The sequence below is a fragment of the Nomascus leucogenys genome, chromosome 22a, assembly GCF_006542625.1.
Source record: "Nomascus leucogenys isolate Asia chromosome 22a, Asia_NLE_v1, whole genome shotgun sequence".
Classification (NCBI taxonomy): domain Eukaryota; kingdom Metazoa; phylum Chordata; class Mammalia; order Primates; family Hylobatidae; genus Nomascus; species Nomascus leucogenys.
The window spans coordinates 123,316,890-123,388,978 of NC_044402.1; the positions used below are offsets into that span (position 1 = coordinate 123,316,890).

Below are 72,089 nucleotides of genomic sequence, written 5' to 3' on the forward strand. Positions count from 1 at the left end.
GTGTGATTCCTCAAACTAACCCCCAATCACAGAGGGTTGGAAGGAAGGGGTGGGATGCTGAAGGCAAGCGCTGGGTGATCGATCAGCTGAACAATGGTCAGATCCTGGTGGAGATCCCAGGTCCTCAGCCAGGCGGCAAGAGCCCGCGCTGCCCGGCTCGGGCTGGCTGCCAGCTGACCCCTCTCCCCGTCCCTCGTGTCCCACGCGGCGCGCTCTCGCCAGCGCCCGGGCGCGCCACCCAATGCGCCCGGGCCGCTGCAGCTGCTCCGGGGCCAGAGCGCTGGGCCAGCTCTGGCGCCCGGCGCGTGTGATTGGCTGCCCCCAGCCTCAGCCCAGCGCGCCCTCCCACCCAGGGCGCAGTTGGGTCCCCGCCCGCTGCCTAGCCTCTGCCTCCTCCTCTCTGCCCAGCCAGTGCCCAGCCCGGGGCCCGGATCCCGCCGGGCACTTCCCACAGGCGCCGCAGAGTAGCGTGGGTGCAGGCTGCAGTGGCTGGCGCCGTCCTCGCCCCGCCGCGCCATGAAGGTAGAGTTTGCACGGCTCAACATCCCGCTGGCGCGGCGGCTGCAGACGGTGGCCGTGCTGCAGTGGGTCCTGAAATACCTGCTGCTCTGAAAGGACCCCGCCCAGCGGGCCGCGGCGCGTGGGCTCCGTGTCCTCCCTCGGGACGGTCCGGATTCCAGGACCTGCATAGAACCTTCCAACCCTCATTCCCCTGTCGGCCAGAGCAGGCAGGTCAAAGAGGGCGTTTGGAGCTAACGTGGACTCTGGTTTCCTCATCGCTAACGACTGTTTTATTTTCTCCTGAGTCATTTTTTTAAATTGAGGTGCACCTTGCCTACAATAAAAGGCGCAGTTAGACGGATACAGCTTGATGACTTTTGGCGACTGTATCTACCAAAATGTAACCATGACCCCATCGAACGCTTGAGCACTTTAACCCCTCAAAAGTTGGCAAACTCGCTCCTCGAACTGTTGATTCATAGATGGCAAAGTAATGCCTCAGTAGTTAAAACCTGATTCCTTCGTCTCCCCACCCTCCTGACAAAGAGCAGTGTTCCCTTTCCCGTTTTGGAGATTTCCTGGATGCATAGCAGTACCTTTCTGTAAAGAAGGCTGTACCATTCATTGCATTTGGTTGAGCGGTTTCTCTCTGGAAATAATTTGACTCAGGAGCGTGTGTGTTCCAGTTAGTTCCCAAGTTGAGCCCATGAAACATACACGAGCCGAATCATTAGATGGGGCAAAAACTTGGGTGGTTTTTGTTTTTGTTTTTTGTTTTTTTCCTTCATATTTGTTCTGCTCTTGAAGTAAATAGGGGTGATGTGGGAGGAGAGAGGAATTTGGGAAAGACCCTTCTATTGAAACATAAACTCTTCTGAAGACTAAGATCATGGGTATGCTGTAAGATCATGGATTGTACAGCATTGGGGTGGTAATAATAGTAATAAACCCGTTGCACTGGAGAGTTTTACACTTTTAAAACTGCTTTTACATTTCGAAAGGCTGAATCAGTGGTTCTCAACTCTGGCTCTAGATGACAATCACTGGAGAAGCTTCTAAAAAATACAGATGCCCAGGCTCCATCCTGGAATTTGTTTTTTATTATTATAATTATTATTATTATTGAGACGGAGTTTCACTCTCGTTGCCCAGGCTGGAGTGCAGTGGCGCGATCTCGGCTCACCGCAACCTCCGCCGCCCGGGTTCAAGTGATTCTTCTGCCTCAGCCTGCCGAGTAGCTGAGGTTACAGGCATGTGCCATCACACCTGGCTAATTTTGTCATTTTAGTAGAGACAGGGTTTCTCCATGTTGGTCAGGGTGGTCTCGAACTCCCAATCTCGGGTGATCCGCCCGTCTCGGCCTCCCAAAGTGCTGGGATTACAGGCCTGAGCCACCGCACCCGGCTCATCCCTGGAATTTCTAAGTCATTTGTTTCAGAATGCAGTCTATACACCTTTTTTTTTTCCTTTTTCCTCTTTTAAGAACTCTCCAAGTGACTCTCCTGTGCTGCTAGGTAGAATTTACCCAACCCCCCCCAAAAAAAAGTAATTCAAAATGTTAACTCATTAAGTCCTCACAGGCCACACCGTGAGGCAGAGTTGCTCTGGATCAAAGCACCACGGAGACAACAACACACAACCTTATCCAGTGCTTGGTATGTGCCAGGTGCTGTTCTAAGCAACATCCACGATTAACTAGCAATCTTCACAACACCCCTGTGAGGTAAGGACTATTCCTGCACTCATGGTACAGACGAGGGAACTAAGAGGTGAAGTAAATTGCTCAAGGTGATGCAGCTAGCAGGACGTAGTAGAGTTGGTTTCAAACCCAAGTATTCTGCCCAAAGTCTCTGCTTTAACCACTAAACTGCTCTCTTAAATGGCCTGAACTTGGAGTCCGACCTCCTAACTGATCATTCAACACATCTCTGATGGCCACTGTTCTTTTCTTTCATGGCACTTATCATTGCTTGCATCTGTGTATGGCTGTGGTGACTTGAGAAAGTTCTCTATGGCTGTCTTAGTCTACAAGCTTAGTGAGGAAACACGCAGTATATGTCTGGCCCATGGAAGATATACACAAATACTTGAGATATACACAAATACTTGTTGAATGGCTGTTTCTGGTCTATCACCCAGAACAGGAACTATGCACCCACCAGATCCCTAGAGTATTAACTCATGTAATCCTCACAGCAACCCAGTGAGGGAGTGACTACCCCTTACCCTCATTTTACCAGTGAAGGACCTAGGAGATAAAGTGAATTACTCAAGATCACATGGCCCAGTAGTGGAAAGTTGAGACACGTGTGACTGCATGTGAGTGCATTAGTGACGAGGACATGGCAGGTGCTCAATGACCTGTGTCTAATTTGAATCAAACTACAGTGGTCCTAGATCCAATTCACCTCAATGTTTTTGTTTCACACATTTGACATTTGTGTTAGCAGGAGCATATTTTGTATTATATATCTTGGAAATTATATTGTGGGAAATTTCAAACATACAGAAACTAGAGAGAAGACTATGAATTCCCATATACCCATGACCTAGGTTTATACTTATTTAATAAGTTGCCATATATGTTTTGTTTTATCCATTATTTTGCGAAAATATTTTAAAACAAATCACTTTTTTTGTATAATTTTTTTTAACTTTTAGGTTCAGGAGTACATGTTCAGGTTTGTTATATAGGTAAATTGAGCATCATAGGGATTGTACAGATTATTTCATCACCCAAATAATCAGCATAGTACCCAGTAGGTAGCTTTTCCTCCTCATCCTCCACCCTCCACCCTCATGTAGGCCGCAGTGTCTGTTGTTTCCTTCGTGTCTAGTGAATTCACACATTAAGATATTTTAATACTAAATGCTTTAGTTTGCATATTTTAAAAATAAGTATTTTGTGTGTAACCACAGTACTCTTGTCATACCTAGCATAGTTAACAAAAATTACCTAAAATCATGTAAACCAAGTTCAGATATCCTAAATTGTACCAAAACTACACTTTTTTTCTTGTTCTTTTTTCTTTTTGGTAGAAACGGGTCCTCCTTATGTTGCCCTGGCTGGTCTCAAACTCCCAGGCTCAAGTGATCCTCCTGCCTCAGCCTCCCAAAGTAATGGGAGCACTAGGCACTGCGCCCAGACAAAATACACTTTTACTGGCAATTTCTTTGAACCTAAATCCAAATAAGATCCGTGTGTTATATTTGGTTTTTATGTCTTTCATGTAGAACAGTGTCTCCCCTTTGTTTTCTTGTCAATGAAGCCTTGAAGAAACCATTTGACATGGGTCCTGCAGGACGTCTCACTTTGTGAGTTTGTCTGCTTCTTTGTAGGGTTAACTGTTCCTCTATCCCTTGTATTTCTTTTAAAAGATGGAAGTTAGAGCTAAATGCTTGATTAGATTTAGATGAAACCTTTTGGGCAAGACTTCTTCCCAGGTGTTGCTGTGCACTTCATTGGTCAGTGGGTCTAGGAAGGAAGTAATCCGAGGTGATGACTGGCATGCTGCAACTTTCATCTAGTGATTTAAGTCATGATCCTTGCCCGAATTACCTGTTTTATTTGAAACTGCAAAATGGTAATTTTCTTTTTTTTTGAGACGGAGTCTCGCTGTGTCACCCAGGCTGGAGTGCAGTGGTGCGATCTCGGCTCACTGCAAGCTCCGCCTCCTGGGTTGATGCCATTCTCATGCCTCAGCCTCCTGAGTAGCTGGGACTACAGGCGCCCGCCACCAAGCCTGGCTAATTTTTTGTATTTTTAGTAGAGACTGGGTTTCACGGTGTTAGCCAGGATGGTCTCGATCTCCCGACCTTGTGATCTGCCTGCCTCGGCCTCCCAAAGGGTAATTTTCTTATTCTATCATTTATTCTTCGTTTATTAGCCAGAATTTCTGCAGTTAAAAATTTGGTCTCATCATGTAGCACCATTTGACTACCCTACAATTCAATTCTTACAGGAAAGAAAGGATAATGCTCTCTTCTTTCCATTTAATTATCAAGTTTCACGTAAGGAGTTGATATAATAGTTACTTCCAGTGGTGACAAGAGATGTTTTATTAATGGTGTTTTAAGATCTCTAAATCAAAATCCCAGAATACATTTTTCTTGCCATCACCAGGAAAGTGAGTTTAAGCTATTAGTACTTGGAATATATTTTAAAGTCGCAAAATGTTTCATTTAGTAATAAAATCAAATAGTAAGCCCTCCTTCTCTGCTCCCCCACCCCCCTTCCCAAGCAACCACTGATCTCCTTTTTTTTTTTTTTTTTTTAAATACAGATGGGGTCTCTCTATGTTGTCTAGGCTGGTCTTGAACCCCTTGGCTCAAGGGATCCTCCCACCTTGACCTCTCAAAGTGCTGGGATTACAGGTGTGAGCCACACTGTGCCTGAGCTGATCTGTCACCACAGATTAGTTTGCATTTTCTAGAGTTTTGTATAAGTGGAATCACATCATATATACTCTCTTTTTGTCTGGCTTCTTTCACTCAGCATAATTATTTTGAGACTGTTTCTCATATATATCAATAGTTCATTGCTTTTTGTTTCTAAGCAGCATTCTCTTGCATGGATATATTGCAATTTCTCCAGCCATCTATTGATGAATATTTGGCTCATAGCTATTATGAATAATACTACCATGAACTTTCACCTACAGATCTTTGTATGAACATATACTTTCTTTATTCATAGGTAAACCAAGAATGTAATGCCTTGATTATATGATAGTTGCAGGTTTAACTTTTCCAGAAACCACCAAAGTTTCTTCCAAAGTATTATATCATTTTACATTCTCACTGGCAGGGCATAAGAGCTCTAATCACTCCATGTCCTTACCATCATTCGATGTAGTCTTTTGAATTTTTGCAATTTTTTTCTTGTGATACTGATCAATTTTAATTCTAGCACCTGAAGCTGTATAAGGGTATGCTCTATAAACTTCATGGGATTTTTGTACACGTTCAATAAAATGACAACTTTGTACTTTAGTATCTAAAAATCAGGAACATGCTTTTGAATTGTTTAAACACAATCCACAGAATTAAAAAACAAAATCAGAAGCCATCCACAATTATACTAATTGTCAACCAAAGTTTTACACTTCATACTTGAGATATAACAGTCAATATCTAGTAGGGGATGCTGAAAATGATTTCAGAGTCTCATCCTGTTGTACTCTATTGGGAAGGTTTCTTGAGTAGATATGTGACTGGCCAAAGGTGGGTACCAGCAAAACCAGACCAGCAAGTAAAAGTTCTACCACAGCTTCTGTAGTTTCCACTTTTTATGTTTTGTCAGTTAAAAGTGAACAATGAGAATTAAATACTTATCTTTACATATTTACAAGGTATGTTGTGAAGTATATTTGCTTATAAACATATAAAAATATTTATTGGCCAGGCACAATGGCTCACACCTGTAATCCCAGCACTTTGGGAGGCCGAGGCAGGTGGATCACGAAGTCAGGAGATCGAGACCATCCTGGCTAACACGGTGAAACCCTGTCTCTACTAAAAAGCTACCACGCCTGGCATACATATTTTAATGAAATCAGAAATTTTGAAGCAGCCTTGGCTTTTCCTTTACATTTGTCTGGAAATGACCATTGTATTAGCTTCATGGAAAGGACTCACCAGCTTCTTGGTCTAAGGCTAACGTGGTGATCATTTGTGTAAGGCTAGAAAGGTACTAATGAGATGTAAACTATAAGGAGAGAAAAAGAAGATGAGGGCTTTTCCTGGATGCTGATAGCTAAAACTCAAAGGATTCTAGAAAATGACACAGTAGCAGCCTTTCTTGTCTTTTTCTTTCCGTGTCGGTTCTGGTGAAGAAGGAAATTACTGCTCTTGAAATTTCCTTGTAACTTGGACAAGTTAATGGAAAGCTTAATCTACATTCATTCTAATCTTTGCTAATACCTTCTGGGTATGCTGCCTTAAGTTGCCGTACTAACTGTGTCCTTCCTGTGTTACTTGTCTTTAATGATCCAGATCTGCTTTATTGCCAAATAAAATCATTGGAAATTCATCATAATCCTTTACTCTGAGAATCTGTCTTTGAAATATATAGATTTTTTCCAAAACTGCCTTGACCTGTGACTCAAAAGACCAACAGGAAGCCCTCACCAGTCCTGATATTCTGTTGTCTCATGGCTCCAACCAAACTCTTCTTGTTCTGCTTTATATAAAATATCTAGCCAGCCTGCTGTGTTATCTATCACACACTGCTTTGCATAGGAATCTTAAGCGATTGGGTCATAACCCATTAGAAAATAGGACTGGATTAACTGGATGGTGAGTGCCGACTTGCCCACACACTTCCGCCACTGACCACCAGGAGCCAAGAGAATGTTGCTGAGCCCCAACTTTTGCAATTTTAATAAGTGTGTAGTGGTGTCTCATTGTGGCTTTAATTTGCATTTCCTCAATGACTAATGACCGTGAGCGTCTTTTCATGTGCTTAGTTGCCATCTCTACTCCTTGTTGAACTATCTATTTAAATCTTTTGCCTGGGTTTTATTGGATTGCTTGTTTTCCTATTGCTGAGTTTTGAGAGTTCTTGTGTATTCTAGATATAAAGTCATTTATCAGCGATGAGCTTTGTATAGATTTTTCTTTCAGTCTATGGATTACCCTTTCAATCTCTTAACAGTGTCTTTTGAAGAGCAGAAGTTTTAATTTTGATGAAGTCAAGTGTATCCATTTTTTTAATGGATTGTGTTGGGTGTCATATCTTTAAAATCTTTGCTTAATCTGGCTGGGCATGCTGGCTCATGCCTGTAATCCCAGCACTTTGAGATGCCGAGGCAGGTGAATCACCTGAGGTCAGGAGTTCAACACCAGCCTGGCCAATGTGAAGACACCCTGCCTCTACTAAAAATATAAAAATTAGCTGGGCATGGTGGCGGGTGCCTGTAGTCTCAGCTACTTGGGAGGCTGAGGCAAGAGAATTGCTCGAACCCAGGAGGTGGAAGTTGCAGTGAGCTGAGATCGCCCCGTTGCACTCCAGCCTGGGTGACAAGAGCAAAAAACTCTGTCTCAAAAAAAAAAAAAAAATTCTTTGCTAATCCAAGGTCACAAAAATTTTCTTCTGTATTTTCTCCTACCAGTGTTAATAATTTTAGATTTTCCTTATAGATCTATGATCTATTTAGGCTTAATTTTTGTGTATGGTACAGTGTCTAAATCCATTTTTTTTGCATATGTATAATCCAATGGTTCCAGCTCTTTTTTGAAAGATCACTATCTGCTCTCTACTGCATTGCCCTTGTGCTTTTATCAAATATCAATTGTCCATATATGCATGGGTTTATTTCTAGACTCTCTATTCTGTGCCATTGATCTGTTTATCTATCTTGATGCCAGTACCCTGTTGTTTTGATTATCGTAGCTTTATAATAATTCTTGGAATCAGATACTGTGAGTCTTCAAACTTGGTTGGTGTTGTTGTTTTTCACAGGTGTTTTGATTATTCCAAGTCCTTATCATTTCCATATGCATTTTAGGATCAGGTTAACAATTTCCACACCAAAAAAAGCCTCCTGGGATTTTGATTGGGATTGCTGTTTGATGGGAATTAGCTTATAGTTTAATTTGTAGAAAACTAACTGAATTGATTACAGTACATATGTCCTAAAACCAAGAACATTTCTCTTCCATAGCCACAGTGACCCAAATCAGAAAAATAACAATACAATACTATGACCTATAGCATTATTCATATTTCAGAAGTTCCCTTACTAATGTCCTGTAGAGCAAAGGAATCCACATGTTGTATTTAGTTGTGTTAAACAGAAATTATGGGCAGTCATTGTTTTGGACTGAGCTCCTGCACTAGGCTCCAGCAGATCTGAGCAAACCAAAGTGGAGTCATTCATCCTATGTGCCACATGATCAAACTTGAAACTTCAAGGAAGCAGGTAGATCTCCAAACAGACCAGTTTTCCTGAAAACAGGAGATCCAGTCTGCCTCAGTCAGTGTAATAAGGAAGTCTGCTTTGCTTTAACCTTTATAAAAAAGAAACCTGAAGTGGCATGACAATAGCCAATCCACTTTTTCTTCCCTCTTGTTCTGTTTTCCTTGTTTCTACCTTACCCACTGTTCCACCATTTCTCAGTAAAAGCTCTCCTCCTATTTTGCAGAATGGAGGCTGCCCTGATTGATGAATAGTGAATTAAAGTCAATTAGCTCCATAACTAAATTTGCTGTAATTTTGTCTTTTCACATTATTTTGTCTTTGTAGTTCCTTTAATCTGGAAAATTTGGAGAAAGTACATTTTAACATTATGCGAGGGATCCTTGGGCTTTCGTAAACACTAGTGTGTCTCTTTTATTATGGATTATCTCCATGGATTTCAGTTTGAACTGTACAAAGTATTTGTGTTTATAGAAACCTTCCTGAAATATTCAGAAAGTGGGGCTGGTTTCAGCCAGATCTTTGTTGTTATTTATTTGCCTTCATCAGGCAAGGAAGTAGGTTCAATATTGACTGTGCTATAAAACAAGAAAAATGTATTTCCCTGTATGTAACACTTTTTAAAAGCAGTGTAGAATAAACCCACATATGAAGAAAACTAGGCTGCAAAATTCTGCAAAGGGGTCTGATGAGATTTGTCTTTTAGCACAATCCTTAAAAACTCTGGGAGGCAAGTTCTCTTAAAATAGAAATTTTTAAAATCAGAAGAATTTACACTTACATTCTTATATTCTACAGATGGCACAGATAGGTATTTAAAAAATATAGTGTCTCCAGGAGTAAGAAGGAAAAGGTGCTAATGGATTTTTGCTTGCCTCTGAATTTTACTTACTTTCTCCATACTACATTAAATGGTTAAAATAAGTATGGAAACAGTTTTCATGCAGAAAAAAAAATGAAAATTTTTTGGATGAGAATAGGAAGAAAGAATACATATACAAGTTAAAGTCTTAAATTATTTCTTAATTATGGTGATTATTTAATGCAAGTAAATAAACATTCAATGGTTTTCACAATGTTTTGGCTGATGCAGATTGCCCATGGAGATTTTATAGAACAATTTCACTTATTGTGAATAGCTAGGTGAATGGAATGGAGTCAGAAAGGGTAGAGACAACAGAGGGAAAATCATTAATGTATGGGAATTGTCTGTGTAAGCACTTAAGCGCTTTCCAGAAGCCACAGACCGGGCCATCACTCCTTGCCGAAAGTCTTCAATTCATGGAAACTGAAAATTTATGTCCCTGATTTTGCTGGACGAACCCTTCTCCAACTCTCCAGACACCAATTAGGTATTCTATGGTTCAGTTCTGATGCTGTCTACCTGGAGCTAGGTCTCACAGGTGAAGAGTTCCGTCTACAAGACTGCCCCAACTTTAAATGCCAACCACAAGTCCAGGTTGGCACTTGTGCTTCTTTCTGACTGGCTACAAATTGAGGATTCAACCGACCTCCTCCTTGGACTCTGTCATTTGCTATGATGGCTCATAGCACCCACGAAAACACTTATGTTTGGCAGTTTATTATAATGGATATGATAAAGGATATAGATGATGAGGTACCTAGGTAGAGGTCTGGAGGGTTCCAAAGCACAGGAGCTTCTGTCCTCATGGCATTGGGGTACACCAATCTCTCAGCTTGTGATTGTGTTCACCAACCCAGAAGCTGTCTGAACTCTGGACTTTATGGAGCCTTCGTCATTTAGGCATGATCAGTTACTCACATGATCAGTCACTAACTCCATTTCCAGCCCTTCTCCTCTCCCTGACGATGGGGGTGGGGCTGCAGGTTCCAAGCATCTAGTGACTGCTTAGTCTTTCAGTGACCAGCCACCATCCTGGAGCCCACCAAGAGTTGCCTCATTAGAAGAAAAGACATTGCTGTCACTCAGGAAGTTCCAAGGGATTGGGAGCTCAGAGTCAGGACTGGGGTCCAAATATTAGAACAAAAGATGAAAAGATGTACCTAGCACCCCTGTTGATCAGGAAATTACGACCATTTTAGGAGCCCTAGGCCAGGAACTGGGGGCAGAGATCAAATATTATTATGTCACAGACATGGTACTTACAACTAACAATACTGCGTTATATACTTTTGTACACAAATGTTTGTTACGAGGGTAATTGCATGTTAACTGCTCTTACCATAATAAAATAAAAATTTTTGAAAACATATTCTTTTTTATCTAGATTTAGCAACTTTTTAGCATTCTGCCACATTTGCTTTCTCTCCCTCTCACCACACACACACACACACACACACACACGTGCACACACACACTTTGTTGTTGCTGCTGAACAATTTAGAAGAAACTAAGTTGTAAACATCAAAACATTTCATCTCTAAATACTGTAGCATGTATCGCCTGAAAACAAGAATTTTCTGTATAATCAAAATCCTACTATCATACCCAAGAAATTTATCAGGGATACAATAATCTTATTTAATATATGGTTATATTCAAATTTCCCTCATTGTCTTCAACTTTTCCTTTGTAAGTAGACCAGTTCCTATACCTTTAATTTGTTTTTAAAGCTTGTATAAGGTTGATTATTTTTAAACAGCCCAAGCCAGTTATCTTGTAGAGTGCCCCCCAACCTGGACTTGACTAAGGTGATGGAATGTATTTCCCATTAGATCCTGTGAGGAGGCATCATGTCATTTTGTCCCTTTATTGGTGGTACTAAATTCGATGATCACACATACACTTTGCTGGAGCCTTACTTGTTTCAAACATTTAGTAAGGTTCCAGTGATAGGGGCATTGTGGCACTCTTCACAGTAGCCAAAGGTGGGAGCAACCCAAATGTCCATCAACAGATGCATGAATAAGCAGATTACAGTGTATAGGTACATGGGAATATTGTTCAGCTATAAAAAGGAATGAAGTACTGATGCATGCTACAACATGGATGAACCTCAAAACCTTGATGTTAAACAAAGGTCTACAAAAAACTTGATGTTAAACAAAAGTCTACAAAAGGTCACGTATTATACCATTCCATTCATATGAATATCAAAAGTGGGTAAATCCACAGAAACAGACTACAGCCAGGTACAGTGGCTCACACCTGTCATCCCAGCACTTTGGAAGGCCGAGGCAGGTGGATTGGTTGAGCTCAGGAGTTCGAGATTAGCCTGGGCAACATGGCAAGATCCTATCTTTTTTTTTTTTTTTTTTTTTTGAGACGGAGTCTCGCTCTGTCGCCCAGGCTGGAGTGCCGTGGCGCAATCTCGGCTCACTGCAAGCTCCGCCTCCCGGGGTTCACGCCATTCTCCTGCCTCAGCCTCTCCGAGTAGCTGGGACTACAGGCGCCCGCCACCACACCCGGCTAATTTTTTTTTGTATTTTTAGTAGAGACGGGGTTTCACCGTGGTCTCGATCTCCTGACCTCATGATCCGCCCGCCTCGGCCTCCCAAAGTGCTGGGATTACAAGCGTGAGCCACCGCGCCCGGCGGCAAGATCCTATCTTTACAAAAACTACAAAAATTAGCCAGGTATCATGGTGCGCACCTCTAGTCCCAGCTACTTGGGAGGCTAAGGTGGTAGGATCACCTGAGCCCGAGAGGTCGAGGCTGCAGTGAGCCACGTTCGTGCCACAGCACTCTAGCCTGAGTGACAAAGTGAGACCCTGTCTCAAAAAAAAAAAAAAAAAAAAAAAAAAAGAAGAAAAAAAAAAGAAACAGACCTCAGATTGGTAATTGCCAGCGGTGGAGGGGAGGGAGGAATGGGTAGTAACTGCTTAATGGGTAAAGGGTTTTACTTCGAAATAAGGGGGATGTTTGGGAACTAGATGGTGGTAGTAGTTGTACAACATTGTGAATTAAATGCCACCAGAGTGTTCTCTTTAAAATCACTAGTTTTTTATGTTATGTGAATTTCACTTAAATTAAAAAAAAAAAAAAGGACCGGGTGCAGTGGCTCACGCTTGTAATCCCAGCACTTTGTAGGGCTGAGGTGGGTGGATCACCTGAGGTCAGGAGTTCTAGACCAGCCTGGCAAACATGGCGAAACCCCACCTCTACTAAAAATACAAAAACTTGCCAGGCATAGTGGCGCGTGCCTGTAATCCCAGCTACTTGGGAGGCTGAGGCAGGAGAATCACTTGAATCCAGGAGGTGGAGGTTCAGTGAGCCGAGATCACACCACTGCACTCCAGCCTGGGCAACAGAGTGAGACTCCATTTCAAAAAAAACAGTGAGTGAGGGACAGCTTCCTCAACAATCTGGAGAAAGTAGAATCTATGTGAGCTAAGTGAAAATAGAGCATCATTGATAGGAAGCTGAGTTGTGGTTTTTAATCCAGAATAGAGATAAATCAACCCAGCTAAAATTCAGGCCTTCAACTCAACTTGGTTTGTGAATCTAGACAACCTTTAAAGTTATCAACATGAGTTTCGAGAGCTGCACAATGTAATGGCATAGACCTTTGTATCTTCCTCTTCTCTTTGAACTCCAATTTAGAAGAATCAAGTTACCTTGAATTGCTTAATGAGATAAAAATAGAAAATAGAGGTTATCTAGTCACCTCGTTTTTATAGTGTTTTCTTCTTTCAATACCATTTAGAATCAAAGGATTACAGGGCCAGGTACAGTGGCTCACGCCTGTAATCCCAACACTTTGAGAGGCCTAGGTGGGTGGATCACCTGAGGTCAGGAGTTCAAGACCAACCTGGCCATCATGGTGAAATCCCGTCTCTACTAAAACTACAAAAATTAGCCGAGCGTGGTAGCACATGCCTGTAATCCCAGCCATTCAGGAGACGGAGGCAGGAGAATCCCTTGAACCCAAGAGGCAGAGGTTGCAGTGAGCTGAGATCATGTCATTGCACTCCAGCCTGGGCAATGGGGTGAGATTCTGTCTCAAAAAAAAAAAAAAAAAAAGAAAGAAGAAAGGATTACAAAACTATCGTGATGCTCTTTATGATTTGAAGCAGAAAATGTATGCAATGTCTAGAGTGGGAATTTAAATTAGAACAACTTCTTTGGATAGCAAAATATCAAAGTGTATCAGGTGACAAAGATGTTTCTGCTTAGCCATCCAGTATTTAACTTCTTTTTTTTGTTTTTTGAGACAGAGTCTTGCCCTGTCACCCAGGCTGGAGTGCAGTGGTGCAATCTCGGCTCACGGCAACCTCCACCTCCCAGGTTCAAACAATTCTCCTGCCTCAGCCTCCCAAGTTGTTGGGATTACAGGTGCCTGCCACCACGCCCAGCTAATTTTTGTATTTTTAGTTGAGACAGGGTTTCGCCATGTTGGCCAGGCTGGTCTCAAAAGCCTGACCTCATGATCCACCTGCCTCAGCCTCCCAAAGTACTGGGATTGCAAGCGTGAGCCACCGTGCCCGGCTGTGTTTTACTTCTTATTATCTTATGGAAGTAAATCAAAATGTGGGGGAACTTTATGCAAGATTACATTTACAGAGAAAAATTGTTAGAATCACAGATGTTTAAAATGAAGAGAATGGTTGAATTAGCACTGGTAATCAATGGAATGTTGATCAGTCGTTAAAAATAACATTGTAATACCAAACAGCTAATGTGAAATAATTGTAAGTGATAAAATACAGAATATTTAAAAATGTGTGGTCAGCCATATTAAAGAAACATAACCTGTTCATAGGGGAAAAAAGGCCAAAAGGAAAATTTTAAGAGTAATTTTTGTTGAGTGACAGGAAATTGCCTGATGTCCCATCTGCAGCTACATTTTGCATTCTCCAAATGTGTAATAGTAAAGAAAGTTATTATAACAGTGGCTCACATTTGATGAATACTAGTTCTGTGCCAGGAACTGTACACCCTCATGTTATTTATTCCCTTTGTGGTGTTTGGAAACAGGAGCTGTCATAAGCCCATTTTACTGGCAATGGAATTGAGGATCAAGAGCTCATAGAATTTGTCCCGGGTCAGGAAGCTAGTCAGTGGCAAATTCCAATTAGCAGTTCAATTCCAGACCTACATCTTAATTATTATACATGGAAAACATGTAATGAGCATTAAAGAGATATGCAGCATGTATTCAGGTAGCCGGGGTTCGGTTCGTGGAATATTGAATTCGCAGCTTGGGAACATTATTTTTGGATCTGTTCCTGGCTCACTCTATGATTAAAATGAGGTCAGTTTGCTTTTGGTGTCAGTTTTTCCATCTTTGTAGAAAGGAAAACAGAACCTCCCACTTGCCTGCTTCTTTATGCTTATGAACCTGCTTATGCACCTGTAATAAGTTAGTCTACAGTGTTATTACCATTAGCTGGAGGATAGTGTGGCTTTTTGAAAAAGTGCATGGGTTTAAGGATTAGGCAGATCCAGCTGCAAATCCTTTGGACGCTCAAATCCCCTGTGCCTCAGTTTCTACAACTGTAAAATGGGGCAGTAACGTGTACCTTGGGGGTTGCAAGGAGGAATAAATGAGATGCCCTATATACAGTGAAGGAGAATGGTTCTCCACTCAATAACTGTTCTTTCCCTGCCCTATTTCACTGTAGCTTATCTGATCAAACATTGAGTACAAAAGAATGAGGCCCACGTGTTTCCTGTCATTTTTTTGCACTTCTTACCAAAATAAACAGAAAACTAACCAATAGTAGCAAATCATCAGTACTCAGATCTGGATAGAAGGAAGCAGAGGAAGCAAAATTGAATGATCCTGGTAGGAATGAGGGCAGAGGGCACTCTTTACAGCGTGCTTTGGACTCATGGAAGCTTTTCTGGTGGGTCCAGAAGGTAACAGGACACCCCACAGAGGTGTGGAGGACACATGCTGCCTTAATCTTTCATCCAGTCTTTTAACCTTTAACCAACTCTGGAGAGAGCAGCAAGTCAGTTTCCTGACTGGGTTCAATGATGTATCTGAGAAATTTATTGATTTATATGTATCAAGAAATATAAATAGTCCAGGTGCGGTGGCTCACGCCTGTAATCCCAACATTTTGGGGGGCTGAAGCGGGTGGATCACTTGAGGTCAGGAGTTTGAGACCAGCCTGGCCAACATGGCAAAACCCTGCCTCTATTAAAAAATACAAAAATTAGCTGGGCGTGGTGGTGCGCGCCTGTAATCCTCGCTACCTGGAAGGCTGAGGCAGGAGAATCGCTTGAACCCAGGAGGCAGAGGCTGCAGTGAGCCAAGATTGCACCCATGCACTCTAGTGTGGGCAACAGAGCGAGACTCCGTCTCAAAAAAAAAAAAAAAAGAAAGAAAAAATATAAATAAATGTTCTGTTTTTGGTAAAACATATATGTCAGTATATATGTATATATTTCAATAATAGATTAAACACTGTTTCTCAGATACTTTGGTGGATCATTTGGGGACAGGGTTGTCTTTAACAAAGTTGACTGGCAGTAGATAAGAGTTTGGGGGTAGAAATGAGCCCTAGATTGGAGACTGCAGTGTGTTATAGAAGAGAAAGCAGCAACAGCATTCCTTAAAGTCATAGTAGCTGACATTTAGTGAAGATTTACTATGTGCCAGGCTTTATGTCTTCATGTACAATCTCTTCCTCTTGTTAGCATGTTTCTCTTTTCATAATTCTTTAATTGTAGTATATAACATAGACATTTAAAAAATGTATAGCTGAGCTTCATGTGTTACTTGAAGGTAACCATTCTTGTCACTACCACCCAAGTCAAGTTTTGACAGTTTTTGCCCCATGTATTTTGAAGCTATGTTATTAGGTGCATAAACAATTAGGATTGCTCTCTCATTATCAAATGTTGCAAGAAGTGATGCATGCTAAGATCTGAAGAGTCCCACCTTTGCTATTTCTGTCTCTGACAGTAGAGTTCCTGAAAATGAAGTTTGTTGCTAGAATGTGCCCTCTTTGTGGGCACATGAATAATGGCTGCTCGGTCAAGGTAGGAAGATAGAATTTCCTGTGGTAGGAAATTCTCTACATCCCTCCTGTCGGTGATGATTCCTCCATATGTTCACATAGGGGAGGCAATGTAAAGCTATGACTAAGTAGTTAGACCTTAAAATCAGACAGATCAACCACTTATATTCTGTGTGGCTTGGGCAACTCACTTAACCCCTCTAGAAGCTTCCATTTTCTCTTTTAAAAAGAACATTATGGCTCAGTGTTTCCTCTACCCATTCCTTCCACCTCCCCCTTCAAAAATAAAGAGTATTGTGGCTACTTTATTGGTATGTGGCTGTATGAGGATTAAACAAAAATACCTTGGCAGGGTCCATAACACAATGCTCGGCATATAGTAAACATCCAATAAATGTTAAATAATACTGTGTCATCACTGCCTTGTTCTATTACCTTACCTGAACTGAGGCTCAGTTTAACATATCTTGTATGTATTAATCCCCCTGCCATGGGCCACTACAGTGAGCAGATACTAACAGACTCTGATTCCATGAGACTTTTTCTTTTCTTACAGGGCCAAATTCCATTGAAATCACTGTGATGCTGATCATACACAACTATTGGTTCCTTTACATCCCTTATTTGACGTGGCTTTACTTTGACTGGCATACCCCAGAGTGAGGAGGCAGGAGATCCAGCTGGATCAAAAATTGGACTCTTTGGAAACACTTTAAGGACTATTTTCCAATTCATGTGAGTATAGTTGTTTTATAAAGTATTATTTTGAGTTAGGAGAAGAGAGGAAATTTGTTTTCATCACATGTATCTCAAGCTTCTTTTTCAGAGGGGATGTCTTAGTCTGTTTTGTGCTGCTGTAACAGAATACCAAAGACTAGGTAATTTATAAAGAAAACAAATTTTTTTCTCACAGTTGTGGAGGCTGGGAAGGCCAGTACCAAAGATGCTGGCATCTGGCAAGAGCCTTCCTGCTGCATCAGCCCATAGCGCAAGGTGGAAGGGCAGGAGAGGGCAAGAAAGAGCAAGAGGGGGTTGAATTCATTCTTTTATAAGGAACTCACTCCCAAGATAACAAACCCACTTCTGTGATAATGGCATTAATCCATTCACTCTGCTTTCATTCCTAATTACCCCTCATTAGGCCCCACCTCCCAACACTGTTGCGTTGGGGATTAAGTTTTTAAACACTTACTTTTGAGGGACACATTCAAACCATAGCAGGGAGAAAGGCTGCAATTTGGTTCCAATTACTAAATGAACTGTAAGCTGACTTGACAAAATCTAGAAGGCTATATATAAAGGGATCTGGGCTCAGAAGATAGTTTCGAAATTTGGAAACAGCTCCAACCCAGGGAACAAAAATGAGTCATGTTCTCCATTTTCTCTTGACATAAAAACTAGTCCTTTTGTTTCTCATTGGAAAATAATAAGGGAACTTTCTTTTCTTTTTAAATCTCAATATGAATGTGCTGTAGCTCATCAAAACTCAAGATTTGGATCCAAGTCACAACTATATATTTGGGTTTCACCCCCATGGAATAATGGCAGTTGGAGCCTTTGGGAATTTTTCTATAAATTATTCCGACTTCGAGGACCTGTTTCCTGGCTTTAGTTCATATCTTCACGTGCTGCCACTTTGGTTCTGGTGTCCTGTCTTCCGAGAATATGTGATGAGTGCTAGTAAGTGATGGCAGATCACTGTTTCCACAGTGCTTTGGGGTAGCGGGAGCACACAGAACATTCCCTCCCAGGCCCATGTGTGTTTATGGTCTCTTAGAGTAAAACCTGTTTTATCCTCATCTGGCACTTCCTATGGTGTCTGGGTGTTTCCTGCCCTCCCCCACTGGACTGTAAGTGTCAGAAACACAAACTATGTCTTCTTTTCTGTTCCATCCCAAGTATCCAGCATGGTGCCTGGAACATAGGAATGTTCAATGAATATTAACACAATGATCAAATAAAGTAATGAACACAGTTTGTGTATTCAGATGTAGAAAAAGAAATCATGGATCAAGTAAGTGACAACTCACACCCTTGGAGAGGCACCATGCATGCTGTTACGAATACTAGAAATGGAAAATGTCTTTCATTGTGTCTTGAAGTAACAGCAGTGATAAAACTAAACATATTCACCTTGCTGTCTTCCTAGATTAAAAATAACTTGGCTCAGAAATAAGAGTCCAGGCCGGGCTTGGTGGCTCACGCCTGTAATCCCAGCACTTTCGGAGACTGAGGTGGGCAGATCTCTTGAGCCCAGGAGGTTGAGACCAGCCTGGGCCACATAGCAAAACCCTGTCTCTACAAAAAATGCAAAAATTAGCTGGGCATGGTGGCACACATCTGTAGTACCAACTATTCAGGAGGCTGAGGTGGAAGGATCACCTGAGCTTGGGAGGTCAAGGCTGCAGTGACTGGAGATGGTGCCCCTGCACTCCAGCCTGGGTGACAGAGCGAGACCCAATCACAATTAAAAAAATAAATAAAAAGAGATGAGAGCAGTGGCTCACACCTGTTATCCCTGCACTTTGGGAGGCCGACGTGGGCTGGATCACTTGAGGTCAGGAGTTCGAGACCAGCCTTGCCAACATAGTGAAACCCCGTCTCTACTAAAAATACAAAAATTAGGGCATGGTAGTGGGCACCTGTAATCCCAGCTACTCAGGAGGCTGAGGTCAGGGAACTGCTTGAACCCAGGAGGTGGAGGTTGCAGTGAGCCAACATTTTGCCACTGCACTCCAGCCTGGGAGACAGAGTGAGACTCCGTCTCAAAAAAGAAAGAAAAAAAAGAATCGTTCATGGTCTTCTAGATTTTCATTACGTCCTATTAATTTCTCAAGTCACTATTGTCATTATATACCTAGTAGGATATCACTAAGCACCCAAGGACCAGAATTCACGGCTGAGTTTTCAGGTTCTGTTTCTGTTTTCAGAGTCCAGCCTGGTCCAGAGGGCACACTAGAGGGCGCACTAAACCCTCCAAGCTACCGGAAGATCCGGCATCTGGTCTGCAGAGGGTGCACTATGCCCCTCTTAACCACCAAAGGTGGGGTGGGGGGGAATTACTTCTCTTCCTTGTTTTTTATACCTTGTGTTAGAGTTTTATAAAAGTAAGACAATTACAGAGAAAAATGTTTAAATTTCACAAAAGCACAGAAACCTATTTAAAGTGTACTGTTTGCTTATTCAAAGCATTGCCACAGGTGAGTTTGAGTCGTATAGTTAAGAGCAGGTTTGGCAAATTCATGGCACAAGAGATGTAGGTGCCCCCTTCTCCATAGCCTTATCAGACACAGATACTCCATTAGAGTCTTTCTCCGTATAGTGCCCCTACAGCCACTGCAGCTTACTAGAGTTGGCTTTGGAGAGGAAACCTGTTTGCAACCCTGGTTTCTTTTTCTTTCTTTTTTTTTTTTTTTTTGAGACAGAGTTTCGCTCTCGTTGCCCAGGCTGGAGTGCAATGGCGTGATCTTGGCTCATTGCAACCTCTGCCTCCCTGGTTCAAGTGATTCTCCTGCCTCAGCCTCCCGAGCAGCTGGGATTACAGGCGTGCACCACCACGCCCAGCTAATTTTTTGTATTTTTAGTAGAAACGGGGTTTCACCATGTTAGCCAGGCTGGTCAAGAACTCCTGACCTCAGGTGATCCGCCCACCTCGGCCTCCCAAAGTGCTGGGATTACAGGCATGAGCCACTGCGCCCAGCAATCACTGGTTTCTGACATCATGAATTCTTTTCTGTGGTACAACCTTCAGTTCCTTAAAAGGTAAATAGAAATATTCAAACTTTCAGCCAGTGGAGGTTTGGACTATCCTTGTCTCTAAGTCTAAAGAATTATCTATACTTCCCAGAACCAGCTTCCTGGGACAGCCCTTGGTCCAAGGCTGCCCCTCTCCACTGTGCCTGCCCAAGTGGCTGCCTCTCTGGGTGTGAAAGACTGACAGACATAGGCACCAGACCTCACATAGTAAGGAACCATAGGGCTTCAGAGGGCCTTTGCTGACAGCAATCTGTTTTGCTCTTACCCAATAGGATTCTGCATCTGTAAGTCCTTTTAAATCCCACCTCCAACCCATTCCTCTTGTCCCATTTTGGGTGTATCTATACCTGTCAGGTGTCAGCCAGAGCCAACTGTGTTTCAGGTTCATGCTTCTTTCTGTTTACCTCTTAAGGCTGGACAGGTAGCAGAATCAGATCACAACAGCCTTATATACCTTACAGAGAACTTTAGATTTTATCTTGTAGATAAGCCATGGGGAACTTGGAGGGATTTTGAGCAAAGGAGGGATCTGATGGATTTGGTGTGATAGAAAGATAATTCAGGCAGCAGCTTGGAACGTGGTTACAGGCAGGTAGGCCTGGAGACTGATGATGGAAGGGGCCTGTTGAGTGATGAAGGGAGAGGTGATAAGGGCTAAGCTAACAGTGGCAATAGCACTGGAGATACAGAAGAGGAGATTAATATCAAAAATAGCTGATACAGTCTCTAAGACTTAGTGATAGATTCATCCTCATGAAGGCAGTAACTGTATTTTGTCATTATTATCAATATCTAGCCCAGTACCTGGCCAGTAGCAGGTGCTCAATAAATGCTTTTAAATGAATGAATGATCAATGTGGTGGCTAAGAAAGGAGAAGATGGCTACATATGGAAGAAGTTGTGTTTTGACCAGAGAGATGATGGTCCCATTCACCTTGATAAATAATGTTGGAAGAGGGGGATAACTTTGAGGGAGAATTTAATGCATTTGGTTTGGAGACGTGTAGTTTGAGGTGTCTTAGAGCTGTCGATGTAGAGATGTCAATTGGGCATTTGGAGATATGGGCCTGGAACCTCAGGAGGAAGATCTCCTGACAGATGGATTTGGGAGAACTCAGCACACATAAATGGTAGTTGAATCCATGGGTGTAGATGAGGTTAGAGGACAAGAGAGACAAGGAAAGACCCCTAAGAAATAGCAGCATTGAAGGATGGCCTGAAGACAAGGAACCTGAGGGAAAACTGAGAAGTGGCCAGAGGCAAGCTAGGAGAGCCAGGGGTATGGAAACCCAAGAGGCCTTCTTCCTGGTGGAAGAGATGCACCCAACTCTCACTCAGGTTCACACAGAGCAGAATGGCATGCCTTGACCTCAGTGAAGGTTCAAACCCATCTAGGCAGGCTCAGGCTCTCTACCTCTAACCCAGCATCCTCTGCCTCTTAAGAGGGCAGTTGGTCATTTAGAATCTTGTCATAATTCCTCCCATAATAGAAACCCAGAGTAAAATTAGCATACCATTTTCTTCAAGAGATGAGATATGCTATGTCTTTATAAAGCCTGTCTAACACATTCTGTTATGACTAAATAAAAATGGATAAAACCAGAATGGAAAGAAACATAAGACATTAAAAAGTGATTATTTCTGAAATGTAGTTCAAGATTGGTTTGTATTTTTGTCTTTATTCTTTCCTACATTTTCCTCCAAGAGTATGTAGAACATGTGAAATCTGAAAAGGAATCTTTTAAGTTATTTTTACATGGGAAAGCCTGAAATAGAGACCGAACAATTATCTAACTGCTTTAAATGAACAATTGACCAAAGTCAGACTATACATATTGGACACATGTAGAAATCTGGCAAGTGATCTAGGTTGTCAAATGTCTTGATTTTTTTTTTTTTTTAACCATTTTGTATTAGTTCATTTTCACACTGCTGATAAAGACATATCTGAGACTGGGAAGAAAAAGAGGTTTGAAAGACTTACAGTTCTACATGGCTAGGAAGGCCTCATAATCATGGTGGAAGGCAAGGAGGAGCAAGTCATGTCTTACATGGATGGTGGCAGGCAAAAAGAGAGCTTGTGCAGGGAAACTCCTTTTTATAAACAATCAGATCTCGTGGGACTGTTCACAAGAACAGCATGAGAAAGACCTGCCCCCACGAGTCAGTTACCTCCAACTTGGTCCCTTCCACGACATGAAGGAATTGTGGGAGTTACAATTCAAGATGAGATTTAGGCAGGGACACAGCCAAATGATATCACATTTATATTATAAATCCAGGTTTGGAAAATAATGATCTATATAGAATATCTGAAAACGGGCCATTGTATATTCAGAAAATCCACTGCAGCCTCTTGGAGAATATACTTTTTGGTTCTGTGTAAAAATTTGCCAGGATAAATATCAAGGCCACCACATACAGCTGTGCAGGTTGTGCACTGAACAACTCTAGGGGCAGGGGATCCTTTTACTTAGAATGCAATATAAATGGTGTCCTCTAGAGTTCAGCAGTGCACAACCTACCTAAACAAACAAGTGGTAGACCTAGTAATGACTGAATGACATTCTAAAGACCTAGCCCATTACCTGCCAAAACGTTAACTTATTAATAGAATACATTACTAAAGATTTGGCTATGAAAAATTACAAACTTACAAAGTGCTCCAAAGGTAAGCAGTGTAGGAAATTTTGTTAAATGTTTCCTATTGTCAAGGAATATTATGATAAAACATTGTAATTTTTTTAAAAAGGATAACTAGTTACACTTTTTGTTTTATTCACTAAGGGCTAGTTTCGGTTTCCAAGAAAAGTATGTCCTACGTGGTAAGCAAGGAGGGAGGTGGAAACATCTCTGTCATTGTCCTTGGGGGTGCAAAAGAATCACTGGATGCCCATCCTGGAAAGTTCACTCTGTTCATCTGCCAGCGGAAAGGATTTGTTAAAATTGCTTTGACCCATGGATAAGTGGCTTTTTGGATAAAGTAGGGGGTCAGAAAAGTTAAGACTTTTTTAAGCAAACCAAAAAGAAGTAGGGTGATTTTCTAGCCCTTAAAGACCTCCTCCAAATCGATCTGACAGTAAAAGCAGGTGTGGATGTTCTTGGGGAATGGAATATGACCTTTTTACTACAGTAGCTCAATGCCATGACATTCAGCAATTAAACTTAACTCTAAAAGCAAAACAACAAGAACAACAACAAACACCAACATTCTATACATAGTATAATTTTCTAGCCAAATCAACAGTGGCCAAAGCTATAGATAAAAGAGAAGTTTCCTGGAACCCTGATTTTCTATAGAACAAAATCCCGTCAATGGCTAGCCTGCTGAAATTCCTCCCTAAAGAAAATCAAGTTTAAGACAGTTTCAATGAACGTGAAGTTAGCAATATAGGAAGGCTTGGGCACATTTAAAAATTTTTTCAGAATTCTTTGCAAGAGTCAGCTAAACAGAATAAATTATTTGAATCCTTTTCATTGAAAATTCTCACCCGTCCCCTTTGTTATTGCAGTGCCTCTCTGGTCCCAGTGTTTTCTTTTGGTGAAAATGAACTGTTTAAACAAATTGACAACCCTGAAGGGTCATGGATTAGAACTGTTCAAAATAAACTACAGAAGATCATGGGGTTTGCTTTGCCCCTGTTTCATGCCAGGGGAGTTTTTCAGTACAATTTTGGCCTAATGCCGTATAGGAAAGCCATCCACACTGTTGGTATGTACATAAAATGACTACAACTATTAGCTTACTTTAAGCAATGTTTCTTGTTATTGTATTGATTGAGGTGCTAATGCAAGGGAAGTGGCTTTGAGTAAGAACTTCCTGAAATAATAATCCTGTAGATGTTATTTGAGTTTTGTTTCTGGTATTCCTTTTATTTATGAAATGCCTACATTTTCCACTAGAATAGGAATTGATTACTTTTGAGAATACTGCTATTGCACTACAAGTAAAATCCAACTTTCAAAATAAAGTTTCTAATACTCTATAATGAATCTATTTCTCTGTGCCAGCCGATTATAGCATAGCAATTCTTTAACGACAAGTTATATCAGGGTTTATAGATAGATGAACATTTCTGTGTGATGTGTCCTCATTATGTTCAGTTCACATAGGCATCAGTTTCTATAGCAAAAGCTTTTTTTTTCGCAGCTAGCTATTTTATATATATTCTGCTATTCTGCTATAGACTTATTTTATTTTTTTTTATTTCAATAGCTTTTTGGGGAACAGGTGGTGTTTGGTTACATGAATAAATTCTTTAGTGGTGATTTCTGAGATTTTGGTGCACCCATCACTGGAGCAGTGTATACTCTACCCAATATGTAGTCTTTTATCCCTCACCCCTCTTCCACTCTTTCCCCCGAGTCCCAAAGTCCATTGCATCATTCTTAATGCCTTTGTGTCCTCATAGCTTAGCTCCCACTTATGAGTGAGAACATACGATGTTTGGTTCTCCATTCCTGAGTTACTTCACTTAGAATAATGGTTTCCAATTCCATCCAGGTTGCTGAAAATGCCATTATTTCATTACTTCTTATGGCTAAGTAGTAGTCCATGATGTGTGTGTGTGTATATATATATATATATATATATATATATATATATCACAATTTCCTTATCCACTCAATGATTGATGGGCATTTGGGCTGGTTCCATATTTCTGCAATTGCAAATTGTGCTGCTATAAACATGTGTGTGCAAGTATATTTTTTGTATGATGACTTCTTTTCCTCTGGGTAGATACCCAGTAGTGGGATTGCTAGATCAAATGGTAGTTCTACTTTTAGTTCTTTAAGGAATGTCTACAGTTTTCCCTAGTGGTTGTACTAGTTCACATTCCTACCAGCAGTGTGAAAGTGTTCCCTTTTCACTGCATCCACACCAACATCTATTATTTTTTGAATTTTTGATTATGGCCATTCTTGCAGGAGTAAGGTGGTAGCACATTATGATTTTGATTTAAATTTCCCTGATCATTAGTGATGTTGAGCATTTTTTCATATGTTTGTTGACCATTTGTATATCTTCTTTTCAGAATTATCTATTCATGTCCTTAGCCCACTTTTTGATGGGATTGTTTGTTTTGTTCTTGCTGATTTATTTGCATTCCTTGTCGATTCTGACTGTTAGTTAGACTCATTTTATTTTAAAAAGCTGCATGTTTGGGAAAATCCAGTTGAGGGAGGAGGGTGAAGACCATGTTGATAAAAATACTGAGGAGCTGGCCAAGTGTCGTGGCACACACCTGTATTCCTAGCACTTTGGGAGGCTGAGACAGGAGGAATGCCTGAGCCCAGGAGTTCAAGACCAGGCTGGCAACAAAGCTGGACCTCATCTCTACTAAAAATTTTAAAAATTAGTGGGGCACCATGGCATGTGCTTGTAATCCCAGTGCTTTGGGAGGCTGTGGAAGGAGGAGCACTTGAGCCCAGGAGTTGGAGGTTGGAGTGAGCTATGATTGTGCCATGACACTATAGCCTGGGTGACAGAGCAAGACCCTAGCTCAGAAAATCAAAAACAAAAACAAAAAACCCAGGAGCAAAGTATTTAGCTCCTCAGATTGGAAGAGGATTGGAGAGCTAAAATGAGAATGTGCTGAGCCAGGCACTAATAGCAGAATTACTAAAACTATAAACTTATTATGAAGCTGGAAGTAATATGTTCACCATGGATAGCCCATTAAGTAAAATTCAAATATACTCAAATATTGTTTTAGGTCTGTTTCGCTAGGCTAGGATTTTACTACCATCAGTTTATAAGTGCTTTCCATTTAATGTGCAATCACATGACTTTTTTTCACAGTATTTACGTTTATTATTATTAAATCTTGAGTATCTGAAAGGTATAAATGTGGGTCAAATGGAAGAAAATAGGAACTGAAATCAAACTATTACAGATGCGCATGAAGAGTGACTTTTTTTCTGGTTTTCAATCTCTCTGAAGGGAATAGTGAAGAGAGTAATTCTGATATGGAACTGACTTGGGGATATTTCTTTCCTGGGAGAAATTCCTGTGGAAGGGAGACAATTATCAGAATCTTTTTTTTTTTTTTTTTTGAGATGGAATTTCACTCTTGTTGCCCAGGCTGGAGTGTAATGGCATGATCTGCAACCTCCGCCTCCCAGGTTCAAGCGATTCTCCTGCCTCAGCCTCCCAAGTAGCTGGGATTACAGGCATGCACCACCACACTCAGCTAATTTTTTGTATTTTTAGTAGAGACAGAGTTTCACTATGTTGGCCAGGCTGGTCTCGAACTCCCGACCTCAGGTGATCCACCCGCCTCAGCCTCCCAAAGTGCTGGGATTACAGGTGTGAGCCACAGCCTGTACAGAATCTTTTTTTTTTCCTTCAGGTCAGATGGGTAATGTGCCGATGTTGTGACAAGGTTCAGAGTGTGGCACATCTCACACGTGCCCGTGAGCACGCAATCATCATGCTCATGAACTATAGAAGGGCCGAATTATCAGACTCTTAATGGACACAGGAACATATGTTTATAAGACATTGAGATTCTTATGACAAGAGACATCCCTGTAGGGAAGCAGGCCATAGACATAGCAAATGGGGTTTTTAGTGAGAGATTGGAAAGTGAATAGCATGAACTGAAACAAAATAAGGATTCCTTGTGCATAAGGTGGTACAATCTGGGGAGTGATTGCTAACTTCTCATGGACTGGTTGACCGTCAGGACAAAAGATGTTACTTCCATGTATTTCCTCTACGTCAAAAAGTTTCTCAATCCCCCAAGTGTAAGGGTGACATGGAAACAGGGAGGTGACATTAGATGTTGAGAAGAAAGCAAGCTAAATGTTATCTCTAAACCAAGAAGGTAGATAACATTATGGATTTCTGAGACTGGTTGGTGGCATATAAATAGGACTTCTTGTGACTGGTAAATATGTGTATGGACCCTATCTCGGAAATGCTGGTGATCCTGAACAGGAAACATGAGATCCTATCTTGTACTAGTCAGAGAGATAGTCTTTCCTGCTCCTGTTCTACTTCCCAGCGTCTCAAGTAGCCCTTGCATTGGCCTCACTTTCCTACTCTGTTGTGGGTAGTTGCAGCTGGAGAGTCAATCACCTTCACCTAATGGTTCAGGGAGGCTAATGGAGGGTCTCTGGCTTCACCATTGCCACCCTCCTCTCACACACATACCACCTCAACTCTCAGCAGTTCTTGGAGAAAGGCTTTCCATTGACGATGGTCACACAGCCTCTGCTTCTTAGAGTAGTGCCATCTATTACAATATCAAAGAGTTCAGAAGAGTAAGGAGTTCCATCCTTCCACAGCCAGGCCTTGCCATTGCCCAGGTGGAAGAGCCCTGTCCGATAAGAGTAGAAAAACTCAGAGTAGCTTTGAGACACAGCAAACTCCAGCATTTCCTGTGTTTATCTTTGGATGGTAGAGTTCTTAGCAATGCAGATATATTTACATTTTTGCCAACTTTTGCTTTTTTTTTTTTTTTTTGAGACAGAGTCTCACTCTGTCGCCAGGCTGGAGTGCAGTGGCACGATCTCTGCTCACTGCAACCTCTGCCTCCCAGGTTCAAGCAATTCTCCTGCCTCAGGTTCCCAAGTAGCTGGGACTACAGGCATGCGCCACCACGCCCAGCTACTTTTTGTATTTTTAGTACAGACGGGGTTTCACCATGTTGGCCAGAATGGTCTTGATCTCTTGACCTTGTGATCTGCCTGCCTCAGCCTCCCAAAGTACTGGGATTACAGGCGTGAGCCACCACTCCCGGCCAATTTTTGCTATCTTTATAGAACTGGTAGCATTTGTCCCCATACACCTTCTATTTTTCTGGACATGGGTTGCACCTGTGTACTCCAGCTTTGTTGCAGAGCTCATGACAGAGTTTTTCAGCCATATGCTTCAGACTTTCTGCAAGCTTCACGTTCTGGACTTGAGGAGATTTTACCTGTTGGGAGATATTTCTTCTTTTTTTTTTTTTTTTTTTTTTTGAGATGGAGTCTCCCTATGTCACTCAGGCTGGGGTGCAGTGGCGCAATCTCTGCTCACTGCAAGCTCCACCTCCTGGGTTCAGGTTATTCTCTTGCCTCAGCCTCTTGAGTAGCTGGGACTACAGGCACCCACCACCACGCCAGGCTACTTTTTTTTGTATTTTTTGTAGAGACAGGGTTTCACTGTGTTAGCCAGGATGGTTTCGATCTCCTGACCTTGTGATCCGCCCATCTCAGCCTCCTAAATGTGCTGGATTACAGGCGTGAGCCACCGTGCCGGGCTTCTGTTGGGAGATATTTCTTAATTATTTCTTCCTTTTATGAGATGGTGTCTTGCTGAGTATTTGAGAGCTGGTGTTAACTGAAAAACTGGAGCAGAAATGGATTTCACATGACATTATTCTTAAATGCCGTATTTAATACAATGGAATGTTAACAGACTTGATCAGTTAGGGTAATGGGAATATTGAGATAGATTTAAGTTTGCAATGGTATTGTTCAAGATAAGCTGGTTACTTTTTTGGCATAATATTCACTAACCATTTTTGATCTTTTACGTGCAAAGTACTATTGTTAGCTTTGGGGATGATATAAAGGAAATTGTAAGGCATGATATTAGGAACTAAAAGTTTAATGAAATGTAACCATATGCTCACATGAAATAAGCTGTTGATGCTGAAAGCAAGTGTAGTCTGTTGACTTAAATGATTGCACTTGTCACCTAGTTAAGCTTTTTTATTTTTTAAATGGTTTGCCATTTGATATCGCCCAGTTATACCTCTACTGACAAATAATCATCAGTCAAGGGTCGAATGGAATTACTGAATCTGAATTAGTGGTCAAGACTGGAAAACTGCAACTGTATTAACTTGTTTTCACTCATACTTGTCCAATGTGCTTCTCTTAAACATTCAGAAAGGGGGAAATTGCTTCAGTCCCTCCCTCTACTTACCCTGCAAACAGTTACAATGATTAGTAGTCTGTATCATCCTCAATACCCCGTTGTTGTTTCAAACATTTAAAAACTCAAGCTAAGAATATGTTTTGTATATGTTTCATAAAGACTCAGCTGCTATGATCTTAAGGTATAAGAATGGGAGTCAGTAATGTAGAGCATCTCGATTTGTGTGAACCAGACCCTCAAGCCTGTATTTAAAGACTTTCATTTCCTTGAAAAAACACAAGTGGAGGATAGAACATTTACAATTCCATAAAAAGTAAAGCCATGTGTCAATCAAATGCCACAGAGAATAAAACACAATATAAGGCTGAAACAGTGATGTAAATGACTGTGTTCCTTTCTATTTTAAATCACGCACTTGAAATGCAGTGTGGCTTCATTGCTGACTCCCTGACGTGAGTTCTCCCTGTCCTATCCCAGGAAGGATTCAGGCAACATCTCAGAGCGGCAAGTTATTTTGTGGTCCCTCTGCTCTCTCTCCTACTTTATTAACTTAAGTAAGCGCTACCTTACATCATAAGATAAACATCAACTCACTCAGTATTAGTTGGATTCATCCTAAATCAATGCCTTAGCTAAATCCTCTCACAGGTGTCCAGAGAAGCCTGGATTCTTCATCCTTTAATAGTTTCCCACGGCTGGCCGCGGTGGCTCACACCTGTAATCCCAGCACTTTGAGAGGCCGAGGCAGGCGGATCACGAGGTCAGGAGATCGAGACCATCCTGGCTAACACGGTGAAACCCCGTCTCTACCAAAAAATACAAAAAATTAGCTGGGTGTGGTGGCGGGCGCCTGTAGTCCCAGCTACTCGGGAGGCTGAGGCAGGAGAATGGCGGGAACCCGCGAGGCGGAGCTTGCAGTGAGCCGAGATTGCGCCACTGCACTCCAGCCTGGGCAACGGAGCGAGACTCTGTCTCAAAAAAAATAGTTTCCCACACACTTTTTACACCACTATCCTCAGTGACCACAACCAGAGTGTTTGTTCATTTCAGCTTTAGAGATTCTCACTAACACCATGATTGTTTTGTCTGTTAATGTCCTAGTCATTAAATCCTCTGAAAAATATGTTCTTACTAAGTGCAAAGTGACATATTCAGGTCACGGTTACCCTCTCTACATATTTTCTTAAGCCATATCTTGCTAAACCATTAGGTTTCTATGCATCCTTCATCAAAATCCTCTCTTCCCTGCTAATGAACATTCTCAGTGGGCATAATTTGTAAAGAAGTTCCTACTGTATATATTTTCCTTACACACTTTAGAAATAGTATGCAATTTATGTGTTTTCTGAATGCTATTATCACTTTATCATACTATAATAAAATGGTCACTGATACTGTATTCATTATATAATAATTGAGAAAAACTGGTTTAAATGTCACATCCATCATGATTACCAGGAAAGACAACTGAAATAAATTTAGACTTTCAGAAAAATATGTAAAGCATTGCAGTTCCTCAGAGGAACATTGCATTTTCTGTTTCCGTATCACAGAGCCCCACAAGGACAGGGATTTCGGCTTGTTTGTTCTCTGTATATTCCTAGTACCCACAGAGTAGGAGCTCAAGAAACACTTGTGCATAAACAGATTAGGATTTCATTAGACCTGTTTCATTGTAATTCTTTTTTTTTTTTTTTTTTTTTTTTTAGACAGGAGTTTCGCTGTGTCACCTAGGCTGGAATGCAGTGACGCAATCTTGAATCACTGCAACCTCTGCCTCCTGGGTTCAAGCGATTCTCCTGCCTCAGCCTCCCAAGTAGCTGGGACTACAGGCACCCACCACCACACCCAGCTAATTTTTGTATTTTTAGTAGAGACAGGGTTTCGCCATGTTGGCTAGGCTAGTCTCAAACTCCTGACCTCAGGTGATCTGCCCGTCTCGGCCTCCCGAAGTGCTGACATTACAGGCATGAGCCACCCAGCTCGGGCCCATTTTCTCTTCATTATTAACAAATAACCTGGGAGTAGTGGTACTTAGAGAAGTGTAAAATTATCCCGTCTCTCATCACATTTTACTTGATGGCTTTAATACCCATTGATAACCTGTGCCTAAATCAGTGCTTGCGGTCATGGTTGCAAACTGGCAAATTTCTAATTCCAGCATTCCTTCTATATTTATTAGTTGACATTTTGCCATAAAGAAGGGCTTTCCCTCCTCCCGATGTTAGATTCATCAAATTATACAAACGCAGACAGGCTCATCAACTATGTTTGCCTGTGGCACAGAAAGGGCCCCCATCCCATCTCTTCCAGCCTCAAGGCTCTCACTGAGTTTTTGTTAACTCCTGAGCCCATCTTCTAACTATGGGTGTGATATTTCATTTTTATTCTTATGACAGCATTGGAAAAATACAAAAATACGAGTAAGAAGTGGGTTCCTTTGCCTCCATAAGTGTCATAAAATTTTAAAAAGAAAGAAGGAGGCCAGGCACAGTGGCTCACACCTGTAATCCCAGCACTTTGGGAGGCTGAGGTGGGCAGATCACCTGAGGTTAGGAGTTCAAGACCAGCCTGGACAACATGGTGAAACCCCATCTCTACTAAAAATACAAAAATTATCAGGGTGCGGTGGTGGGTGCCTGTAATCCCAGCTAGTTGGGAAGAAGAGGCATGAGAATCACTTGAACCTGGGAGGTGGAGGTTGAAGTGAGCAGAGATCATGCCACTGCATTCCAGCCTGGGTGACAGAGTGAGACTGTCTCGAAAGAAAGAGAGAAAAAGAGAGAGAGAGGGAGGAGGAGGAGGAGAGAGAAAGAAGGAATTAAAGAGGGAAGGAAAGGAAAGGAAAAGAGGAAGGAAGGAACGAAAGAGACAGAAAGAAAGAAAGAAAAAGAGAGAAAGAAATAAAGAAAGAAAGGAAGGAAGGAAAAAGAGAAAGAAAGAAAGGAAGAGGTGGGGGAGAGAGGGAAGGAAGGAAGGGAAAAGAAAGAAAGAGAGAGAGAGGAAAGAAAGAAAGAAAGAAAGAAAAGAAAGAAAAAAGAAAGGAGAAAGAAAAAAGGAAGGAGGGAGGGAAGGAAGAAAGGAAGGAAGGAAGGAAAGAGAAAGAAGAAAGAGAGAGACAAAGAGAGAAAAGGGGTGGGCATGGGAGGGGAGGAGAAAGGAGGGGGTTCTTTCCATCCATAGGCCTGCCCTGATGGCTTGTGGCTGATGCTCCAGTGCTGGCCGCATAGAGATTGATCTTGGCATTAAGAAGCATTTATTATGCAGCAGCTGGATGTACAGAAGGAAGTGGTGTGGGTTTGAGGTCTGACTCTGAGCGACTTTGAATGTTTCATTTATCTTCTCTGAACCTCAGACTTTACAACTATGAAAGAAGAGACCGTTATAATTATTCTGTCTTCTCACAGGGATATTATGGGGATTAAATGTCATGATACATGGGAAGGCAGTCTAGACTCCAGGTGCTAGGCAAATGCAGGTTGGTAAATGGAGTAAAGACCTCCTGCCCAGCTTGTTGAGAGCTTTCAAATGTGTTTCTAGTTCCGTGTAAGTAACTTGCCAAAATGTTAATCTGAGTCAGATCATGAGGAAATAATCAGACGAATCCAGATTGTGGGACATTGTACAGAACAACTGGCCCGGACTCTTTAAAAATACCAGTGTCATAAGAGACCAGAGGGAGGAGGTCCTCAGAGACATACAACACAACAGCTGTTGTAGATTGACGGGAAAACAACTGTGAACGATATTGAGGTGATTGATAAAGTTTGAATTTGGATTAAGTACAAAATAATATTGTGAAGAGGTTACATTTCTTGAGTATAATAATGATGTTGTTATATAGGACATTGTTCTTGTTTTTAAGTAATACTGCAGAAATATTTAGGGATGATTCACATGATTGAAATATTGATGTCCACAACTTACTTTCAAATGGCCCCACAAAAATAGAAATAATAATGCACATGTATATACACACATATGTGTGCACATGTGCACAAAATGCTAGAAATTGCTGCGTCTAGATGGGGGTAGGCAAGTGCTTATTGTATTCCTTCTGAAGGTTTGACTTTTTTTTCAATAAAAAAGATAGGTAAGGGAATGCTTTTTATTTAAATAAAACTAGTTTGAAACCACATGAGGACAAAAGTAATCCATTGTGTTTCAAGTCACTTTTATATTCTGATGGGAAAAAAGCAGACTGAATCTGGGAGGTGGAGGTTGCAGTCACTTCAGCCACTGTACTCCAGTCTGGGCAACAGAGCAAGACTTTGTCTCAAAAAAAAAAAAAAAGCAACAAAACAAAACAAAAAACTGACTAAGTAAGGGATTTCGTAAAATATTTAAAAAAATAAAGAAAGGGAAACTTAATTTTTCATTGTAAAATTAAAGAGATTAAAAGAAATAATGTTAGGAGCACAAACATGGTGTTGTAGGGGAGGCAAAACTTTACCTCTAGCCTCTTAGGGCCACTGGCTGGGCCTGAGAATGAAGTTGACATGAACCAACAGGAGAAAAGCATGCAGATTTTTGCAAGTATGTGGGAACTCCCATAAGAAAATGAAGACCCAGAGAAGTGGCAAGGGCTGAGTTTATATACGAGGTTGAACAAAGAAAGGCAATTGTGGAAAAATAGCTAAAGTAAATGCGGAGACTAAAGGAAGATAAGAGTTACTTTAGTAAGGTCTGAACAGATTTCTCTTGGCCTGTCTCCACATCTCTGGTGATAATGTTCCTTCCTTCCTACTACACCGGAGGGCATCTTTTACAGAGGAATTTTGTTTCCTGCTTTCAGGAAGAAAGAGGAGGTTAGAGGGCCCTTCTTGTACCTGAGGGTTCTTTTTGTTTGTTTGTTTTGTTTTTTGTTTGTTTGTTTTTAGTGCCTTTAGCTCAAAATAATCTCTGTGCCAAAGTGGCATATTTTAGGGTGGCATATTCTTCCACCTTTCAGTACCCAGGACAACATATCAAGTGCTCAATGAACGTTCATGAGTGAGTGTGTCTGTGTGTGGACCTATATACACATACTCACATGTACACATGCTGACATTGGGCATCTTTTGAGCCTCCACCATAAGCCACGGGTGAGCCCTGATTTGTGTTCTGGCTTCATCTAACACCCAGGTTCCTGCTCCTTTTAACCCTTGTCGGCCACACAGCCCCTGCCTGTTTTTTCTCTAATATACAGCTATGTAGCATCTTGGAGAGCAATTCCTGCATGAGACTATTAGAATAATCAACTCTACAGAATCTTTACAATTACTGAATAATAAAACAAAGATTTTTTTTTTTTTTTGCTATGAAAAATCTACTGGTTGCCTCTATGAGAAAAAAATAATGCCCACTTCTAAATGCCTTTCCAGCTGTGTATACCACAAGCCCACAAAGCTCCCTCATCTTAGGTACAGCAGAGCACCGTAGAAACGGGAGCAAGATAGCTGTGTAAGGCAATACATGCATAACTAATCTTGAATTGTTGGATGGAATTGGAAAATGGAGCAGTTGAGCATACCAGCTATAAAAAGCAGTGAAACATAAACAAAAGCTATGATTCCTGACTCTGTCACAAGTAGGCGTTGGCAGCTTTTTTTCCAGGGCAAGGAATTCTATTTCTAAGAGCAGCCTGATACAGCTGAGTTTTTTCCCCCTTTGTTTTGTAAAAAGGGAGTTTTGCAGAAGTTTCAACTAACTTAGTCTTATGTTGAAAATGTTTTTTCTTCTCCTTAGTACTAAAAAGATCTTTCTGTGGAGAGAGAAAATTCTGGTCTTCTAGGGCTCCAGGGACCCTTTTAAGAGTATCCCAATTTGCAATAACTCAGTATGGAACAATTCCAAGTAGATCTTTTTATTTGACCCTCACAACACTGGAGTTGGGTATGGCAGGGATGTTTTTTATACTGGTCTCACAGATGAGGACCTTGAGCTCTCATGATAAGTAAGAGTAAAATGTGATGAAAGCTTGTAATTCATCAGGTCTTTGATGCAGGCTGAGACCCCGAGTAATTGAGTGTTGGGCCTAAGGGATTAGGGGTAGGTTATGATAGTGTTACAGGAGAGGGGTCCGGATTCATACCCCAAGAGAAGGCTCTTGGATCTCATGCAAGAAAGAATTCAGGGCAAGCCCATAAAGTGAAAGCAAGTTTATTAGGAAAGTAAGGGAATAAAAGAATGGCCACTCCGTAGACAGAGCATGGTTTTTTGTTTTTTTTTTTTGGTTATTTCTTGATTATATGCAAAACAAAGGGTGGATTCCTTATGCTTCCCCTTTTTAGACCATAGAGGGTAACTTCCTGATGTTGCCATGGCATTTGTAAACTGTCATGGCACTAATGGGAGTGTAGCAGTGAGGATGACCAGAGGTCACACGTTGCCATCTTGGTTTTGGTGGGTTGTGGCTGACTTCTTTACTGCAAACTGTTTTATCAGCAAGGTCTTTGTGACCTGTATCTTGTGCCAACCTCATATCTCATCCTATGACTTAGGATGCCTTAACCATCCGGGAATGCAGCCCAGTAGGTCTCAGCCTTATTTTACCCAGCCCCTATTCAAGATGGAGTTGCACTGGTTCCAGTGCCTCTGGCAATAGGGCTAGGATTTGAAGAAGCTAGGGGCCCTCAGAGCCAAGGCCCTAATCAGCTATTCTCTCCATCTGTCCTCCCTTTTGCAGAAGGTGAAGTGACCGTCTTAGAGCCAAGAGGGTGCATGGATACCTCAATGTCCTCATCTCTCTGTCTTTTGGCTGGAGCCCATCCCCTGAAGTTTTATATTTCTGACACCATCATTTGGGTTTGTGGTGTTTTTCCATGGGCTGGCTAATTAATTAGCCTTCTTGTGCCCATTGTTCTCATTTGTAAAACAGGGACAATAATGGGTGTCTTGCTAGGTTTTTCCAGGGATTTGACTTAATAACACTTAGTAGACCCTCGATAAATAATAGCTTTATTTCCAATATAGTCACAAGTTAGCTTCAGGGCAGCTATATTGGAACTGAACTCATAATAGCAGGTTATTTTCCACTGCTAATAGGCTGGTAGCTTTCAACCTCATTTCCCCGAGATGGGCTTTTTTGAATCATTTAGTAAAGGTATGATTATGATCTGTGTTCTGTTACTTCTGGCTTCATCCCTAAAATGCAATTGAGAAAGATTTCTTACTCTCTAATCCGGTTTGGGGTTAGTTTAAGAAGCAGGGGCAGGAATGTGGGTTTAAGTCGTATTAATTTCCTGGGCTTTTTTGAGTGTAGTTTAGGAACTTTCAGCTCCTCACTTTTCCTACAACTAAATAAGGCAAAGACAAGAAGATTATATCTATCTCACAGTTTAAAGGGATAAGTCTTATAATTATAAATTCACTCTAGGCCGGGCGTGGTGGCTCACGCCTATAATCCCAGCACTTCGGGAGGCCGAGGCAGGTGGATAACCCAAGGTCAGGAGTTTGAGACCAGCCTGACCAACATGGCGAAACCCTGTCTCTACTAAAAACACAAAAATTAGCGTGGCATGGTGGTGCGTGCCTGTAATTCCAACTACTTGGGAGGCTGAGGCAGGAGAATCACTTGAACCTCGGGGGCGGAGGTTGCAGTGAGCTGAGATCGTGCCACTTCACTCCAGTCTGGGAGAAAGAGCAAAACTCTGTCTAGAAAAAAAAAAAAAAAAGAATTCATTCCATATGAGCATGTTGAGCTCTCTGAAAGAACCATCTGAAATGTAGTAAAACAATTAATGAGAAAAGAACAGGATTGAAATTAGCTGTAGGATAGCTCAGAGGAAAGAAGACTCACTAATTCAGAATGTACGAGTACTAGCTGAAGTAGAGAAGAACACACTTCATCTTCTTAGACCACTGAGTCTTTTTATTGGTCCCTTACCCCCACCCTGAATAGTTACATTGACCTCTCTCACTGGAATAATTTCACTAAGAAAACAGAACCTATTTTTAAAAAGCCACAAATTTGCTAGTAGATTTACATGTAGATTTCTCAATATCTTCCTCAAACAACAGTAAAGCTCAGTGCTGGAAGAAAGCTTCAAGATCTTGGAATTCTACTCTTTTATCCTATGCATGTGAAAATTAAGGCCAGAGAGGCTGGCTGTGGTGGCTCATGCTGACCTAGCACTTTGAGAGGCTGAGGCTGGTAGATCACTTGAAGCCAGAAATTTGAAGCCAACAAAGCCAACATAGTGAACCCTGTCTCTACTAAAAATACAAAAAAATTGGCTGGGCATGGTGGTGCATGCGTGTAATCTCAGCTACTTGGGAGGCTGAGGCATGAAAATTGCTTGAATCCAGGAGGCGGAGGCTGCAGTGAGCCAAGATCGCACCATTACAGTCTAGCATGGTTGACAGAGCGAGACTCCATTTCAGAAAGAAAGAAAGACAGAAAGAAAGACAAGGAAGGAAGGAAGGGAGGGAGGGAGGGAGGGGAAAGAAAGAGAAAGAGAGAGAGAGAAAGAAACAGAAGGAAGGAAGAAGAAAGAAAGAAAGAAAGAAAGAAAAAGAGAGAAAGAAAGAAAGAGAGAGAAAGAGAAAGAAAGAAAGAAAGAAAGAAAGAAAGAAAGAAAGAAAAGGAAAGGAAAAGAAAAAGGAAAGGAAAAAGAAAGAGAAAGAGGGAGGGAAGGGAGGGAAGGAAGGGAAGGAAGCGAAGGAAGGGAAGGGGAAAGGGAAAGGGAAAGGAAATTAAGGCCGGAGAGAAAGTCACCTGCTCGGGGCACTTACTTGTGAGCCGAGACTAGACCCAGCCCAGCCTTGTGCTTTTTGTGCAACTCCCGCTCCCAGTTCCACCTCATCACTACATTAGCCTCTGCTAGTCCATTTTTCCAACCACAATTGACAGTGAGATGGTTGTTTCCAGTTCTTTGTGTTGGGTTAAACAGGACTTATGTTTACTATGTATAAATGTGACATCCAAGCTATCAAAGAAAACCACATGAGCTTTTCAAGGCTATATCTGGTTAAATTCTTAGCAATTTGAGAATATTAAGGTTGCAGTAAGGATGTATGTATGTGTGTGTGTCCTTCTCTGTGCCCCTTCAGCTCCCATACTGATGTCATTTATCACTTTCTTCCTTCTCTGTGACTTAACATTTGTTCATATTTTGCTTAGCTAACCACCTACTCTTACTGACATGAATCAGAACCTCGTATGTGACATGGGGTGACTCAGGATAGGACAAAGGTCGCTCTACTGTGGGTCCTGTTCATTACCTAGAGCCCACCTGACCTTATGCCCAAGCTAATGAGGTCAGAGGCAGCAGTTTGCTGCCTCATTGTAAGTTCCTGTACATTTTCTTTATGTTGTTGTTGTTGTTGTTGCTTGCTTGTTTGTTTGTTTTGAGATGGAGTCTTGCTCTGTCCCCCAGGCTGAAGTGCAATGGCACAATCCGGTCTTACTGCAACCTCTGCCTCCTGGGTTCTAGAGGTTCTCCTGCCTCAGCCTCCCGGGTAGCTGGGATTACAGGTGCCCGCCACCACGTCCGGCTAATTTTTGTATTTTTAGTAGAGAAGGGGTTTTGTCATGTTGGTAAGGCTAGTGTCGAACTTCTGACCTCAGGTGATCCACCCGCCTCAGCCTCCCAAAGTGTTGGGATTACAAGCGTGAGACACTGCTCCCGGCCATCCTGTACATTTTCAACACTTGGCATCAGTAGCAGCATCCGACCAGCAGGTGGCGCAGTGAGTGCAAGAGCCAAAGCCATGGGAATTTTTGTATTTTCTAAAAATCAGAGACAAGTGAGATGTTATATAAACACCTTTTAAAATATGTATAGAGGTTGCCAGATTTGTTTTTAATTAGTGTATTTGGAAAAACACAAATGCATTCTCATTTATAGAAAATTTATATAATACAGTTAGAGTGAAATTTCCCCATCCCTACTTCCTTACCAAAAAGGAACTTTTATGTTTCTTTCTCTTTCCGGACTTTTTTCCATGCACTAAAAACGTATAATACTTCTAGGAATATAAACTTTTTTTCAAAAATGGATCATACTGTATTATTTTACAAATTATTTTTCCACTTAATACATTTTAGACATCTGTATTTGTGTATGTGTACACATATTTATATTATTTCATTGTTTAAAAATTTCTGCCTAGGATTCTATTGAATGACTATTACATGGTTTATTTAACAGTTTTTCTATTGAGATGTTAGTTGTTTTTCAGTTACCTACTATTACAAACAATAGAATCCACGTCATTTATGTGTATTTCTCTAATAAAGATACTTAGCTGTGAAGATATGTATTTTTTAATTGTTTAGAAAGACACTCAAAAGAGGCAGACTGGGCCTGGCCAGTGGCTCACGCTTGTAATTCCAGCTTGAGGTCAGGAGTTCAAGACCAGCCTGGCCAACATGGCAAAACCTCATCTCTACTGAAAATACAAAAAAAAAAATTAGCCGGGCATGGCGGTGGGAGCCTGTAATCCCAGCTACTCAGTGGGAGGTTAAGGCAAGAGAATCGCTTGAACTCCGGAGGCGGAGTTTGCAGTGAGCCGAGACTGTGCCACTGGACTCCAGCCTGGGTGACAGAGTAAGATTCTGTCTCAAAAAAAAAAAAAGAGTCAGACTAGAGGACTGCCACGTGACGTGAGGATTCACAGTCAGTAATAATCAGGGCACTGTGGTCTGGCTGTCAACTGTTCCAGAGGGAGGAAGCTGGTGACGTGGACACACAGCTATGTCCACTCACCTCCCAGCTGCAGTCAGCACAGTAGCTCATTTGACTCAAAGTCAAAACCACCAGGGTCCCGACAATCCAGTGTCTGCTGAGGAGGAAAGTTCTTTATTTGTTATCAGATGGAGTGGTGTGACCACTGCAGGCAGCCAGTGAAATGAAACAAGGATTGGAGTGAGCTGGCTGGAGGGATTCTGATTGGCAGTTGTGTTCACAGCTGTGCATTAGGGGCGGCGGTCTGTGGTGGAGTGGTTTTAGTTCCTCACGTATGATGTAGTCCCTGTTTTTGCAGTTGGCCGCCCGATCCCTGTTCATCAGACTCTGCACCCGACGCAGGAGCAAATTGAGGAGTTACATCAGACCTATACGGAGGAACTTAGGAAATTATTTGAGGAACACAAAGGAGTATGGCATTCCAGAGCACGAGACTCTTGTTTTAAAATGACTTGACTGTTAAAAAATAAATAAAAAAATAAAAATAAATGACTTGACTGTAATAAGGCATAAAGAAGGACAAGAGACCATCCTATTGTGAGAATAAATATTTTAAAGACTTTTTTTTTCTTTTGCCTGTGGCATCAAATTTGCAACAGAAAAGTATTATTTATGGTGATGAATGTTGGTGTATCTGTGGTAAATAAAAACACAGTAGATGACTGTAGGATAAGGCTGGAGATGACTATAAGACATCTAACAATTTTCCTTGCCTATGAAGGCAAAATCATCTTACAGGTTATGAACAGGTTTAGAATTATTCATGTGCTCTGAAAAACAAAAGAAAGCTTCAAAAAATAATTACACCCGGCCGGGCACAGTGCTCACGCCTGTAATCCCAGCGTTTTGGGAGGCTGTGGCAGGTAGATCACTTGAGGTCAGGAGTTTGAGACCAGCCTGGCCAACATGGTGAAACCCCAACTCTACTAAAAATACAAAAATTAGCTGGGCGTTGTGGTGGGCACCTGTAATCCCAGCTACTAGGGAGGCTGAGGAAGGAGAATCGCTTGAACCTGGGAGGTGGAGGTTGCAGTGAGCCGAGATCGTGCCATTGCACTCCAGCCTGGGAGACAGAGTGAGACTCTGTCTCAAAAAAAAAATATTAATAATTAGACCCTCTTACTAAACATCACAATAACTTCAGGTGGTGTTTTCACAAAATGTGACAACTGTTGTTCGGCACAGCCAGCCCATTTGGAAGGCACTGTGTAAAATAGTGCGCCATAGACAGCTTGAGGAAATATTTTTTTCTGCTTGAACAGAACATTTGTTAGTGAATAAAGATACTTTTAATACTTAGATAGTTTGAGCCTTTGGTCATATCAACAACAAATTTTTAAACAATAGTGCAGGATTTTTTGCCATTTTCAAAATGGGATGAATCTGTCATACGAAAACTCATGTGGACAGGAGAATGGCTCCTCATTTCTCTTCATGCTTAGAATCATGCTCCTTTGCTGTAGAGAAGGAAATCTATTTGGAAGATATGTTTTTGCACATCATTCAGGACTAGAAATACTTGAAATTCCGTATCAGGAAATTCCAAAAAGTTTTCATGCTAAGAGAAATGGTTTTAATTTGCTTCCTGAATGGCCTTTTCATTATAAAATAATCTCTAAAAAAAGTGCCAGCTAGGCGTGGTGGCTCACGCCTGTAATCCCAGCACTTTGGGAGGATGAGGCCAGTGGATCACCTGAGGTCAGGAGTTCGAGACCAGCCTGACCAACATGGTGAAACCCCGTCTCTACTAAAAATACAAAAATTAGCTGGGTGTGGTGGCAGGCGCCTGTAGTCCCAGCTACTCAGGAGGCCGAGACCGGAGAATTGCTTAAACCTGGGAGGCGGAGGTTGCGGTGAGCGGAGATTGCACCACTGCACTCCAGCCTGGGCGACAGGGTGAGAATCCGTCTCAAAAAAAGAAAACAGAAAGAAAAAGAAAGTGTCCTCCCTGGTGAGATACGTCCAGTTCACAGTTCGCCGGGCTTAGGACTCTTCTCTGACCCAGCATGAGCAGGGACCTTGTCCTTCCTGTTTACTGACATCCGCTCAGTGCCCAGGTCAGCTTATGGCGCTTAGTAGGCACAAAATAAGTACTTGTTTGATGAATGCATTTATAGCTGAACATGCAAACAAACTTTTCCATTAAGCAGAGAATTTTTAAAGCTGTACCATAGGATGAGACCTGTTTTAAGATAAGACCCACTTGCAGAAGGAGAATACTTGCTGTGTCTGATTGCTCTGAACCAGTAATCAATAATACCATAAGCCAATTCATAGGGAGCAAGTCAGAAAGAGTTTCTGATAATTAGTCACTAAGTGTTAAGTAACTAGTCATTTGACAAGAAGAATGTCTTGTTTCCAACCCATGTCCACTGCTAGATGTTTGCTTTTGTGCTTCCTCTTCTCTAGGTGTTCGTAGGCAACTTCAGGGAGCTGCCTCCCAATTTATTGGTAATATGTCTTCAGGCTTCCAATTTTTAAATATTCAGCTCTGGGCTAGAGGCTGGATTGGGGTTTAGTCACAGCAAAATACAGTCATGCTGGGTAATGCTTTAAGAAGGAGAGCATGTCACCTACAAAAAGCCTGAAACTTCTCAATTGTTCTACATGAAGTTTTTCGGGCCAGAATCCCTTTGACTTCACCCTAGTTGAGCAACCCAGGGGTCCACTGACCTGTGGGCTTGAAACTAGTTCAATTTTGGTCAAAGCAGGACCTTTAACTTATTTTTTAAAACCCATGAGTTGTATCCCCTTGGAGAAGTTTATGAAAAGCCCATGCCACGTCATCTTTTGCAATTTCCCAGAGGTATGCGTTTTAATCTCACACCTAGTAGTGAGGAGGCCAAGCTGACCACCCAACATCCGCTGGGTTATCTAGCAGGCAGTTAAAGCCCATGCTTGTAAATCAGAGGCATTAAAAAGTGAAAAAAGTTTGCTCGCATGAAATTATCTAGAATTTTGCCATTAAAAAGTCTAGACATAACCAACTTTAATTTTGGCATACATAAAATGTTATTTTTCAGTACACATGGCAGAGGGTATGTAGGATGGGTTATCTCTTCACATATTACAATCTCTAGAGGTCTTAATTTGGCCATGCCAGAAGTCTTTTTATGTATTCAAAGTATACCTGTAAGTTTCATGTAGTCCTGTAGATCGCTAATGAATTTTTTCATATGAATTTTTGCTACCAGACAAATGTTGGCCATATTCACTAGTATGGCTTGATGGAGATATCTTCCACTGTAAAGGTTCCCATCAACTAGGTAATTGCACATAAATTTTAAACAGCAGCCGGGTGCGGTGGCTTATGCCTACAATCCTGGCACTTTGGGAGGCCAAGGTGGGCGGATCACCTGAGGTCAGGAGTTCGAGACCAGCCTGGTGGGTTTCAACATGGTGAAACCCCATCTCTACCGAAAATACAAAAATTAGCCGGGCATGGTGGTGCATGCCTGTAATCCCAGCTACTCAGGAGGCTGAGGCAGGAAAATCGCTTGAACCCAGGAGGCAGAGGTTGCAGTGAGGCAAGATTGCACCACTACACTCCAGCCTGGGTGAAAAGAGTGAAACTCCATCTCGAAAAAAAAAAAAAAAAAATTTTTTTTTTTTTTGAACAGCAAAGCAAAACAATGATAACAGAAATAACCCTAGAACACTGTAAGAGAAACATTTCCTTGGGAAAATGCGCATGTATGCTGTTTGATTTGGACATTTTTCCCTGTGTTTCCATTGCACACTGGGTGCAGCCTGAGTCATTGCTTTTGTCTTGCAGCTAGAAGCGTATGAAATTGTTGATGACCAGCTAAGTCATTATGCTCACGATGAAGGTTGCAGCTTCAGTGCTTATGAAGGCCAGCCCAGTTTGATCTTTTCAAAGGGGAACAGTAAGTGATGCTAGATGTTTTGCTGCAAATCCCTTGCAACTACTATGAAAACATCAAAATGTGTATATGTTAGGGATGATGGGTAAACCTTTATTGTATGCATAGGATTAAAAGTGACATCCCTGCTTTCAGTAGAATGTACGTTTCTATCATGGGAAACATGGAGGTGGAATCTGGTTATCATGTCCACACATCTATAACTTTACATCTCTTTCAAACTACCTCACTGATGCAGGCTACTAAAGTTTGTGGTAAATATGAAAACAGTTTTGGGGTACATTAGCTCATATTCTTTTCCTCTGACAAGAGACACCATTGGCAAGATTTGTTGATTGGTTGCTTTGTCAATAGCCCAAGACGGCTAGTTCTCATATTTGTGTTTTTTAACCTAAGTAGCCAAATGTCTATTTGTAGGGCTGGAGGAGTTACTTCAGGTAGAATTTGTATATCTTTGTAAGGGAGAAAAACAGGGCGACTTCTAAAATAACCACCCAGTTGTTCTGTTTCTCTAGGACAGCAAACACAGAAGCAGTTATTTTTATTTAAAACAAAGAGATTTCTCTAGTACCTTATATTTTTATTATTATAGTCAATCCTTCCCAAACACCTCCAGCTTAGGGCCTTACTACCTTATATCAAAAGGAGAAAGTTGATCTCAATCCACGTTAACCCATAGGATGATGAGTTCTTCAGTAGCAGAATCTGTGTCTTGTTTGCATTTCAATCCTGACCCCGACAGAGGAGGTCTCTAGTAGTCTCTTGGGGAATGTTTGTAGCACTAACCTGGAAATCTGGTGGATTGTGTCAAAGAAGCCAAGTTTTAGCACTAGAAGGGACTTCATCATCTGTCTAATTATTCCTTCTGCCGATGAAGCAGTTGAACCCCAGTGAAGTTTCATGCAGATTAAAAGTGACTCCATGTTCCTATTTCTCTTCCCTAGATTGAGCAGGAGGTACTCCTAGTCCATGATTGCTGATTAATAAACCTAAAAATCCTCCTATAAAACAGAAGTGTCAAAAAAAAGTAGAGTGTAATTAAAACTCCACTTGAAGCAAGGGATTAACCAGGGCAGAATCAAGCTGTCTTATTGGCACTGAGAACATTTTTCTTTTTGGGGTCCGGTATACCACATTGTTGATTTTTCCCTTTTGTAAGAGCTATTTTGGTGCTGTGTCTTGGGAAAAGTCCAAGTTTTCAACAACAAGTTTAGCCTCTAGAGCCTTATGTATTGGAGCAGTGAATAAGGCAAGGTGTCATATGCCCATGACAACTGACGGACCCAGAAACAAATCTTCCCCATCAGTCGTGTTGTGATCATTAGTGCGGACCAGAGCAATCCTATTACTCAGACACAGGTGGACGCCGAGCTTCTGTCACCTCATTGATGGTACTAAGCCCAGGCTCAATTCTGGCTCCAGCCTCATTCAGCTGAGTTATCACAGCTGCTTCTTTTTATTTATTTATTTATTTATTTATTTATTTATTTATTTATTTATTTTATTTTTATAGCTCTTAGATTCTGGTTAAGAATCATCTTAGGCTCTCTTGAGAACCGACATGAACCTGATGTTACTGGCGTTCCCCAAGGCTGCTTAATTCTCTCCTACTCCATTTCCAGACCAACTTGGAGCCTTAGATCTTTCTGGTTGGATTCCAGACCCTGCAATGTGGGTTTGCAGTGATGTGGGGACAATCAGAGAATGAGAACCTGGTTGCCACACTCTTTTCTACTCTTCAGCCTTCTGTTTTAGATAGTCCTTCAGCCTCTGATCTTCTAGTAACTGGCTAGGTCACCTGGACTCTGTTCTTTCCTAGGTAAACAGAGTTAGGAGTGAATGATCCTCCAGGTCATTTCTGCCTGTATCTTATGGTCTCTGCCTGGCCTTTTATCTGTCAAGACAATAACATGTAATTGGAGGTGTAGGTTTATCCGATAACTCTGCCTTTTCCTCCGCCTTTCTCACTTATTTCTGTTCCTCCAAGAAATGCAGTGAACTGAAATGATTATCTCACTTTCTTGGTGTATGTATGTGTGTATATGTGCATATACACACACACGCACACACATGCACACGTTTTATATATATATAAAACACAAATTATATAAATATATATACATATGAAACAAATTGCTACTGGGATTTCTCCAGGATCACAATAATATTTAGTCATGTGTTTCTGAGAAATAATTTAATTCCCTAAATAAAACTAGGTGGAATTTATTTCAGAAGCTTCCTCCTTTCTATCATTCAAAACTATGGAATAGCACTGTTTATTATTTGTTAAAATCTTTATAGGAGAATGTGAAATTTGTATATTTTCTATATGGGATTTGTTGTGGTATGTTTTTTAAAAGCTTTCCATTTGTAAAAGTTTTGACCAATAAATGTGTTTTTATGCCTGAGTGATGATGTATGAGTGTGGCTTTCAACCTGGATAGAATGTTTTTCATCTCCCACACTTTGGCGAGGCTGAATTAATTTAGACTTAAGGATGAATATCGGCAAGGAAACTGGTGTGAAATTGTGAGCATTGCAAATTGTCAGAGTGAGGAGTCAGTACTTTAAATTCTCTTGATGGAATATAAAATACAGCAGAAAGTGGGGTGGGGTTAACTGACATCTGCAGGTGGACAGGAATGAAAGAAGAACTGGGGCTGGCAGGAGGAAACGAGTCGGCCAACTGCCGTGGTCTCATGTGGCTGGAGAAACAGAGGCTCCTCGGATTCAGAAATATTCAAAAACTAGTAGAAAAGATTGCCAATTACAAATCAAGTCAATCACTGCTAATGGGCATGGGGTTTCTTTTGGGGTGATGAAAAATGTTCTAAAATTAATCATGGTCATGGTTGCACAATGCTGAGAATATACTACACCCCCGAAATTCTCCTTTTTAAGTGGGCAAATTTGATGGTATGTGAATTATATCTCAATAAAGCTGTGGTATAAAATCTAGTCAGTCAGACACTAGCCAAAACAATGGAAGAAGGTAAAAGTGAAATTCCTTTCTGTGTCAAGAATGAAGTTGCCTCCTTTTGGATGTCAGCGCCTTGTAGGATGAAGCTTCTACCTTGATTTGTGACGCCTGTTCGTGTTCCTGGTGTTCATCATAAAAATCAGTGTTTTCAATACTCTTTTTAAAGTATTTTAGCCAGGCACGGCGGCTCACACCTGTAATCCCAGCACTTTGGGAGGCTGAGGCAGGTGGATCACCTGAGGTCAGCAGTTGGAAACCAGCCTGACCAACAAGGTGAAACCCCGTCTCTACTAAAAATACAAAAATTAGCCAGTCGTGGTGGCAGGTGCCTGTAATCCCAGCTACTCTGGAGTCTAAGACAGGAGAATTGCTGGAACCCAGGAGGCAGAGGTTGCAGTGAGCCGAGATCGTGCCACTGCACTCCAGCCTGGGCGATGGAGCAAGACTCCATCTCAAAAAAAAAAAAAAAAAAAAAAAAAAAAAAAAAAAAAAAAAGAAGTAGTATTTTATTGGATAAAGAACATGCTGTTGTTGTATTATGGTGTAAACTACTGCTTGACTTTAATTTTTCCCCAGTATTTTATTAATACTGTAGCATAAAACTAAGTATGTATTATGTTAACATATAAAACAATAGTCAACATTTGCCAATCAATTATCTAAAAGGCGCCAGATACGGGGTTAAATATTTTATGTATGTTGTGACATTTAGCTCTTAAAATATCCCTAGGAGGTTGGTACTGTTTTTATCCTATAGACTGGGGTCCAAGGGGTTAAAAACTGTGCTTGAAGCAACCCTGATGGTGAGCGGTGGGGCTCAGCACAGTAATGCTGGGTCCTCTGGCCAGACCCCATGCTCTGGATATAGGACCCGAGAGCCTTGAGGGTATGTGATGCTTGCTGTGAGATTCTGGATAAGTAACTGCATACCCTTTACCTATCAAAGAAGAGGAAGAGGGCGGGCGTGGTGGCTCAAGCTTGTAATCCCAGCACTTTGGGGGGCCGAGGCGGGTGGATCACAAGGTCAAGAGATCAAGACCATCCTGGCCAGCATGGTGAAACCCCATCTCTACTAAAAATACAAAAAAAAAAAAAATTAGCGGGGCATGGTGGCACATGCCTATAGTCCCAGCTACTTGGGAGGCTGAGGCAGGAGAATTGCTTGAACCCAGGAGGTGGAAGTTGCAGTGAACTAAGATGCCACCACTGCGCTCCAGCCTGAGCGACAGAGTAAGACTCTGTCTCAAAAAAAAAAAAAGGGACAGGATGAGACAGGAAGGCTAAGGTTCTTTTTGGGTCTATCTAAGCTGCGATTCTATTCTAAAGTCATTTCTGAACAGCCCTCTTTTCCAAAATCCAATGGACACGGCAGCCATCCTCAGCACTGAAGACAACACCTGGGAACTCTTTACGCAATGGCAAAATGGTATGTCCATCATTAAAGGGACAAAGCCAAAAAGCTTCATAAATTGACTAACATTTGTTGTCAAAGTTAAGCATTTAAAAAGAACACCTAGCTAGGCGCGGTGGCTCACGACTGTAATCCCAACACCGAGAGGCCAAGGTGGGCAGATCACCTGAGGTCAGGAGTTCGAAACCAGCCTGGCCAACATGGTGAAACCCTGTCTCTATTAAAAATACAAAAATTAGCTGGGCATGGTAGCAGGCACCTGTAATCCCAGCTACTCGGGATGCTGAGGCAGGAGAATGATTTGAACCTGGGTGGTGGAGCTTGCAGTGAGCTGAGATCACACCATTGCACTCCAGCCTGGGTGACAGAGGGAGACCCCATCTCAATAAAATAAAAATAAAAATAAATAAATAAATTAACTAATTAATTAAAAGAACACCCGTTTGGTCAAAAGTCTTGATTTTTAGTAGCTATTACTATGGTACATAGAGCATTTGCTGGGGAAAGATTGCTTTCCAAAACCGTATCTTTAAATTCATTTTCTTGCCGGGCGCGGTGGCTCACGCTTGTAATCCCAGCACTTTGGGAGGCCGAGGCGGGCGGATCACGAGGTCAGGAGATCCAGACCATGGTGAAACCCCATCTCTACTAAAAATACAAAAAATTAGCCGGGCATGGTGGCGGGCGCCTGTAGTCCCAGCTACTCGGAGAGGCTGAGGCAGGAGAATGGCGTGAACCCGGGAGGCGGAGCTTGCAGTGAGCCGAGATTGCGCCACTGCACTCCAGCCTGGGTGACAGAGCGAGACTCCCTCTCAAAAAAAAAAAAAAAAAAAAAAAAAAAAAAATTCATTTTCTTACATGTGCATACTAAGGGTGTGTGTTTCTAAGTACCTTGACACATGTTTCTTGTAAGATGATAGCTACATGTTCCAAATTTAAGAAGAATCTTCGCTGCCTTCTCTAATTCTCCAACAACATCTTAAAAAATTCTAGATGTAAAAGAAATTTGATCTTTAATTTGACCTGGCATTGGCATTTTATGTGCTGCTGAAATAAAGGAATGGTGTAATTTATCTTAGGTTGGTTGATGATATAAGAACAGAATCATACAATTTGTAATTTTAAATAGACTTAATTTAAAAATAACATTGGATCTATGAATATAGAATTTTCATTCATCTCAAAGAATTGTAACAAGATTTATAGAAGGGTTTATATATTATATATAGGGTTTATACATTACATCTTTATATATGTTGTATATAATATAGATATAGATGGAGATAGATGTGGATATAGATGTAGATTCATTACTATTATTGAAATAATACCCAAACAAAGGACATTTTAAATCATTAATAAAAGCAAATGCGTTTCATTTAGCCACAAACTATACCTTGAAAGATGAATTTGGGCTAGGTGCAGTGGCTCACGCTTGTAATCCCAGCCTTGGAAGGCTGAGGCGGGAGGATTGCTTGAGCTCAGAGGTTCAAGACCAGCTTGGGCAACATGGAGAAACCCTGTCTCTACAAAAAATACAAAAATTAGCTGGATATGGTGGTGCACGCCTGTAGTCCCAGCTACTTGGGAAGCTGAAGTGGGAAGATGGCTTGAGCCCAGGAGGCGGAGGTTGCAGTGGGCAGAGATCAGGCCACTGCACCCCAGCCTGGGTGACAGCAAGACCCTGTCTCAAAAAAAAAAAAAAAAAAAAAAAAGATGAATTTGATTTCTGTTTTGAATAAGATATGGTCGGTTGAACTTAGTGCATTATTACATGGAAGCACTGGGGATGTGACCTAGGGATGCTTTACCATATTTCTATGGAAAGTAACACATTTTGCTGTTTCAAACCAGGACAGAAGCACACCTGTGCCTTAAAGGCACTGAGAGCTCTGGAGGCAATGGGTAAACTTTCCAGCCAGGGAAGCATTTGATGAGACATCAACCCACATACCTTCCCTTTTCTACCTCCTTCTGTTATTTATTTTTGTCCTCTTCACATTGGCTTCTGCTTTGTCTATCATCCAGGATAAAGACAAATAAAAGGAAGAGAAGGGGGGAAATGGGAAAGTTGAATTGCAAGAAGTGCTGAGAACTTGTTTTTTCTGAGAGGTAAGGTCAAGGACCAGGAAAGTAGGGAAGAGTTGAAAAGGAAGAGATGAAATGGTACTGAGGAGGACGGACAGGAGGCAAGCAGAGAAAGGTACCTAATCATTACACATTTCATATTAAACATTTTACATTTTCTATTAAAGGTTCTTCCACACCCCATTGCATGGTGTGTTCTTGTCCTGGGGGATGTCCATTTCAGTCACAGATGGTAGGAACACATTTGGTGCTGCCTGAATGAAATGTTATCTTGGAAATGGTATACCTCTAAAGAAAGGTATAGCCTCTTCTTAGCCCTTTCCTGGCAGTCTGAAGGAGTGATTTCTGCTTTATAAGTCGTATTAGTCCATTCTCATGCTTCTAATAAAGACATATCCAAAGCTGGGTAATTTATAAAGGAAAGAGGTTTAATTGACTCACAGTTGCACATGGCTGGGAAAGCCTCATAATCATGGCAGAAGGCAAAGGGGAAGCAAGACATACCTTACATGGCAGCAGACAAGAGAGAATGTGCAGGGGAAATCCCCTTTATAAAACCATTAGGTCTTGTGAGACTTATTCACTCTCATAAGAACAGCACAGGAAAGACCTGTCCCATGATTCAATTACCTCCCATTGGGTCCCTTCCAAGATGAGATTTGGGTGGGGACACAGCCAAGCCATATCATTCTGCCCCAGCCCCTCCCAAATCTCACATCCTCACATTTCAAAACTAATCATGCCTTCCCAACAGTCCCCCAAAATCTTAACTCATTCCAGCATTAACTCAAAAATCCACAGTCCAAAGTCTTTTCTGAGACAAGGCAAGTCCCTTCTGCCTATGAGCCTGTAAAATCAAAAGCAAGTTGGTTACTTCCCAGATACAATGGGATACAGGCATTGGGTAAATATACCCACTCCAAATGGGAGAAATTGGCCGCAGCAAAGGGACTACAGGCCCCATGAAAGTCCGAAATCCAGCGGGGCAGTTGGCTGGATCTTACAGCTCCAAAATGATCTCCTTTGACTCCATGTCTCACATCCAGGTCACACTTATGTAAGAAGTGGGTTCCCATGGTCCTGGGAAGCTCTGGCTCTGTGGCTTTGCAGGGTATAGCCCCTGCTCCTGGCTGCTTTTAAGGGCTGGCATTGAGTGTCTGTGGCTTTTCCAGGCGCACGGTGCAAGCTGTTGGTGGATCTACCATTCTGGGGTCTGGAGGATGGTGGCCCTCTTCCCACAGTTCCACTAGGCAGTGCCCCAGTGAAGACTCTGAGTAGGGGCTCCCACCCCACATTTCCCTGTACTACCCTAACATGAGGGCTCTATGCCTGCAGCAAATTTCTGCCTAGACATCCAAGCATTTCCCTACATCCTCTGAAATCTAGGTGGAGGTTCCTAAACCTGAATTATTGACTTCTGTGTGTCCACAGGCCCAACACCACGTGGAAGCCACCAAGGCCTCGGGCTTGCACCCTCTGAAGCAATGACCTGAGCTGTACATCGGCCCCTTTTAGCCATGGCTGGGACACAGGGCATCAAGTCCCAAGACTGCACAAAGCAGCAAGGCCCTGGGCCTGGCCCATGAAACCATTTTTTCCTCCTAGGCCTCCAGGCTTATGATGGGAGGGGCTACCATGAAGACCTCTGACATGTCCTGGAGACATTTTCCTCATTGTCTTGGTGATTAACATTTGGCTTCTCATTATTTATGCAAATGTCTGCAGCCGGCTTGAATTTCTCCTCAGAAAATGGGTTTTTCTTTTCTATCGCACTGTTAGCCTGCAAATTTTCTGAGCTTTTATGGCCTGCTTCCTCTTGAACACTTTGCTGCTTAGATTTCTTCCACCACATGCCCTAAATCATCTCTCTCAAGTTCAAAGTTCCACACACCTCTAGGGCAGTGGCAAAATGCTGCCAGTCTCTTTGCATAGCAAGAGTGACATTTACTCCAGTTCCCAAGTTCCTCATCTTTATCTGAGACCACCTCAGCCTGAACTTTATTGTCCACATCACTATCAGCATTTTGGTCAAAGCCTTTCAACAAGTCTCTAGGAAGTTCCAAATTTTCCCACATTTTCCTATCTTCTTCTGAGCCCTCCAAATTGTTCCAACCCCTGCCTGTTACCCAATTCCAAAGTCGCCTCCACATTTTCAGGTATCTTTATAGCAGTGCCCCATTACCCAGTACCAATTTACTGTATTAGTCCATTTTCATACTGCTATGAAGAAATATCCAAGACTGGGTAATTTATAAAGAAAAATAGGTTTAATGGACTCACAGTTTCACATGGCTGGAGAGGCCTCACAATCATGACAGAAATGAAAGGAGGAGCAAAGGCACAGCTTACATGACGGCAGGCAAGAGAGCGTGTGCAGGGGAACTGCCCTTTAGAAAACCATCAGATCTCATGAGACTTATTCACTACCATGAACAGCATGGGAAAAACTCGCCCCATGATTCAATTACCTCCCACCAGGTCCTTCTTACAACACATGGGAATTATGGGAGCTACAATTCAAGATGAGATTTGGGTGGGGACACAGCCAAACCATATCAGAAGTTCAAACTCTCCTAGCCTTATCAGACTACTATCATAAAGATTTTTAGTATTTACCTGATTACTGTTATGAGTCCACTACCTCTTACCTAGACAACTAGACAGATGAAAATGTTAGCTGAAATTATGAGAGACTTTTAAAGTCCATTTCCTCCCCCTCAAATACCATGGTAAGTTGACGGGTGATATTACAGCAATTAGTCCAAAGATCAAATAGTCAAGTGAAAACAGAATAGTGAAATTGTTTTGTTCAGATCTGCGTAGGCAAGGTGATCTTTAGAGCTATATATTTCCACTGTTATTTTTGAGAGTTCTATAAAACAAACCATCAGGATGACTTGACTGCAGTCACTGAGTTTAGATATTTAGATGACGAAGCTTATGCAAAGCAGTGTGCCCAAATGGTTATTTGTGGCCAGAGAAAACACTCTTCATAAGGAACCATTGATAGTGAACTTTTCAATCTCGCTGAAGCCCTTACCACATCCTTTTGGACTGCCTTTATTGCAGAGGTTATTTCCTTTCCACATCTTGATAGACTTAGAAACTGCCCCAGGGCCACCATTATTTCAAAGGAGCAATTTCTCTTCCATCTTGCCTGTGATTTCTCTTTGCTCTGGGCTCTAGATTTTGAAAACATGTGGATGCAGTGACTTCAGTCTGATACCCTATCTGGGGTATGTAATGTGTTTTCTGCTAATTCCCTCAGTTCCATCGGGGATATTTCTTTGCCAGAATTATTTGGCAAGAATCTGCTGAAGAATTACTTTCAGCTTTGTTTGTGGTTACTAGATTAAATTGGAATTTCCTGCATCTCTCTGTGATTCAAAGATTCTATGGAGAGGCTAAGGCCCAGGCTGTAAGGTGTGTTTGTGCCAGTAAACATAAAGAAGTCCAGGCTGGACCAGATGCAGTGGCTCATGCCTGTAATCCCAGCACTTTGGGAAGCCGAGGCGGGAGGATTATGAGGTCAGGAGATTGAGACCATCCTGGCTAACATGGTGAAATCCCCTCTCTACTAAAAATACAAAAAAAAAAAAAAAAAAAAAATAGCTGGGCATGGTGGTGGGTGCCTGTAGTCCCAGCTACTTGGGAGGCTGAGGCAGGAGAATGGCGGGAACATGGGAGGCAGAGCTTGCAGTGAGCCGAGATCGCACCACTGCACTCTAGCCTGAGTGACAGAGTGAGACTCTGTCTCAAAAAACAAAAAAAAAGAAGTACAGGCTGGGTGCAGTGGCTCACGCCTGTAATCTCAGCACTTTAGGAGGCTGAGGTGGGTGGATCACTTGAGGTCAGGAATTAGAGACCAGCCTGACCAACATGGTAAAACCTCATCTCTACTAAAAATACAAAAATTACCCAGATGTCATGGTGGGCACATGTAATCCTACCTGCTCAGAAGGCTGAGGCACGCGAATCACTTGAACCTTGGATGTGGAGGTTGCGGTGAGCCAAGATCACACCACTGCACTCCATCCCGGGCAACAGAGCGAGACCCTAGATCAAAAAAAAAAAAAAAAATTAAGATATCCAGGCAGGTGCAGTGGCTCACGCCTATAATCCCAGCACTTTGGGAGACCGAGGTGGGAGGATTGCTTGAGGACACGAGTTTGAGACCAGCCTGAACAAGATGGCAAGACCCCCATCTCTACAAATAATTTAAAAAATTAGCCAGGCATAGTGGTGCGTGCCTGTGGACCCAGCTACTTGGGAGGCTGAGGTGGGAGAATCACTTGAGCCCAGGCCATTGAGGCTGCAGTGAGCCATGATCATGCCACTGCACTCCAGCCTAGGCAACAGAACAAGACCATATCTCAAAATAAATCATAAGCCTGGATGCAGCACAGGGTCAGATGCTCAGGTCCCAGGGCTTCAGTGAATCCTCCCACTGTGTGATGGACAATTGTGATCAAGCACTGACTCAGTGAAAAGAGCCAAGGCATGGACGCGTGTGCCGCCCTCTCGGGGCTCGCACTTAGAGAAGCATCTCATAGGAGAGAGAGTGAAGCCAGTGTCATAAGAGCAGTGCCAACCCAGTGCTTTGGACATGTGGAGAGATTCATTCTGGCTGAGGAATCTGGAAGGGAGTTATGAGGGGAATGGAATTGACCTGGGCATGCAAGGATGAGGAAGACTTAGGTGGGCACTAAGGGAAAGCTCAAGTGAAGGATTCAGATAGGCTGACCAACTTGTCACTGTTTGCCTGAGACTTTCCTGGTTTTAGTAGTGAAAGCTCCTGTCCCAGTGACGTAGGCACACCCCAAAATTGGGGCTCAGCCCAGGAGGATTCTCAGTTTTGTACAGGAAAGAATTTGAGAGCAAGACAACAGAGTAAAATGGCTGCTTCAGAGACAGAGCTGGGCTACCCATAGGCAGAGTGGCCCTTGTGGATTGCTGACTAGCTACATTTACAGCTACTCCTTAATTATACGCTAAAGAAGCGGTGTGATATTCATGAATTTTCCGAAAAAGGGATGTGGAGTTCCTGAAACCAAGGGTTCAACCATATAAGGTAACTTCTGGGCATTGCCATGGTATTTGGAAACTGTCATGGCTCTGGTGGGAGTGTCTTTTAGCATGCTAATGAATTGTAATTGTGTATAATGAGCAGTGAGAGCAACTAGAGGTGCTTTTATTTGCCATCTTGATTTTAGCTGGTTTTGGCTGGTTTCTTTACTGCATCCTGTTTTGATCAGTGAGATCCTGACTGATGCACAGAAAACAAGTCCTACTGCTCTCCTACTTCAGTCCCAGGCAAAGTAGGATGGTTGGTCGTCCTAGGCAAAAATACTGTACGACCCTGGTATCCAGTGCCCAGCTAGCAGGTCTCTCTACCTTTGGCAAGGATGGTAGGGAGGTTTTTTTTCTTTTTTCTTTTAGACAGGGTTTCACTCTGCCACCCAGGCTGGAGTGTAGAGGTGCCATCATGGCTCACTACAACCTCTGCCTCCTGGGCCCAAGTGATCCTCCCACGTCAGCCTCCCAAGTAGCTGGGATTACAGGCATGCACAACTATGCCTGGCTAATTTTTGTATTTTTAGTAGAGATGGGGTTTTGAGCTCAAGTGATCCACCTGCCACGAGCTCTCAAAGTGCTGGGATTACAGGTGTGAGCCACTGTGCCTGGCCAGGAAGGATTTTTTTTTTTTTTTTTAACATTCCAGAGGACAGCTTTTAAACTAATTTTTGGAAAACAACTAATTCCAACTTAGCTATATAGCCTATGATACCCTGAAATTTCCTAGTGACTGGGAATTCAGTGTGAATGATGGCTTAAGGCTCTAGAATGTCTCCATATGTTTGGGTGAGATTTTGTTGTGAATTTCCCTTAATGCACTGTCTTGTCTGAGTGGCCACAAAACTAACCACAGTGACTATACTGTAAAAGTCTGAGTCCCACAGAGAGAGTTTTTCTGTGATTGTAACCATCTTTTCTGTGCTTCAGTTTCTCTTTCTGCAGGAAGAAAACTTTTCCTATAATGGAATTCTAACATATTTTTAACGAAGGTGTACCTAGACCCTGTGACTTTGGAAACTCAAGATATAATTAAAGGTATGAAATGTAAGGAAATGCCCTAATATTTACACAGCATTTACTCTAAGTTTTTACTGTATTTTGTTCAGCCTTTTACTTGTTAAAAATATACATATTGAGGCTGGGCGCGGTGGCTCATGCCTGCAATCCCAGCACTTTGGGAGGCTGAGGCAGTTGGATCACGAGGTCAAGAGATCGAGACCAGCCCGACCAACATGGTGAAACCCCATCTCTACTAAAAATACAAAAATTAGCTGGGCGTGGTGGCAGGCGCCTATAATCCCAGCTACTTGGGAGGCTGAGGCAGAAGAGTTGCTTGAGGGCGGAGGTTGCAGTGAGCCAAGACTGCGCCACTGCACTCTAGCCTGGGCGACAGAGGGAGACTCCATCTCAAAAAAAAAAAAAAAAAAAAAAAAAAAAAAAATATATATATATATATATATATATATATATACACACATCTTATTTATTTACATCTTGTTCCCAAAAAGATCATGGATGGAATGGCCCTGCTAGAGATTTCATGATCTAAATTGCTATTACAAAACTTAACAATCAAGTCCTATTAAGTATCACTTGCAATAATAAAATTATCTCTCCTCTACAAAAGATTCACTGAGTAGGCCAGGCACGGTGGCTCATGCCTGTAATCCCAGCACTTTGGGAGGCCAAGGCAGGTGGATCACTCGAGGTCAGGAGTTCGAGACCAGCCTGGCCAACATGGTGAAACCCCGTCTCTACTAAAAACACAAAAATTAGCTGGGTGTGGTGGCACATGCCTGTAATCCCAGCTACTCGGGAGGCTGAGGTAGGAGAATTGCTTGATCCCGGGAGGTGGAGGTTGCAGTGAGCTGAGATCGCGCCACCGCACTCCAGCCTGGGCGACAGAGTGAGACTCCGTCTCAAAAAAACAAAAAACAAAAAACAAAACTTCCTTTCCAACTTAAACCCGGCAGAATGGCTCCCGCAAAGAAGGGTGGAGAGAAGAAAAAGGGCCCTTCTGCCATCAACGAGGTGGTGACCCAAGAACACACCATCGACATTCACAAGCGCACCCAAGGAGTGGGCTTCAAGAAGCGTGCTCCTCGGGCACTCAAAGAGATTCGGAAATTTGCCATGAAGGAGATGGGAATTCCAGATGTGCGCATTGATGCCAGGCTCAACAAAGCTCTCTGGGCCAAAGGAATAAGGAATATCCTATACGGAATCCATGTGCGGTTATCCAGAAAACGTAATGAGGGTGAAGATTCACCAAATAAGCTCTATACTTTGGTTACCTATGTACCTGTTACCACTTTCAAAAATCTACGGACAGTCAATGTGGATGAGAACTAATCGCGGATCATCAAATACATCAAATAAAGTTATAAAATAGCAAAAAAAAAAAAAATTCACTGAGTAGTGGGAATTAGCAATGATTGATATGTTTACATCTTTGCCACAGTTAATGAGCACATTTTATCTTGAAACACAGCTTTTTAAACTTGTGTTTATGTCCTTCCTACTCCAAGTACCTTGGCAGATTTAATTTGGGCTCAGATTGAACTCCCCTCAATTGGAATCTGTGGTTAGTGACCACAATCAAATTCCTAAAGAAATGGAGATTCCCAGTAGAAGCATCTGTCTAAATTATTCTCTCCCCAGTGACCACTGTCGAGACTAGGTTTAGACAAACCAAACATGGCTTCAAATCAACTCCACTTCCAGAGACAAGAAACACTGGATCTTTGACCAACATACCCAGGAAATATTCTGGATAGGAATGCTGCAGCCTCATGCTTATTTCATTATGGTGGCAAAATTGTCACCACAGTTCCAGATATCACATGTAGGTTAAAGTTTCCTACTTTATTTATTTATTTTTGAGACAGGGTCTCATTCTGTCATGTAGGCTGGAGTGCACTGGTCAATCATGGCTCATCGTATCCTCGACCTCCCAGGCTCAGGCGATCCTCCCACCTCAGCCTCCTGAGTAGCTGGGACTACAGGCATACACTATCACACCTGGCTAATTTAAAAAAAAATATTTTTATTTTTATTTATTTTATTTATTTATTTTTTGAGACAGCGTTTCACTACTTTGCCCAGGCCGATCTCAAACTCCTGGGCTCAAGTGATCCACCCTCCTTGGCCTCTCTAAGTGCTGGGATTACAGTCTTGAGCCACCACACCTGGCCATTTTCTACTTTATTTAGGAAACACTCTTCTTTCCCAAAATCCCTCTTGCAGACTTTCCTTGACATCTCATTGTCAGAACTGGCTCACATGGGTCACTCCCAGGTACAAATATGGCTGAGAAAGTATCTAACTTTCTATTCTGTATTGCAGGAGTCAACAAACTGTCTCTGTAACTACCAAGATAATAAATAACTTTGGCATTGCAGGCCTTTTGGTCTCCGTTACAACTAATCTCTGCCATTATAGTGCAAAAGCAGCCATGGATAATATATAAATGAACAAATGTGACTGTATTCCAATAAAACTTCATTTGGGGATGCTGAATTTTGAATTTCATATGATTTTCATAAAATACTCTTTTGGTCTTTTGGTCTTTCTTCAACCATTTAAAAATACGAAAACCATTCTTAGGTCACAGCTATACAAAAGTTAGCAGCCTACTGGATTTAGGCCATGGTGTGCCAGCCCTGACCCCATGTGTGAGAGGAGTGTAGGAATGGCTTTGGGAGGTCCATCCACAGTACTGCCGCATACAGCCTCTGTGCCTTGAATGTGGGATATTGGAAAGTGATGACAAGCTCAATCTATCAGACCCACTTTAATTTTCCTGAGAGCCTCAAGAAAAGCCTGCTTCTAAATTATGTTCCTTATCATGAGCAAATTAAAGTTTACCAAATACCTTTAACACTGAAAATCTGTATTCCTGGGCCAAGAGGCCTAATATATTTTACATATTTTGCTTTAAGTTGTCTTATAGTGCTTGCAAAACTAGATCAGATCTGACCTGAGAAAACTCTAGAATACAGTCTAGTACTGTAACCAGAAAATTGGCACCGTAACATAGACATTTGCATAATTTCTCAAAGGTCTGTTTGCATAAGCTTTAAGAAAATTCAGAGATGAAAATACCCTAGATATATTTATTCAGAGACAGGGTCTCACAGTGTTGCCCAGGCTGGAGTACAGTGGCATGATCATAGCTCACTGAAACCTTGAACCCCTGGGCTCGAGTAATCCTCCTGCTTCAGCCTCTGGAGTAGCTGAGGCTACAGACACATACCACCACACCTGCCTACTTTTTAAAAATTTTTGTAGAGACAGGGTCTGGCTATGTTGCTCAAGCTGGTCTCAAACTCCTGGCCTCGAGCAATCTTCCCTTCTTGGCTTCCATAAGGACTGGGATTACAGGTGTAAACCACCACACTTGGGCCTAAATACTATTTAAAACAGGAGAGTGATATATTAGATATGTTGATCTATGATTATTCTTTTTGAAAATATCTTTAAAATGTTACCTGTTCATTTACTTAGAAACGTCTTGTTTTTGAACTTAACAGTTAATTTTATAATTATAATGTGTGTATGTATAGATGTATAAGTATATATAAACATTACATATAAGCTATATATGCATATATAATTATAATAAAATAATATAACATTATAAATATACTAATATGTATATATACTTAATAGTCAGGACACTCTCCTCCTTAAAAAATATTGAGTTACATGCTGAAAAGCCTAGGGATTTAGGCACAGATCCAGATACTCAAATGCTATCATCAGGGCCAGGCGCGGTGGCTCACACCTGTAATTCCAGCACTTTGGGAGGCTGAGGCAGGCGGATCACCTGAGGTTAGGAGTTCGAGACCAGTCTGGTCAAAATGGTGAAACCCTGTCTCTACTAAAAATACAAAAAATTAGCCAAGTGTAGCGGCACACACCTGTAATCTCAGCTACTCGGAAGGCTGAGGCAGGAGAATCACTTGAACCCAGGAGGCAGAGGTTGCAGTGAGCTGAGATCATGCCATTGCACTCCAGCCTGGGTGATGAGCAAAACTCAGTCTCCAAAAAACCAAAAATAAAAAAAAAAAATGCTATCATCAGAATGCAGTCTTGCACTGTCTCTCCTCTCCTGTCTCCACTGTGTGGACTTCACTCTTAGACTCCTTTTGTGGTGGTAAGATGGCTACCAGCAGCTGCAGGGACACATCCCACCAGGTCAGCATTTTCTGGGGAAGAATAGCTTTTATTTCCCCTAGGACTGGGTCTCACTGAACTGACTTATCCATCTATGAACCATCAGTACAGTCAAGAGGTTGGAATATGCTGATTGCCCTGGTCTATGCTGTGCAGTTAAGTGTGCTCCCAAGAGCTAGGGGTACGATGCGGATGGCTGGTTTGTCTAAACTACGTAGACTGAGTATAGAAAATAAGGGGTTCCCCGGCTGGGCGCGGTGGCTCACGCCTGTAATCCCAGCACTTTGGGAGGCCGAGGTGGGCGGATCACGAGGTCAGGAGATCGAGACCATCCTGGCTAACACGGAAACCCCATCTCTACTAAAAATACAAAAAATTAGCCGGGCGTGGTGGTGGGCACTTGCAGTCCCAGCTACTTGGGAGGCTGAGGCAGGAGAATGGCGTGAACCCGGGAGAAGGAGCTTGCAGTGAGCCGAGACCGCCCCACTGCACTCGAGCCTGGGCGACAGAGCGAAACCCCGTGTCAAAAAAAAAGAAAAGAAAAAAAAAAAGAAAATAAGGGGTTCCCCAAAGGAAAATCAGGGTGAAACGATTCTGGAAAAACAAAACAACTGTCTCCTACAATAACATTTACATTTGACTTTTAACAAAGGAGTCAGGAAGAGAATATGGAGACGGAGAGAAAATGAATGGGGAAGGAGAAAATCATGGAAATGTAAAGAAAACATTTTTCAGTAAGTTGGACGAGGTCAGTGCTTCATAATCTTGGCAACGTATCGGAAAAATCTAGGTAGTTAAAAAAAGAAAAGATTTCTGCACTGTATCCCAGACTGAGTGAATCAACATCTCTGAGAGTGGCATCTGGGATTCAGTAAATATTTTAATCGCCCCAGGCAATCGAAATGCGGCTTATCCATAGACTCACTTTGGGAGCCATTGAACAGGGTGGCATGAAAGCACAGGCTCAGCCGCAAAACAACCTCAAATTACAGAGGCCTGACCAAGAAGCTGATTTCTTTCTTACCTAATAGTCTAGAGGCAAATGGTCCAGGATGGTGGGTGGCTCTGCTTCATGTGTTCGTTTAGAGACCCAAGTCCTTTCCATCCTGCTGTTCACCAGCCCCTAGGGTGTTGTCTTTGTTGAGCTGAAGCTGGCTGCTACCACATCCACATTGCAGCCCACGGGGAAGACAGAAGGAAAGGACCAGAGAAGCACTGAGTTTTATGTCAAGGCCAAGGCTCAGAAGTGGCACACACCACTTCCACTTTCATTATATTGGCCTAAACTTAGCCACATGGCAGCAAGCTGCAAGAAAGCTGGAAAGTGTAATGTTTCTCTCACCTAAGACATAAAAATTTTTGCCTTGACTCTGTAAATACACACACACACACGTAGGTGAGCATATGCTGAGCTAAAATTAGACATCTAAAAGTTAAACATTCATTACTTTCAGTTAAATATCATAAATTGAGTGCCTGCATTAATATTTATTCCTTCCCGAAACTCTAGTAAATAAAGGAATAAAAATGGTCAAAAGTAAAAAAGACCCAAAGAGAACAGGAGATGAGTAAGAGGAGAAAGTGATGTCAACACTATTTTGCAAAATGGAAAACAGACGGACAAGTGGAAACTGACCTGGCAGAGCAGAACAAGCAGAAACTTAACGCCAGAGAGAATTGAAGGGGAAAGTCCGGTAAAGAGTAAGCTCATTCCCACGGCAGAGCCTGGGAGAAGCTGAGCTGTGGAAGGCACCACCTACCTCTGAAGGTTGAGGGTGGAGGGAAAATCCAGAGACAGGAATGGGAAGTCCCTTGAAGTAGCAGTCAGGCTCTCAGATTTCCTGCTCTAGTTCCTGGAGCATGGGCACCCCCTACCTGGATAGGCACTGGAGCTTTGCTCTTGGAAATTTTAGGGAACCTCTGAGCTCTGGGACACCAGGCTCAACCAAGGGGATGGGGGTGGTGAAGTGCCCTTAAAGCAGATTCAGTGGAACTTCCTATTAGATGATAAATTCCTTAGTCCCCTTCCCACAGTAGATTCCCATGATCCTAGGCAGCCACTTTTATATTCCTCCAACGGGAGACTGGCGAGTTCCTCTCCTGGGAAACTGACCAACAGAGGACGGAAGACCCGCCAGGTTCCAATTTCTGTAGGTCCCCATCTGCCACACCATAGCGAAGCCTACCAACAGTCTATTCACACAGAGCTGCCACTCAGCTTTTAGTGACAGTAATGGACATCCAGGAATCACCAGACATTTCAAGAAAGGCTTCAACAGGAGAGAATATACCAAACAACGAACATGGGAGAGATGAAGATAGCAGGAGAAAACTTCAGAAAATGGTCATTGATATTTTTGGAAAGATAAGAAAAAATTTTACAACACTAAAACAAGAACAGAATGTAATGTAAAAAGGAACATTTATTAAAAAAAGAAAGTGACATAACTACATGGAGATGATGGGTGGAGGAGAAAAATAGGTGCAAGAATGCGAGGGAGTCAAATCCTCCTGTTGCATGGGAGAGTGCTAACAGATGAGGTCTAAAATTAAAAAGTGAAGAAGCAGCAGTTTAAGCATGCAATGTAGACATACAGAAAAAGCAAAAGGAGTTGAAAATTACTGACTCTGGAAGCAGGATTGGAAGGTGAGGCAGAAGACTGCTGGTTTTCATTATAAGCTAGGACTGTTTGATTGATTAATCCATGCCCATGGTGACGTTAAAATGTATTTTAATATTTTTATTGTTTTTAATATTGACATTTTATACTTTAAAATAACAAAAAATACTACTTCATATTTTAAAGACTACCTTCCAACAAGATGTTGAGATACAAATGTAGTAGAAGCCTCTATGTGACGTGATCAGTGTCAGAGTACCATGAAAGCACTAGGGCAAAGAGGCAATTTAAAGGAAACTCTTGGACTTAAGACCTGAGACATTTGAAAGAATCCCGGAACTTTCATGGGAGAAAGTGGGAATTCCTATTTTAAGAAATCTGAGCAAACTGTTATAGGCCAAGCTGCCAAATGTCTGCAGAGGGTTGGCAGGTGTTGTAGAAACTGCAGATCCTCTGGTTTTTAAAATTTTGTTTATATACTTGAATAATAGGAAGTCAGTTTGTTTGGATAATATCCGGAAATAAGACTTGTTTTTCTTTTTAAATTATAACAGAAATACTTTGCATAGCTTTAGTCAAACACTAATAATTGACTCCTCAGAAAACCCCCTCCCATCCCCCTGGCTGGTGTCCCATTAAACGAGTTGGATACTTGCTTTCTCTGTCTTCCTCTCAGCCAAGAATGCCCATGTGACCTAGTTTTGGCCAATGAGATATAAGGGAGTCTGCTTAGGGGCTTCTAGATGTTTCCTCCTACCTGATGGGAGGTTAGTGCACAAGGAGAAAGATTCTGCATCCTGCTTTTGAACAGTATGATGATGTCATTTTGGAGCTGTCTGTGGTCATCTTAACAAACCATGAGGGCAATTCCAAAGGAGTTATGAAGACACCAGTCCAAAACCCTGGCATCAATATATCCCAAACAAACACCAGTAACTAACTTAGGTCTCCCTGTTATGCAAGAGCAATGTAGCCAAGATCAATCTGGTTTTCTGATGTTTGCAACCAAAAGCATCCCTACTCTCACCATTGGTCTGAATATGCCATTGGGTTATTTTTACAAATGATATCGTGGTCTCAGTGATTAGGCAGTATTGAGTAAAGGGAGGTAAAATGATTTACTCACATCAATGTGATCATTCCATTCAATTCATACTTTTGTAAGAAAGTTTATAATGGAGCCCCTGAGGAGGTGTGCCTTGACACACAGATGTCGCAAGTGCGATGAATTTTTGACCCCTCAGTCCTGGGAGTTACCAAGAGGGGACTGGAGTGGCAGGAGTCTCTATGGCTACCAGAGTCCCAGAGCAGTGAAAACTCCCTCTGCGCCTCTTTACCTGTTTACCCAAATCACTGTGCAAATCTAAGCCTTTCCTCACAGTGCTGTCAAGTCAAATATGCCAGGAAGCCATACTCTGGGATTTACTTGTGGCATTTATGTGCATTCTCTCTCTTGGTTTTCACAGGAACGTTCTGAAGTTATTATTAATCTCATCTTCCAAATGCAGAAATTGAGATTTAAATCTCAGCGCCCCAATCCGTACAGCCATTTGGTGGCAGAGTCAGAATTTGGAACTAGGGCTCCAGAGTCACTCTCCTGCTGCAGAGAATAAGCATCCTTATTATTCCCAGCTCCCCATTCTCATTGTACACTTTCCTCTGAGCATACCTGACAATGGTCGACTTTCATTGCTGAGAGGGGGTGGTGGGAGGAGGAAGCGAATGGGGTGATGTGATGTAAGCCAGGAGAACGAGGGTGGCTCAGCCAGCTCAGATCTCTTTGTTCATGGTTTGTGAAGATGTGACAAGACCAGAGAAGCCAGAACAGAGGATAGAGGCCACATTGTTCTGCTGGCCTGGGGCCAAATGTACTTCCTCACCATGTGTTTCTTTAGCCTCCTGAACTTTGCTCGATGGCATTCTTCTGGCCACTGTGCCAGCTGCTCAGGGTGGGAAAAAGAAGGAAGAGTTTGCGTGGGAGCAAGCTGGGCTATGTCCCAGCGTATATGACATTTCTGCTTGTTTCTTTAACTTTGAGAGCTGTTTGAGACTTTTAGCCCTGGGGCTACTGCTGGTCAGAATGTTTTATTTCCACTTGTGAACCAGGATGGTGGGGATCTGGAAGAGGACTAGAGGCATCTGGGGACCAGAGGGTTAGTCCAGCCTTCTCCAGGACGAATGCATTTCCCCAAATCACAAAACCAGTTAGTGACAGAGGCAAGAAAGGGATGAAATTCTCCCCCAAGGTAGTAGAGCTGGCTCAGGGAGAGTCCAGTTTGGAAGCCACTTCCTGGATGTGTGACCCTGGCCAAGAAACTTCTCTTCAAGCTGGAGGTTCTCCATCTGTAAAGCAGGGATTATAAAAGTGCCTTTTCTGTAGGAATGAAAGAAGTAGTTGAGGTTATTCATGTAAAGAGCAAACTCTACTGCCTGAGCACACAGGATGTGCTGAAATGTTTGGTTTCTATTATTACTGATTCCTAGACAGCTTCTCTTTGTTCAGTTCTGCAGCTCTTTCGTGTGCTAATAGCTAACTGTGAGGATCACAACAGAAAGTGTTCCATTCATCAAAACGCACTTAGAGCTGGGCTAAGTAACTCTTATCTGTAATCCCAGAGCTTTGGGAGGCTGGGATTATAGGTGTGAGCTACTCAGCCCAGGTCTAAGGAGTTCAAGACCATCTCTACTAAAAATACAAAAATTAGCTGGGCATGGTGGCGTGCGCCTGCAATCCCAGCTACTCGAGAAGCTGAGGCAGGAGAATCACTTGAACCCGGGAGGTGGAGGTTGCAGTGAGCTGAGATCACACCACTGCACTCCAGTCTGGGTGACAGTGAGACTCTGTCTCAAAAAAAAAAAAAAAAAGGAAGAAAAAGAAATAGAAAAAGAAAGAGACCAGCCTGGGCAACATAGATAGACTACATCTCTATAAAAAATTGCCAGGCACAAACTAAAGAGCTTCTGCAAAGCAAAAGAAACTACCAGCAGAGTGAACAGGCAACCTACAGAATGGGAGAAAATTTTTGCAACCTACTCATCTGACAAAGGGCTAATATCCACAATCTACAATGAATTCAAACAAATTTACAAGAAGAAAACAAACAACCCCATCAAAAAGTGGGTGAAGGATATGAACAGACACTTCAAGACATTTATGCAGCCAAAAAACACATGAAAAAATGCTCATCATCACTGGCCATCAGAGAAATGCAAATCAAAACCACAATGAGATACCATCTCACACCAGTTAGAATGGCCATCATTCAAAAGTCAGGAAACAACAGGTGCTGGAGAGGATGTGGAGAAATAGGAACACTTTTACACTGTTGGTGGGACTGTAAACTAGTTCAACCATTGTGGAAGTCAGTGTGGCGATTCCTCAGGGATCTAGAACTAGAAATACCATTTGACCCAGCCATCCCATTACTGGGTATATACCCAAAGGACTATAAATCATGCTGCTATAAAGACACACGCGCGCGTATGTTTATAGCGGCACTATTCACGATGGCAAAGAGTTGGAACCAACCCAAATGTCCAACAACGATAGACTGGATTAAGAAAATGTGGCATATATACACCATGGAATACTATGCAGCCATAAAAAATGATGAGTTCATGTCCTTTGTAGGGACATGGATGAAGCTGGAAACCATCATTCTCAGCAAACTATCTCAAGGACAAAAAACTAAACACCACATGTTCTCACTCATAGGTGGGAATTGAACAATGAGAACACATGGACACAGGAAGGGGAACATCACACACCGGGGACTGTTGTGGGGCGGGGGGAGTGGGGAGGAATAGCATTAGGAGATATACCTAATGCTAAATGATGAGTTAATGGGTGCAGCACACCAACATGGCACATGGATACATATGTAACAAACCTGCACGTTGTGCACATGTACCCTAAAACTTAAAGTATAATAATAATATTTAAAAATAAATAAATAAGTAAAAATGAAAATAAATAAATAAATAAATTGCCGGGCATGTGTGTGTGTGTCTGTGGTTCCAGCTACTCATGAGACTGAGGTAGGAGGATCACTTGAGCCCAGATGCCTGAAGCTGCAGGGAGCTGTGACCGTACCTCAGTACTCCAGCCTGGGTCACAGAGTGAGATCCTGTCTTCAAACAAACAAACAAAAAACCGAAACCAAAAAAGCCCCTCACTTTACTGTATGTAAGTTATAACTTAATAAAGTTGAATTTTGTTTTATGTTGAAGTATTTATTCTATCACAAACCATCAAGCCTCATTAAAAACATGTAACACTGTCATTTCAGCAGATCCTTACACAATTATAGCTGCAACTTAAACCATGGCAGCAAAAGGTATCAGTTTATAGGGAACTGAATTTTTTAAATTGTTTTAACATTAGTCTAAGTGTAGGTGTAATGGATGTCAACTTGAGTGCAGTTATAGATATTTGCCCAGAGTATTGCTTAAGCCTTCTAAAAATCTCAGTATCCAATTTAAAAAATGTGCCTTGTGGTTAAATAATGATTGTTTGGGGGGCTTTAAGGAGATTGCTTATTTTTCCCTTGCAGTTTGTATGCTTTTCCTTGCCCAAAGATTTGAACAGTTTTTAATGAACTCCAGACTTTATTTCTCTAAAGCTTTGTAAAGTCAGAATACATTTTCCTGCTTTCCCCTTCACCCAAGCAGAGGTGACCTGGCTCCTTGGGAACCTGGTGTCAATGGTGGCTCTCTCATGGTGGCATCAAGATCTACCCTACATCATAATGATCTGTGAACATGTCTTATTTCCTCTTCCGGATTTTTAGCTTTTTGAAGTCAGGGGCTGTATCTAAATGACGTTCCCACTCCTAATGGTTCTGAGTATAATGCTGAATGCAAGAAAAAAATTAGCCAATCATTACTGCTAACTGATAAAACAGAATTAAGAAGTGATGTATTGTTTCATAAAGAACCTGAATAAATAGGTGGAAAAAATGAATGAAATACTGTTTCATTATTGTTAATGGGTAGAAGCAGAAATTAGAAGTAATATGTTGTTTCAGAGGGCACGTTAGGTCCTTGGTTTAGCAGACAGACAATCTTCCATTAACATGTCAATTATTTCCAAATTAATGCTTCTGACTGAATCTGGAATTAGGGCACCTGGACTGTAATCCCAGCTCTGTGATTAGCAAACTGTGGAAACTTGGCCACGTCCCTTGGGCTTCTGAATATCAGTTTCCTCCTCTGTACAGTGAAGGGATTGAAGTCTTTATTACATCATCACCCAAGTTCCTTCCAGTTTTAGCATCTACCAAGTGCCTCCTCTTGGTGTCATCTCAGTTCCTTGGACACAGGAGACCCTCAGGAAATGCCTGTGAGTTAGTTAAGTGGTTTGACTTGAACATTGTTTATTTTGCCAAATCTTTTTTATGGATAAATATAAAACTAAATCTCAGCCCAGCCCCTCTTTACATTAGCATAAATTCCAAATTGGCAGGTTTCGAATTACTGACATTTTATATTAGCTATTTTTAATTTGGAGCACACACACACACACACACACATACACATGACTATGAGTTCCAGGAGGGTAACACTTCATTCTGTCTTATTCACCACTGTATCCCACGGTTCACAGAACAGGGCCTGACGTTCAGTAGATGCTCAATAAACATTTGCTGACTGAATGAATGTGTAAGCCAAGGAAGTCCCAGTTCAATACCACATTCCACAAACTCACACATCCAATTCCACAATCCTTTTTAAACTATGTAATTTCTGGAGTTTCTAGAATAAGTAACGAAAGGAGGTGGGAATGTATCCCAAATATACATCAAGCTTCCTAAACATCCTCTTTACCCACTCATCTCTCCCACATTTCACACATCAAGGCAGAGATATCTTGAGCTGCCTTTTCTCATTCTTCCCAAAACTCTTTATGCTGGGACCTTGTCATCCTCATTTCCTCTCTCCTCTGTGCCCCCAAATCTATTCTTTTTCTTGAGATATAATTTATGTACCTTAAAATTTAACTTTTCAAAGGCTACAAATCAGTCATTTTTAGTATAGTCACAAGATTGTGCAACCATCACCAATTCCAGAACGTTTTCATCACCCCATAAAGAAACCTGTACCGGTTAGCAGTCCCTCCCCATTGTTCCGTCCTTCCAGCCCCAGGCAACCACTAATCTACTGTCTGTCTCTCTAGATTTGCCTGTTCTTGGCATTTTACATAAATGAAATAATACAACCTTTTATGCTTGGCTTCTTTCCTTCAGCATGTTTTCAAGGTTCATCCATGTTGCAGCATGATATGAGTCCCTCATTCCTTTTTATGAGTGAATAAGATTCCATTGTGTAAACGTACCACATTTGTTTACCCATTCATTGGCTGATGGGCATCTGAGCTGCTTCCACTTTTTGGTAATTATGAATAACGTTGCTATGAATATTCATGTACAAATTTTTCTGTGAATATTTCCTTTCAATTCTCTTTGGTACATAGCTAGGAGTGGAATTGCTAGGTCATGTTTAGCTTTTAGAGGAACTGAAAAATTATTTTCCAGAGTAGCTGAATCACTTTTACATTCCCATTAGCAATGTGTAAGGGTTCTAATTCTCCACATTCTTACCAACACTCGTTATTGTCCATCTTTTAAATTCTAGCCATCCTAGTTGATGTAAAGTGGTATCTCATTGTAGGTTTTGATTTGCATTTCCCTTATGGCAAATGAGACTAATAAAACTGAATATCTTTTCATGAGCTTTTTGGCTACCTTCAATGGGGATATGTCTTTTCAAATTCTTTGCCCATTTTTAAATTTAGTTATTTGTCTTTTTATTGTTGAGTGAGTAAGAGCTCTTCACATAGTCTGGACACAAGTCCCTTGTCAGATAGATGACGTGTGAATATTTTCTCCCATTCCATGGGTTGTTTTTCACTTTTGTAATTTTGATGAAGTACATTTTATCTACCCCAGATCTATTCTTACCTCCCACATCAGCACCCTGACCTTTCTTAGGTAAATCAATCCAGCCTCTCTTGTTACGTCCAGTTCTCCTCTCTACATGTTCCTGATCTGTTTAACAAAGATCCTGAGGAAAGTAGAGCAAATACAGTATCTTCTTTAGAATGTGAAAAGATGAGTAATGTTTGTCACCTATATTTTCATAGTTTTGTCCCTTTCAGATATACAAAAATACCGCCCAATGGGTTCACCTTACCCACTGCCTACACAGAGCCGATTTCTCAAGACAGGGGAATCACAATAGAGAAAGGATAATTAACGCAGAGCCGGCTGAGCAGGAGACTGGGGTTTTATTATTACTCAAATCAATCTCCTCCAACATTTGGGGATCAAAGTTTTTAAAGACAATTTGGTGGGAGGGCAGGGGCAGTGAGTTGGGGAGTGCTGATTGGTTGGGTCAAAGGTGAAATCATGGGGCATCCCTGTCTTCTTGTGCTGAATCATTTCCTGGGTGGGGGGGTCACAAGGTCAGATGGGTTGGTTTCTTGATCTGGGTGGTGCTGGTTGATACATCAAGGGTAGAGTCTGCAAAACATCTCAAGCAGTGATCTTAGAAGCAATTTAGGGAGGGTCAGAATCTTGTAGTGTCCAGCTATGTGACTACTAAACCACAATTTCTAATCTTGTGGCTAATGTTAGTAGTCTAGTCCCCAGGCATGAAGGAAGTTTGTTACAGGAAAGGGCTATTATCCTCTCTTTGTTTTAAACTATAATCTAAGTTCCTCCCAAAATTAGTTCAGCCTATGCCCAGGAATGAACAAGAACAGCTTGGAGGTTAGAGGCAAGATGGAGTCGTTTAAATTGGACCTCTTTCACTGTCTCAGTCACAATTTCACAAAGGTGGTTTCAATATTTAGGCACAATATGCATTTTTCTGAGCGTATGAGTGTATAGATTTATTTCATCAGATTTTCAAAGCTGTCCTTGACGCCAGCAATATTAAGAAATGTGCATGTAGCCTCATTCTCTTGTGTTTCAGGAAAATGAGACCTAGAGCAGCTGAGTGATTTGGCCAAGGCCACCCAGCTTACTAGTGACAGTTCTGCAGATACTCAGTATCTTGGTCTGTTTTTGTGTTGCTGTAAAGGAATATCTGAGGCTGGGTAATTTATAAACAAAAGAGGTTGGCCTGGCACAGTGGCTTACACCTGTAATCCTAGCACTTTGGGAGGCCAAGACAGGTGGATCACTTGAAGCCAGGAGTTCAAGACCAGTCTGGCCAACATGGTGAAACTCTATCTCTACTAAAAATACAAAAATTAGCCAGGCATGGTGGCACACGCCTGTAATCCCAGCTACTTGAGTGGCTGAGGCATGAGAATCACTTGAACCCCAGGAGACAGAGGTTGCAGTGAGCCAAGATTGTGCCACTGCACTATAGCCTGGGTGACAGAGCAAGATCTGTCTCAAAAAACAATAAGAAAAAAAAAGAAAGAAAGAAAAGAGGTTTATTTTGCTGATGGTTCTGCAGGCTGTATAAGAAGCATGGTGCCAGCATCTACTTCTGGTGAGGACTTCAGGGAGCTTCCCCACTCATGGCAGAAGGTGAAGGGGAGCTGGTGTGTGCAGAAACCACATGGCCAGAGAGGAAGCAAGAGATGGGGGAGGTGCCAGGCTTGTTTTAACAACCAGCTCTGGTGAGAACGAATAGAGTGAGAACTCACTCACTGCCTCGCCCACACACAGGGAGGGCAATCATCTATTCATGAGGGATCTGCCCCATGACCCAAACACCTCCCATTAGACCCCACCTCCAACATTGGGAATCAAATTTCAACATGAGATTTGGAGAGATCAAACATCCAAACTATTGCACTCAGGTTTCCTTATCTTCCTCCCTGACTCATCATCACACCATCCCACTGTATCATGATGCCTACGGAATTTCACATTGCAGGTAAATTTCCCCCGGAGCAGCACATGAATCCAGTACCAATATTTTATCAAATATTTATTTTTTAGAGACTAAGGCCAGGCAGGATTGACTCGGAAGGCTGTGTGGCAGCTGGAGAACCGGGTGAGTCTTGGTAGGAAACAGAAGCATTGGTCTTGAGGCTCCTCATGTTTTCAAGGTTCATCCATGTTGCAGCATGATATGAGTCCCTCATTCCTTTTTATGACTGAGTAAGATTCAATTGTGTAAATGTACCACATTTTGTTTACCCATTCATCGGCTGATGGGCATCTGAGCTGCTTCCACTTTTTGGTAATTATGAATAATGTTGCTATGAATATTCATGTACAAA

The 72,089-nt window shown here is 41.9% G+C and overlaps 1 protein-coding gene, 1 non-coding gene and 2 pseudogenes across 2 annotated transcripts; 2 read left to right on the forward strand and 2 right to left on the reverse strand.

Annotated features, from left to right (window-relative positions):
* Nucleotides 1-516: 516 nt before the first annotated feature.
* MOGAT1 (monoacylglycerol O-acyltransferase 1) lies at nucleotides 517-40,061 on the forward strand. Its single transcript, XM_030803489.1, is given in 7 exon segments — nucleotides 517-608; nucleotides 16,867-17,047; nucleotides 17,788-17,992; nucleotides 22,856-23,051; nucleotides 23,581-23,780; nucleotides 39,909-40,020; nucleotides 40,022-40,061. Coding segments are annotated over 7 exon segments (1,026 nt in total).
* LOC100604811 lies at nucleotides 6,274-9,321 on the reverse strand (annotated as a pseudogene).
* Nucleotides 26,421-26,525, reverse strand: LOC115832703. The gene has a single exon (XR_004028215.1). It is a non-coding gene; the product is annotated as a small nucleolar RNA U13 (small nucleolar RNA).
* A 16,941-nt stretch (nucleotides 40,062-57,002) lies between the features above and the next one.
* On the forward strand, nucleotides 57,003-57,401 carry LOC100592802 (annotated as a pseudogene).
* The last annotated feature ends 14,688 nt before the right edge of the window (nucleotides 57,402-72,089 follow it).